This window comes from Balearica regulorum, chromosome 2, assembly GCF_011004875.1.
Source record: "Balearica regulorum gibbericeps isolate bBalReg1 chromosome 2, bBalReg1.pri, whole genome shotgun sequence".
NCBI classification, from domain to species: Eukaryota; Metazoa; Chordata; class Aves; order Gruiformes; family Gruidae; genus Balearica; species Balearica regulorum.
In genome coordinates this window covers 79941801-80012119 of record NC_046185.1, presented here as the reverse complement: position 1 = coordinate 80012119, position 70319 = coordinate 79941801, and the positions used below count along the sequence as shown (strand labels likewise).

Genomic DNA, 70319 nt, shown 5'->3' with positions numbered 1-70319 from the left:
GATCTAAAAAAATATATTTAATAAGTAAATAGCAATTTTGTCTCTTAATTTGCCATTTATCTAGCAAGACTGTTAACTTCACTAACAGCAGACTGTTTCTCAAATACATTACAGGAATAATTAGGGACTCTGAAGAAAGATACAATTTACTAAATCCCACGTTTTTCATTTTTGGTGAGAAAGACCACACTATTTCTTATGATCAGGTAAGTTGCTATACTGGAAATGATTTTTCTTTTCCCATAGTTCTTTTATTCCACACAGAAATCCTAGCTTGTTAGAAAACGTTTTTGGGTACACGAAATCGACAGGCTGGATTGTTTTGCTTATATTTTAACTTACCCCCTATCTTGCTTCGGTTATTCAAAGCTTCTTTTGTGAAGCGAGAAATACAGTAAAGATCAGTCATCAGTCTCTGAGTGGTTGGACAAGCGGAGTGTGAAACTGGGCAGGGAGATCCAACTGGTATGAGCCAAACACGTCAAGAACTCGGATATTACTGCTATGGTTGAGGCAACAGGGAGTTAAGCCACTGGATTTAGACTTTGAATGGAAAAAAAATAATCAGCCTAGTAACTGAACTTTCTGATGATGTGGACCAATGACTAATTGCTTTTGGTACACGAAGACAAAATGAACTGTGTCAGAAGAGTGGGCGTGAATTTTAAGTAAGACAATGACAACTTTTGAACTCTGTTTTGACTCCTGGCTGCCATCTATATTCTGACATAACCCCTATTGCAAGCATATCTGAAAGGCTGGATAAATATACGGGTAGGAAACTGGTGCCCTCTTCTGTGCAGAAATTCTTTCTCTTCAGTGACAAGGATAACATACCACCTCTAGCATAGTTTGTTGTGTAGGAGTAGGGTCTAACTGGGGAACTGGCAGTGTGCTCTGGGAATGCAGAAACCAATCATTATTTACTTCTGTGTTATTCAGCATGTTGATCTGTACCTCAAATATGTGTCTCCTCTGCACAGGAAAACAAATTCTTCACTCACTGTCCCCTTTTTATGGTGAAAGTGGGTTTTTTTTCCCCAGGGGCACAATTTTCATAAATACATTTTTTCCATCATACGTTACACATTGAAACCATACCTTTCTCTCCTGACGCTTTCTCTCTGAGCTATCTGTGCAGATTGCGTAAGAAAAATTACTGCATTTAAAAAATAAAATAAAATCCTCAAATACATTTTTTTTCTGCACTGAGCAACAAAAGGCTCCGTGGAAAAAAATGTGAAAATGAAATAAATTACAGTACTGTCTCTAATCTGCATGATGGGTAGAATTAACTTGCAGGGGCAAAATAAGTGATCATTCTCCTTTTTTCTGACTTTTTAATGGAAATGAGCACAAAAATGTGTCTACACATGTGTACAGGTACATAATCACATGGTAAGTACACACATCTGTGTGTACGCATGTGTGTACTTATCATCAACAGATTGTGCAGGACCTGTGTCTTTTTGTTATATACAGTAAACTAAAAAAACCCACAAAACCAAACCCTGTGTTTTCTTAAAGTCTCTTACTAAGCCTATCAAAACATTTTGGACTGAGAATCACTGAGGTTTAGGGAATATGTTATCTCAAGATCAGGGCTTAAAATTAGGTTGCAAACCATAAAAAGTCTCTGAATAGAAATGCACCTGTTCCATTATGGCAATGAGATTACCAAACCATCTCTGCAGTAACTGCTGGGTTCTCAGACTCAGCCATACTTTTAAAAAAACATTTCAGTCTTGCATTCCAAAGAGGGGTTTTCTCATCTGTTGAGCGACAGAACCTGCTTCAAGTGTGACAGCTGAGAAAAGACAAAGATGTAGCAATATGAAAAACAGCAAGTTTGGCAAACTTAAAAAAAAAAAGCCATGATATAATGGAAAAATGCTTCCTTTTACAGATCACTTTACTGGAGGAGAAGTTGAAACAGTATTGTAAAGTTGCATATAAAATTAAAGTTTATCCTGGACAAGTTCATGGATTTGCACAGTTGAAGCCAGAAGATATGAAACCTGATGATAAACCTTACATTGAAGAAGCTAGAAAGGATATGATTGATTGGATCAAAATATTTATTTGACAAAAGCGTAAAGTAACACTAGGCTTTAAGATCAGTATTGGATTTAATTAAATTTTAGAGAAGAAAATGGTCAAGGGAAAACTATCTGGTTTTAAAAATTGTCACAAATAAAAATAGGACCATTTTAATTTATAGTTCTTAATTATTTTTTTAAAGGATTTACACAAGATTGCAAAATCAAAGTTGGACTAAAGGATGATTAGGCATTAAAAGTTGATTGAATTTATCTTGCTTTGTATTTGCCTCATTATTCTGCATTATGACATCAATAGTAATGATATTGTTTATTTATTTGTCTATGGTAGTGAGCATGACTTCATCCTAACTTTACCTGAGTAGTTTCATGATTTATTTTGGTATGATGATTGGTGGTCATAGAAATACCCTGGTTTTGCATACAGACTTTTTTTTTTATTAACTACAAAGCATTTTGCCTCAGTCTTCACTGGCAAATGCTTAAGCCACACTGCCCAGGTTGCAGAAGGCAGGGACTGGGAGAATGCAGAACCGCCCACTGTAGGAGAAGATCAGGTTCGAGAATATCTAAGGAACCTGAAGGTGCACAAGTCCATGGGACCTGATGAGATGCATCCACAGGTCTTGAGGGAACTGGTGGATGAAGTGGTCAGGCCACTCTCCATCATATTTGAGAAGTCCTGGCAGTCCGGTGAAGTTCCCACCGACTGGAAAAGGGGAAACATAACCTCATTTTTAAGAAGGGAAAAAAGGAAGACCCAGGGAACTACAGGCCGGTCAGTCTCACCTCTGTGCCTGTCAAGATTATGGAGCAGACCCACCTGGAGACTCTGCTCAGGCACATGGAAAATAAGGAGGTGATTGGTGATGGCCAATACGGCTTCACTAAGGGCAAATTGTGCCTGACAAATTTGGTGGCCTTCTATAATGGGGTTACAGCATTGGTGGATAAGGGAAAGGCCACTGATGTCATCATCTACCTGGACTTGTGCAAGGCATTTGACACTGTCCCGCATGACATCCTTGTCTCTAAATTGGAGAGACATGGGTTCGATGGATGGACCATTCGGTGGATAAGGAATTGGCTGGATGGTCACACTCAAAGAGTTGTGGTCAATGGCTCAATGTCCAAGTGGAGAACAGTGACAAGTGGCATTCCTCAGGGGTCAGTACTGGGACCGGCACTGTTCAACATCTTTGTCGGTGACATGGACAGTGGCATCGAGTGCACCCTCAGCAAGTTTGCCGACGACACCAAGCTGTGTGGTGTGGTCGACACACTGGAGGGAAGGGATGCCATCCAGAGGGACCTTGACAGGCTTGAGAGCTGGGCCCATGCGAACCGCATGAAGTTCAACAAGGCCAAGTGCAAGGTCCTGCAGTGGGTCGGCGCAATCCCAAGCACAACTATAGGCTGGGTGAGGATTGCATTGAAAGCAGCCCTGAGGAGAAGGACTTGGGGGTATTGATTGATGAGAAGCTCAACATGAGCCAGCAGTGTGCACTTGCAGCCCAGAAAGCCAACCGCGTCCTGGGCTGCATCAAAAGAGGTGTGACCAGCAGGTTGAGGGAGGTGATCCTGCCCCTCTACTCGGCTCTTCTGAGACCCCACCTGGAGTACTGCGTCCAGCTCTGGGGGCCCCAGTACAGGAGAGACATGGAGCTGTTGGAGCGAGTCCAGAGGAGGGCCACGAAGCTGATCAGAGGGCTGGAGCACCTCTCCTATGAAGACAGGCTGAGAGAGTTGGGGTTGCCTGGAGAAGAGAAGGCTCCGGGGAGATCTAATTGTGGCTTACCAGTACCTGAAGGAGGCCTACAGCTAAGATGGTGAGGGTCTGTTTATCAGGGAGTGTAGTGACAGGACAAGGGGTGATGGGTTTAAGCTGAAGGAGGGTAGATTTAGATTAGATCTCAGGAAGAAATTCTTCACTGTGAGGGTGGTGAGGCACTGGAAGAGGTTGCCCAGAGAAGCTGTGGCTGCCCCATCCCTGGAAGTGTTCAAGGCCAGGTTGGATGGGGCTTTGGGTAACCTGGTCTAGTGGAGGGTGTCCCTGCCCATGGCAGGGGGGCTGGAACTAGATGATCTTTAAGGTCCCTTCCAACCCAAACCATTCTATGATTCTATGGTTCTATATACTGCTGTACTGAGTGGAATTTCACATGCATGAAATGAACATTTGGCTATGTTAAGGAGTTAGGAAGGAATGGTGGTGTTAGGTGGCAACCTCCAGGTATTCCCTTGGCAATGTTAAGAAGGGCACTTCTAGTATTCCTTCATCAGTGCCTAGGTAAAACATAACCAGTCCCCCTTGGCTGGGGCTGCAACCCAGGCGTAGGTACTGTGGAAGCAGTGGGTTTACTGTCCTGGCCCAAACTGTGGTGATCAGGCACAGGGCTGGCAAACAGGTGCCCCCACTCAGTCCTGCTTATATTGTTTGCTTTACATTAGATCCCTTGTTCCTCTCTCAAGTTCTTCCCCTTTATCGCCTCACAAGTACACAACGTATAAACAACAATAAACATCCCTGTTTACTCTTTTTACTCCTACCCCACCGGCTCCAGTTTTGTTGGCCTGCCGACTTATTATTATTTACTTTTTATTTCATTGCCTTGGTAATGACTTGCAACTTGTGCTTACTCAGAGATCCTCTAAGGGACCCATGTCCCTTTACATTTTCTACACCACCTGTCAGTTTCTCACCCTGTTGCCTTGTTAACGTAGCCATACCTCAAGGCCAGCTATCTGCATGGGTATGACTGTCCCTTTGGTATCAGGAACATTCAGCAGTTTCACATCACACGTTGCTCTCCTATCAGTGTCACTATATAGTCACAGTATTGCCGGCGTACCTCAACAGCCTGAGGGCGTTACACTGCCAGAGTGCGTTGGACAATATTGCTGTGAGAAGTCACGACGTTGGAGGCACTGTACAAACCGTATTCTGCTCAGCAACATTCCCTCCGGCATCGAGATGGACGAATAAAAGAAAAATGCGTGTGCACGTGTGTTTTAAAGTACCTCCTTGGGTGTGCTTTGTGACTCTAAACAGGGTTTCGTACGGTTCGGGGAGGGGGCCTAGAGAAGCGCTACCAATTCCCCCCACCTCCTCTTTTCACCTGCAGGCCTCGCCTCTCCCGTAAGAAGCCGGGGTCTGGCGGCTCCGCCCGGGAGGGTCCGCCGCGTCCCGGGAGCTTGAGGCCGCCTTTCGCCCAACGAGGGAGAGGCGCCTGCGACTGGGCACCGGCTGCAGCCGAGAGCCCTCCCCGCCCCGGATCCCAGCAGCCGGCGCCGCCCGTTGCGTGCCTGGCGTCGGGCGAACGACACGCCGCGGGCGCGACTGGTAACGGCTGCGCCCTCAGGCGCGGTATCGCACCGCGGTTCCCGCGGAGGGGCATTGCTTGGGCCTCTCTGGCGGAGAAAGACGAGGGAAGGCGGGAGCGGGGCGGCCGAGGCTTGCCGCTGGAGGCCGGGGAGCCAGGCGAGGCAAGGCGAGGCGAGGCTGGGAACTCGGGACGGCCAGGTCGGGGGGCTGACGGCACCCCGGAGTGCTGCAGCCTTCGCCCACCCGCGGGGGCGGTGGAAGAGGCCCTGTCAGGTGGGCACAGGGGAAGGCGAGGGGGCAGCAGGCGTTTGGGGAAGCGCTGGGCTTTGAGAAGGGGAGGATGTTTCACAACGAAGCTGTGGAGCAACCTGCCCAGAGAAGTGGTGGAATCCCCTCCTTCGGAGGGTTTCAAAACCCCTCAGGGTGAAGCCTGCAGCGGCGCAGTCGGGCTTAGAAGCTGTCCTGACCCACAGCAGGTGGTCGGATGAGGTGGCTTGTAGAAGCGCTTTCAACCTCAAACTTGCTCTGACCCCCAGAATCCCTGTGGCAGCCTGGTGCTTTCTGCATGATAACCCAAATCTGTGTTAGCTCACGTCCCTGAATGGCCATACCAGATCCCTAGCTCTGTGTTGTGTAGCCAAATGTCCAGGTTCCGATCCTGCACCATTACCACCACTCTTGTCCCTGTGTGCCTTCATGACCTCAGAAAAATCTTCCAAATATTGTGGGTTTGTGAAGGCAGTGCCATACATAATGTCATTTTTGTAGGAGACAAGGGATGAGCATGATGAAGCTTTTGCTAATTGTGAAAATATAAATTTGAGGGAGCTGGGAAAGCAGCGTCTGCTGTGGGTTGTCCTGAACTAAAAAATGTCAGTTGCATTATTGCTGTTAAAAACCTGCTTGAAGTGGGCTGGAAAGAGAGATTGCATGCGCAGCAGCTTTCTCCTGTTTGTTTTCCCAAATACTACACAAATAAGAATTCAGTGGGGAGCCTCCTTAGATGAAGCTAATGAGCCAGGTCTTGTAGCTGTGGGATAGCATGGATGGGACACAGCTGCAGGTTGTGTAAACAGCTTTTATAGAAGAGGTGTGAAAGCCTGCCTGTATTCTTCTCCAAATGCGCTGAGCCCGGGTCATCAGGGCTGGCACGGCATGTCTCCAGCCATGCTGGGGATCCAGGCTCTCCTGCTGTTCACAGCCCATGGCCACGGGTGCCATGGCTTCTGGGACCCATGATAAATTGTTCCCAGGCTCGGTTGGCTGACCTTGGTGGCGGTGGATGCCCCGACCTCATCCCGGTTCGTTCCCCTCTGCCCTTATCCCCCCTCCTCAGTGTGCAGGTAAGGAGTTTTCAGGCAGCATGTAAACTTTCCTCCAGGTCTTTAAAAGACATATTGAAGCAGGATTCCTCACACCTGTGGAAAGGGATGGATGGTTTGCCTCAGGAGAAAGGAAGGAGGTGTTTTCTGCGCATAACCCCTAGCTGCTCAGCCCAGACGTAACTCTAGGCGAGATCTGATGCTGTTTGCTATCATAGCTAGCTTTTCAGTACTGCATTAGAAGCAGCGTGTTTAACAGCTTCACAGCCATACTCGCTCCAGGAAATGTCCACGAGGTGGGGCCCCTCTCCTTGATTGTCACGAAGAAGACTTTTAGGGGGTTTTGCTCTAACTACAGTAATCAAGACTCTGAATGGTCCCTGTCAAATCCTGCAGTAAAGGTACACCACTGTCAGAGGAAACCTGGCTTCCTAGTAAGTGGCAAGCTGTTGCGAGCAAAGCTGCTGAATGTTGTCTCTGCATGCAGCAGGACACTGTAGCCTGCTGGATTGTGATAAAATGTGGAATGTCACCTCCTCCTTAGGACTCTAGTTATTCAGAGGGAGCCCTGGTTGTGATACAACATTGTCACACCCTGTATTTCCTTTGCACTTCTGAATGTTTATCGGTTTATCTCCTGTACGTGGCAAAATAAGATTGCCTTGGGATATCATTAAAACTTGATAAGCCAATGAGCTGGAAGAGGCATGATTTGAATTGCACCCTGAGGGTATTCTGGTTATGCTTGCTCATCATGAGTAAGATCTTTTTTTCTTGTATAAATGAATATAAATGGAGGTATACTGAGCCGCTTAAGGGAATTTTAACCATGACAAATGGTATTAAGTCCAAAATGCTGAGTTAATCTCCTTGTAATTCTCTGTTACTTAAACTTGGTTGGCAAAATAGTGCAAAATCACGTTAAAATGACTCAGCAAACTAAAACTCAATTGAGAGGGGACGTACCTTAAGCAATCCAAATATCTGTCACTCAAGAAGTAGTATTCAAAGAACAGCAATTAGTAAATCTGAACTTCTGCCATCCAAGCATCGCCAGTGCTTGTTTAAAGGTAGGAGAAGCAGCCTCTGCTATAGTATGGACTGTTGTGGAGACCATTTTTCCCAGTTTTGTGTCTGGCACTCCTGTCACTTGAGGATCAGAACTCGCTGGATGAGAAGACAGGGAGTTGCCACCTTGATGACATGTCGTAGAGGAAGCAGGAGAAGGGCCAATGAGGTGTTTCTGAGCAATGGGAAGAATAAACAGAGGGATGAAGGAGAAGGCACAGACGTGTTTCAAACTAGAGCTGTTTTGAATCTTGTTATGTATTCCTGTGTTGATGCTGTATCCCCAGGCTCACCACTGTGGGAGGGAGAACAGCACAGATGCTGTTGTGCTATGGCTGCAATATTAGAAGTTCACAGATTGGACTCTCTGCCTCAACTGGGTCTTACCAAAATTGTTTTGCTGTTTGGTTTTATTTTATAGAGGGGGCTTATGTGATAGCCTAAATCTCGCAACTGGGAAGGGTAAATCAAGGCAATGGAAATACCAGATCTGGGCTGTAAATATGTCATGTGTGGCATGATAAAATGTGACAAAGTGTCTAAAACTGTGAGACTGTAAAGTATAAAACTGTGAGACTGTATAGTGAGTAATTTTTTGGAAAAAAAAAGAAAGGCAAGGCATGAAGGCATGCAGCATTTTAAAGTCATGATAAAATTCACACTTCATAAAGCTTTGAAAGAAAAGTCAAAAGAGATGGCAGTGCAGCTGATTTCCTAGGCGGAGATCAAATGTGAATAGTTGATACGTTAAAAATCTTCATCTGCCTGAGCTGTGACAAGTTTGAACTGTATTTCATTTGAAGTTTCACAGCTGTACCAGATAAATTTTGGGGGTACGAGGAGAAACAAGTGTTTTTCTCATGGTCTGCTAAACTTCTGTATTAATCCCTTCTGTGAATAGGGCCTGTGAATTGAGGCCCTTCCCCTATTCTTAACATACTTTTGAAAATCTGCATCCATGTCAGTCTAATTAGTACTTTTTACCAAGCATTCACTTTGTTCAAAGGAAGGTTATGCTGTGAATTTCGGCACGTTTGTAGGGGTAGTCTCAGCAGCACAAGATGATTTACCCCTTTCTGTGAATAATTTGTAAACATTCTACAAGTTGTTATATTTTTTAAAAAAACTTAATAATGCAGCATGTTGTTGTTTATTAAAACTTGGCAATACTGTTATTTTTGTTTAAACACAGCTTGTGTTTTAACATGTATTTTTAAACAGATTTATTTTCAAAGAAATCTTAAATGTAAATAATTTTTCATACACCTTACTGCTCAGATGAGCTGCTTGTGAAGGAAAACAGTCAGCAAGCACGATGGTAAGAGAGTTGTTCTAAGTCTGGTTAGTTATACAGAGTGCATTTGAAGTCTCATGCCCTTGCTTTGCCCGAGATTTGGAAAAGGTACTTCTGCCTCAGTGTCATGCTGGCAAAGCTGCAGTCAGTCTAACTGGCAGGTTAAACTCCAGCTGCATTTTTGGAGGTTATATGGTGACTGATTTCAGAAGGTCGGGAGACGAACTTTGTTCAAAAAGCACTGTTGAGAGACGTCCTTAAAGGGGACCAGTTCTTGGTGCTGGGAACCTCTCCGTGTGTCACCCCAAAGCATATTGTCCTGTGAAAAGAGCATAACTAGTGTAAAGAGGCAGGATTTGGAGTAATTTGTTTTGTTGTTCACTGTATTTTCTTGTTTTGCTTTTAATACCATTTACCATGTGGCACACATTTGTAGCAGACAAATTGAAGGGGGGAGGGAGTACTGGAAGTGTATTAAAGAGCTGTTTGAATTGGAACATCTAGAAGGAGATAAGTGGTTAAGATATACTCCTAACAAAAAGTAGTTAAGCACTGAGGAGTGCATTTGATTTTTATTGCCAGCATGCTGCATTTCCCTTTAGCAAGGGGACCAGCCAGACCAAGGAATATCGTTCCAGTGCATGCATTTACATGGGAAGAGAAACTAGCTCTTGTTAATAAGCAAACAATGCAATTTTGATCAGTTAAGAGTGATGGCAGAGTTAGATTAAACAGCTTCTCAAACTGGGGTAGAAAAAACGCTCTGTGTGTGACCACCTACTGTTTGGTGGAGGGGGGAAGAGTAGGGGGCACCAAAAGTTAGTTGGGTTTAAAAAGGTGCTCCAGTGGCCTATCTCCAGTTCAAAGGAACAGGAAATTGAGCTTGAGGGCTCCTTCTGAGAAGACCTCTTAGGTCATAAACTTGTTGGAAACCTCTCTTCACTTGAGGAGTAATGAAGTAGCTTCTAGTTTGTCCTTTGAAATGTATATCTCTGGAGAAGGTACGTATCTGTGATGTATGAGGACATGTTATATACACAACACTGATATATGTCTATTTTTCTAACAGTTCTCAATTCAGATTACATAGTGTGTAACTCTCAGAGAAAACCCTCTGCTGATTTACCTTCTCTGAGTTGATTTATTAGAACTTTGAGAGATGCTAGATAGTGATAGGTTCCCTGGGAATGGGCTGTAGGCAGCAGGGGATACAAGGGGGACAGCAAAGCACATGTAAGCAGCAACTGCAGCAGCCTTGGATCCTCCATAGAGGAGAGGAAAGGGGACATACACAATGAAAACTTGAAGGGAAAAAATAGTCAGAAAAGCAGCATGTTAACAGTGGGGTCTCACAGGAGTAATAGCAAGGGGTTACCAGGCGCCAGCCTGTGAGGAGGACCACGTGAGAGGAATGGTTATGAAGCGCAGCATGTGGGGACATCACATGGAAATGTAGTTATCACATGCCGGATTGCTCCAGGCACAAAGCTGGGAATGGTGGGCTGACATAAGCCCTTCTTCTGGCCTTACCGCACTCCTGGGTTATGCTGACTGACCTGGAATTCATGAATATGTAGGGCAACCAGAGAAGGCTGGTGTCAAGAGCCTGTTTACAGTAAACATCTGGAGCTTTTACTTCTAACCTTGCAGTACCAAGTGGGTATTACTAGGTGTCTGGAGGGGACTGCAGGGACTGCGTGAAGATTATGACCCATAATCACAGTTGCTACTGCAAATAAATTATATTACTGTTTGTCTTCTTTTGCTTTCCTGCAGATTCTGAGATGGCTAATGAATCGAGGCCCTGCCCATGTGGTATTGGAGACAGGTTTGACTATGAGGGTTGTGGGCAGGAAGTACAAGTTGAGCACATCAAGGCGTATGTTTGCAAACCACCCGCAAGCACTGACAAAGCTGTGATTGTGATTCATGATATATTTGGATGGCAACTCCCAAACACCAGATACATGGCTGATATGCTAACAACTAATGGATACATGTAAGAAATCTTTTCTTCTCCAGGAAATCCCACTCTTTATGATTTCTAGCCTTACGTTGGAACTGTTATTCCCATACATGAGACGAAACTATTACCAGGACAATTTAAGTGATATATTTGCATAATACAAAGACACAAAGGAACATTGCTGTGAACTGCTGCAGAGTACAGCAGGCTTCCTTCATAGTTTGCTGTTTACAGAAGAAATGACTGCACTCATAGAACACGTAGAATATTGAAAACAAGGATGCAGTAAAAGTGATTTTGATGCATTTCCCAGCAATATGAAATGGCTTTTAAAATAGTGTATTCTGAAACAGAAGTGTGTATTTTGTTTTTAGAAGTCTTTTTAAAGTAAAGTCATGCAAACTAAATTATATGATGAGATTTAAAAAAATTGTCATCAGCAGAAATATGAATAAATGTCATATATTTTGAATATGATATTGAATATCTCATATGCACACATGGGGTATGAAATACGATCCCTTTCCCCCCTGCAGATTTTTCATGCTCGTTTTTGGTGCCCTACAGGAGTTAAATCCTAAAATGCAGCAACATCTTGGGATAACTGGATATACTGCAAGGTATTCCATTTACAGTATACATTACAAACATTCATATAAAGTTGGGACTGGCCTGCAGTTCCAAAAAGCAAACCTCCACCCAATTCTGTAGTGGTCTAGTTTTGAGAGATGATGCCTTTCAGCCTGTGGAGCATGAGGGAAGTCAGATGTCAGCAGACAGCTGCCACATGGCTGAGATCTGTCTGCGGAGCTGAAAGCAGCTCTACGTCTCTGTGAGATAAAGATACTACCTTTGTCAGGATTAGGGTTTTCTGACACACTAGAAGGATGATTTGGCCTATAGTCTGCTCCTTGCTACTGTCTTTCCTGAGGACTTGACGTCCCCTATTCTGTTCCATTATTGGAAGTATGTTTGTCTTGTGACAAAATGCAATTATTCTCAATGTGAGACCGGACGTACACCTTTCATGCTGTGCAGCGTGCTGGCGAATTGCTAGTATGACAGTGTGCTTCCTTATTACAGTAAGAGTCCACTCAGTCAAAAGTACCCACTGTCTGATGAATTGGTATTTCTCCACACTGCCTTCCTGTAATTTTTCCCTGTCATTCATGACATGTCATACTTTTTGTAACACCTTCTTTCTCTCCGCCTGTACTGCTAATATCACAGTGGTCAAGGGAAGAAGGCTGGGGTTTCCATTGTTCTAGGCGGGAGGAGAGCTGAGAGTTTTCATGCAGCAGTGTCTGAATGAAGAGAGGCCATGTGTGTCTTCCCTGATTGCTTCAAGATGCTCCTGAACTGGTGCACCAATGTTTATTGAGAGGAAAATAGCTCTAGTGCAGTATGGGATGCAAAGCTATGAGAGACCACATTAGGACTGATGGCTTATGGTATCTTATCAGGCTAATTTGAGTGGGGAAGAACCTGTTCTTCTGCATGGCCTTCAAAGCAATACATAGCGTTTCTGACAGGTACTTATCCAAAGGCTGTGCAATTTTGCCCATACCATTCCAAACACAAGTATGCTGTAGATGTCAATGTTTTTTCATAGAAATGATCAAACACAGTAAAAAAAATGAAAATGCTGGCAATGTACTTTGTTCTGCTTTAGGCCAAACTGATCCAGTCATTTCACCATGACCATTGAAATACATACTGTGTGTCTGAGGAGGAAGAGAGCCAAAGGCATTTAATAAATGAAAGATAATAGCAGATTCCCAGGGATCCCATTGCTGCACTGGACTTGGGAGAACACAGAGCAGCTTCCGGGAGCGACCTAGTGATGGCAGCCTCTGGAATCCTTGCTTGTTTCCTTCTGCATGAGGAGACTCTATTATCCACTGGTGATTGCACCATCACAACTCAGCTGCTGGTCATGTAACACATTTTGGCTGAGGTCATCCTGAGCCAGTGTTTGGGCACCCCTGTGATGCAGGCAGGAACTCTTTAGTACTGAGTGCACTCTTACTGTACTTCCCTTTTTCCAGTCACCAAATGAAGTCTGTGGTAAAACACTCCTCCATTTCTTCCCACACAATTTCCCTTCACTTGTTCGTTGCTGACCTCAGTCCATCAGGTGTTTGGGTTTTTTTTTCTCACTCATAAGTAAGCCTTGTGATGTGCTCTGTAGTAAATAACTATTTTATGTAATTGTCTTTGTTTAAATGTAAGCCATTAACGATGGATTTATGTTAAATGGTATTATGTTGTATGCAAACTCTCAAATATTTGTGATCAGGACCGAGTTTGATCATCTTTTACAAGATAATCTATTGTTTTACTGTATATGGTTTCAAATTAGATACTCAAAATAGGTAAAATACTAGGGATAAAAATATTTCTATTTTCTAGATTTGTATCACAAATTGTATTGTGTGGTTTAGTCATTGAAAAAAGCCTATATAGATACCTATAAATGTTTTCTAAAGCTCATGGGAGTTTCTATAGAATAGTTAACAATGGTGTTTAAAAACATTACTTTCTCAGGAAAAAAAAACCCAAAACAAAATTATGCCTGAATAGAAACTTTACATGCTATGAAGGGCCAGAAAACCTCAGTGTTTGATTAATTAATTCAATTTTGATTTCACACGCTTGTGTGTCTGTGTGTGCAGAGCCATCTGCCCAGACTTTTTTGCAGGGAGAGAAGCTTGGAAGCCTTCTGATGACTGGTCCAAGTTTGATGATTGGCTGAAAAATCGAGATGCCAGGAAAATAAACAAGTAAGACATCGGGAAGCTGGATATCATGTTGCATGCTGCTGTCAGATATTGCTTTTTTTTTCGTTTTTTTTTTTTTTTTTGCTTTGAGATTGGATGCAGCTAACCTACCAGTGAAGGTAGCCTTTTTTTAATGACTCCTTAGAAGCAGACAGAATCAGTGACCTTTTATTTTGCCTTGAACAGAGTTCAAGAACACTCAGCAGTTGCCCCAGGTAGCTGATGGCTGGATCATCTGTTATCAGGGCACAGTGAGGACCAGCGGCTCACTAGGAGACAGGGTGCTCAGAGCCAAAGAGGAGTATCGGCTGGCAGTGCCAGGGCCCCATCCCACAGTACTCTAGAAAGATGGGCAGGGCAGGCACTTAGGATGGCAGTCAGAGTCAACTGAGGCAGGTCTGAGGTCAAGCTGCTGTCTGGGAGCCTCTCCCCATGGTCACTAGAAGGAATGGAGCAGCCCTCAGCTGCACTGTCTCTAGACTGACCCTGAGTCCTGGCAGCAAACCCCTGGGGGAGGGAGGATTGGATGTGTTCAGGGGTCTTAACACAGATTTGGTGTGCAGCCTCGCCTTTTCACTGTAAAGAATTTTTAAGACCAAGTTTGCTGTGATTTGAACTCATGGTGTGTTGGCCGCCTTTAAAAAAAATGCTAACTTTGGACAACATGAGCCAAGAGTCCTCTGCTAGCACCTTAGTTATATTGCACAGCTACATAGCAGTGAGAGAATAGAGCTGTTTGCTGCTACAACCTTAAAGTCAAACTCTTGGCTTAGCAAAGGCCAAGGGAAAGGTATAAGCTTGTACTTACATGCCGACTATACGCTCTTGTAGTTAGTGGGATCAAGGACATCTTCATTAGCTCCTAAAGATGTTATCCAGGCACCATTGCTGAAGAAACTCTGTTGGTTCCAGTTCTGTCCAGGTGTTGGTGTAACTGCATCCGCTTTTCTGTGTTGGCATTTTGCTCAGATTTCCTGGATGCAGATAAGCTCAGTTATACTAGAATGTCCTTAACTCATAATTTTCTTCTAGTAATGGGGTCTATAATACCTATTTTAGATTTCTCTTGCAGATTTTGAACCAGACTTTACTGATGTCTTCCTGAACTGTAGCAGTGTTTGCAGCACCTCTTGTTTTGTTCTTTCCTGAGACAATCTAACAGGCAGCTTTAGGGCTTCTTCCTCTTCTCAAAGGCAGACCGTGTGGTCCAAATTAGCATGTCTCCTCACAGCAGAAACACACCACCATTGGAGGGAAATAGGACCGATTTCTTCAGCGTGCTGATTAACACCTTGGGATTCTTTTGTTAATGTGTGTGTCCTAGGCAGAGTGACAGAAAACTGTGAGTAGAAGGGACACTGACAGAGTTACTCAGATTTGACTCAAAACCAAACAGGATGAAATATTTGAAGGAGGGAGGAAGAATGACGGCTGGAACAGCTAAAATAATAGGCAAGGTCCAACTATTGCTCTTCATTGAAAGAGTTTTGCTACTGTTTGTAGACCAGGTGTGTTCTTGGGCTGTTGAACTCAGGCTGCTACAGGACGCCAAGGTCCTTTGCCAAGCTAAAGTGTTTTCTTCTCTGTAACTTGGACTAGAATCTTCTGGTCTCTAAATCCTGGCGTAGGGGTAGTGCCCTGCAGCCATTTGGCTGCTTGTATGGTAAGTGACCCTCATGTCCTCAGTGAAGAAGTGCATGTAGGGACCATTGAGAAACAGAAGGGGAGTGCTTCACACATGAAGGTGTCTTTGAGGAACACAGCTCAGACGGTGATCTGTGGCTTGTCATGGCTTCCAGTTAGCTTGGTATTTAAACTGTTGGTTAATTTTAACTTGTTAGTAAGTAAAGTCTCCTGTTGTTTCAGTCCTGCCCAAGATATCATGTCTTCCCCTCCTGTGTGCAATGCTGCCCGAGCATTTATCAGCAAAGACCTGTCACTAGCAGAGGTGCTCTGCTGCCTTAATAACACAGAAGGAAGCTGTTGGCAAGACAGTACTGAGAAGGGGTCAGACTAATTAGAGACCAAACTAATCAACTTCCTGGGATAGCAACTGTCTGTCTTGGACTGTTGGGAGTAGCTACATTCGAGGTTGCTGGTCTTAGGTATTTGGTGAGAAGGTTATGGAAGACATAACTGAATCATTTCCAGAGAGCTCCTGTCTCAGAAGGGTCAGTTGTCGTGGAAACTTTTAGTTTGGAATCTGTCCAATCTCTGCTGCAATGGGAAGGGCTCTGACTGGCATTTCTTAAGCGCGATTCACATGTTTCAAGTGTCAGCTCCAGTGAAGAAATAATTTTTTGGCACTTGATTTGCTTCTCTGTGTGTCTGTGTGTGTTGATGGATCATGTGGTATTTGCGAGGCTGATGTATTGCCAGTGTATATAGTTTGTGTGCCCCAGGGGGCAAGGAACTGGGGCTGAAAATCTAGTTTTGAGGTGGCATAAAAGACTTAACTGATACCTCTCTCCCATCAATGCTTTTCCTTTACTGTCTCTGCATGGTGACACCTGCTTCAGGGGTAAATGGCTATTTTCAGAATACAGCATCTGGGCAAGGTGTATTTCAAGCTACATTGTAAATGCTGAAACTGTGTTTGTTACATTGACTTTCCCACAGCAAATATCTCTGATGCTAACTTACAGTTATTGTCAGCATTTTGACTGTCTGATGAATAGTATTCTCTGGAGAGGTTTGTATTCCTTTTTCTATCTATGTTTACAAAGCAAAAATTCATCCAGCTTCTCAGAGAATTTTAAGCTTTTTTAACTCTTAGGTAGGTGTTTAATCAATCGTCTACTTTCCATCCCTTTAGGTTTCCTTTGATGTATGTTATTTATGTTCCATTTTTGTTTAATTCCATTCAGGTTTTTTTTTTCTCTTTCTGATGATTACAGATTAGCAACCCCTAATATTTGTCTGAAATAATGATTTATTTAAAGTGTATGAAAGAAAATATAGTGGCACCATGATATGGGGATGCTTATATGCGTCTCTGTATTGTCTTTTTATATTTCCAAATACTGGTTTTACTATGGGTGCTTAATTTGCATTTTCTTATGTGTTCCAGAGAAGCTGATGCTGTCCTGAAATATCTAAAGGAACAGTGTGGTGCAAAGAAATTAGGGGTCATTGGTTTTTGTTGGGGTGGTATCGCTGTTCATCACCTGATGATGACATACCCGGAATTAAAGGCTGGTGTATCTCTCTATGGTAGGTAAATACAAGGATGTAATACAAGCAGGTACACATGCATATGTATATGGTGTAGCTTAAATACTCGATCTAGCATTATTTCTTCAAATCAGGCTGTCAGCTGATGAAGAGAAATATTTTCAGCAGAGTAGGAAGGATATTATGCAAAGAAGATGGTGGTGAGGATATTTTTTCCTAGTTTCAGAATGGGTCATAGCAGCTATGTCTTTATTTCAGGTCTGGACACACATACGTGTTGTCCTTCAGTCATCTTCCCAATTTAGCTCCCTTTTCCTGTTTACTACTGCTCCGCATGCTGCAAAGCTAGAACTTCACACGGGAGCAGAGTGTGTTATTTTTGCTGTAGCTACTCTGTAAAGTTAGGTTGTGGTTATTTTAACACCAGCTTTCCTTTTATGCTCTGCTCAAGAAGCTGGGATAGCTAAACTGATTTTGCTAATGTTCTCAGAATGTAAATTTTGGGCTACTTATTAAAGCATTGACTTTCCTAGTCAGTTCGAAAGAACTCAAGCTTGTATGCACGGAAGGCATCTTTCAAGTCTTATTAATTCAGATACTCAGTCTGTATCTTAAAAAACTGGCTTAAAAAGAGTTTTAATCTAGGAAGGTATTCTTCTAGGAGCCATGGTTACAGTAGCTTGAAAGTAAAGCTAGTATGTATGGCTACATATTGCATGAGACATGAAAACTTTTCACTGCAGAAGCAGAGTGCTATATTTGAGTCTGGATTTCACCTTAAAAGTCAATTGAAGAGTATTTTTGTTTCTTTAATGTTTTCTAGGACTAATCAAGGATTCTGATGATATATCCAATCTCCTGAACCCTACATTTTTCATTTTTGCTGAAAAAGATGACTTCATTCCCCTTCATCAGGTATGCTAATAAACTCCGTCTTCCTTCATTTCTGCATGTTTAAATTTCCATCCGGAACTGGGAGTCAAAACTCAGCCTCATAATAATGCTTGAAGGTCAAAAAATAAACAGAAGGATGGAGATAGACATAGGGCTAATGTAACCTAGGCAAAGAATGAAAACTTGATATTTTATTTTTTTTTGTAAGTCTCTTTTGTAAAAGTATGGCCAGTAACCCAGGTAGCAAAGTTTTATCAAAATCCCATTGCTGTTTTGGGGTACTCTACTCAGGGAGCTATCCTTTGCTGTATGACACTGTTTTCTATTGGTCCTAGGAACCCATAAACCGTGTTGGATACACCTAATTGCATTCATAGGTGTCCATTAGAAGCTTTTTGTTCAGTTGTAGTGTATTTAGCATTGTCATATATTTCACATATAGGAAATAATTTTGTTATATCTGTATCTTTGCAGATTGTTGGACCTGCCTTTATATTCTAACAAATTTTCTACACCCTTACTGCAAAGGTGTTTTTTCTTTATGTAATTTTACTTTTTGTTTTGCGCGTATGGAGCTTGGTTATTAGTGTCTAGCCTGAATGACAAATTAGGGAGTTGAATTATGAATAAGATGAGGAGTGGCAGCATGGAATATGGCTACATTAATAAAGCTACTACTGTGCTGTATATTACAGGTCACACTGCTGGAGCAGAAGCTAAAGAAAAATTGTAAAGTCGATTATGAAGTTAAAATTTATCCTGGACAAACCCATGGGTTTGTACATCGCAGAAGAGAAGATATCAATCCTCAAGATAAGCCTTATATTGAGGAAGGAAGAAAGGATATGATCAACTGGTTGAATAAATACATTTAATAGAAGAGCAAGCAACTTAATTTGTAATGCAGTTATGTAGTATACTGTGGAGATTTTCAATAACACATTTTAGAAAATTAGGGGAAAAGTTTGTTGAAATAGAAATTAAAGAAGTAAGCGAACAGAATGTTTTATATATTTTTGTCAGTAGATTCTAATTGATACTTTCATATTATGTTCTTTTGAAGAAGTATCAGATGTCACCTAGCAGTGTCATGTTTTAATATGCTGTGAAATATTCTCTAGTTCCTTGAGATTTATCTTAATATTTGAAATAAGTTGGACTAATGGTAAATTAATCTATTTGTGTATTATGGTCACGGTTCATCTAAGTTCCACATAAATCACAAGTCCAAAATTTAGGGCCACACATACATTGTTTGGTGAGGCTCACTTTGAGAGACTAGGCTTTTTTGACTTGTACCCTGGTGGCAGATGTGGATTTAACAGATGATGTAAATGAGCATATCTTGTTTCAAAACTTGTGGCTAAGGTTATTCAGATGGGGTGCTACTTTCTCAGATTACCTTTGGTTCTGTAGACAATTTCCTGGTCAGTTTAGGAATTCAAAAGTACAATGCAATCTGCAGACAGGGCATTTTAATGTGTGGCTTACAAACCATGGTTGCTGCTTAAAGAAGAAATGTTACATGTTTTTGCGTAATGTATCGTGTTACATCATTTTTCCATCAGTGATACAACAAAAATCTCTGTGTTGCATCAGCTCAAGATTGCATCTAGCTCAGCACCCAGCCTCTGTCAGTGGCCGGGAGTGGCTGTGTAGGGAATTTCCCCTCTCACTCCGCATCCTGGCAGCCGTTCAGGGGAGTACTGACCTGGATGTTGCCACCGGAGCAGTGTGTGGAATGGCCGCTGATGGACGTGGCCTCGGTGAATTTGCCGGTCCCTTCTTGAACCTGCTTGTAATGCTGGCCTCTAGTGCATCTTGCAACAGTGACTTCCATAGCTTCATTGTGCCTCATGGGGAGAAAGGCTTGTGTTCATTAGTTTGAAACCAGCTGCCTAGTGTCTTCACTAGGTGCTAGTACTCCTGAAGTTATAAGAAAAAAAAAAAAAAAAGAATGTGTGACCCTTTTCACTTTCTCAGTGCTACTGATAAAGACTGTTAGGTGAGTTAGTGGGAAGAAAATGACAATCTCTCAAGCTGATACACTATCACATTGTGGTGTGTCATTTAAAAATAGTCAACAGTATGTATTAACCATCTGTCTCTCAATGGGATTTTAATTTCTTTTGATTTTTCCCATCCATGTTTTCTTCCTTTACATGCTGCTAACAGCTCTCCATCTTTCCCATGGGGAGGTCTTCAGAGAATTCTGGCCTGCGACTGCTAATGAAGTGTTGCTTTTTGTATGATACCATCTATATGTAATGTGTTAATCCAGCTGTTACCTGGATGATACAGCTCTCATAACACATTTTTCCAGGAGAATGTGGTAGAGGTCTGGAAGTTTATTGTACCTTAATTGCCCCAGTGTAAAACCTGGATAGCTCCACGTTAGTGGAGTTCCATTAGCGTGAGAAGCTTAGCTCATGTGCAAGAGGACAATCAGGTCATGTATTTAGAGAACAGCAGTCAGTCATAAGTACTGAAACAGCATGTGTGCTGTAACACTAACACTGTGACTAAGCAAAAAGAAAAGAACAAACTGGGATGCAGCATTTGTTTGAAGTGAAAGGGTAGCTACAAGTTACTACAAGTACAGCCAAATTTTCGTGATGAAGCTGTAAGTCACTGAGTAAGAGCTGGAAATGTGAGATCCAAGAGAGAGGTATGTGTTTACAAAGTGCAACCAGCTGCAAGTACAGAGATCATGAATGTATCGAATTAAATTCTGACTTCTGAGTAAAAAAACTGCATGTGTTGCCTAGCAAGGAACACGCAAACAACAAGAAATCAAATTAAAAGCCATTTAATTTCTGAAGTTTAATGTTAATATTAAGGTGCAGGGGAATGGTCTTACATATTAAGAAGAATTACCAGAGCCACATTATTGTGACTGTGGGAGTGGAAATGTGGTTAAGCAACTCCAGTGGAGAGAAGGTTCTGCAAGCATTGCTGTCATTTCTTTTTTCTAGGAATGATTTAAACTGCCATTTTTTCTTACATTTATTTTACTGCTGTTCTTGGAAGTTGCTATGGAGTATCTAAGCTCCCTGTGTGTTATAATTTGTTGTTTGTAGTATACAAGTGGGAAGAGCCAAAAAACCAAACAAAAGGGTTGGGTTTTGAACCTTGTGACTTCACTCTGGAATTCTTTGATACGCTTTTTTCATTTGTTTGACTTTATTTTAGGAATTGTAAATAAATAGCATTGACAAAGTTATTTAGAATATGGAAAAAAAGCTTATATATGAGGACTAAATTGTAAGGCTGGTCACTTTCCCAAGACAAAAGTGTGGTAGACTAACGTGCATTTAGTGCTACTTTTTAGATGTGTGTCTGAGGAAACAGTGAAATTTGGATTGCTAATATCCTTAGATAAAGCTCTTTAAAGACTAATCCTAATAATCCAATAAAAAGAAAATCAGGAGAATGGGAGGGATACAAGGATCAGCCAGTCACTTTAATTCACAAGGAAAAAAAAATATATAAAATGTCCTGTGATAATGTATCAGCATTTTAAATACTTATTGTAATGATATGTACAGCAATCTAGGAAACTGTTACCTTTTTACATATTATTTATTTTCACTCTGAAAGAGAAAATATTTTTCCTGTACTATATAAGCTTTGTCATTTATAAAACTTTGAAACGATGTCTCCACTACCTCACCCTGCTGATGACTTTAGAAATGTCTTTTACCAATGAATGAATAGTCTAAGGAATAATAATAATGCCAATGTAATGTTTAAAAGTGATGCTACTCCAACCTTTAAAAACAAAGGAACACCCTTTAAAAAAAAAAAAAGTTTTGTCTGAATTGCTCAGCTAAGTCAACGAAGACATCCAATGCTTACTGCCATTTTGTGTAAGTTAGAAGGAAGGTTGGGTACGCGGCTGTAGCAGTGCTCCTCGCAGTAGCGCATCCTGCCTACACCAGCAATAAAATTAACGGCTTTAAAAACAGTGAACTTTGTTACTCTGTGATACACAAAGATAAAGGCAGTGACTTATGTAACTCTTATTTGAAGAAACCTGATCCTTGCACTCACCCCTTTCGTTTCATGAGCAGCACTTTCTTTTGGGATCACATTCGGTGGTAACCACCCGGGCTGAGCTCTTGCGACTTGCCTCTGCTGTCTGGCACCCTTGCTGTGCTACAGGTATGCGTGGGTGTGGTTTGGTTTTTTAAAACTTTTATGGCTTTTTCTCCTGAGAAATGTAAAACAAGTCTGACTTAGCATGTTTGGGGGACTTTGATTTTGTCTATGTGCTTTTTTAAAGAGTGCATGCTCATTTATGTGCTATGAGGGGGCTGCTTTCTTCCCTAATTGTTTGAGATGATGGTTCAGAAACCTTTCAGTTTCCCTCCTGAGGTGAGGAAGACCTCTCAGGAGAGTCTGTTGAAAGTGAAAGAGTCACACAGCAATATCTTTGTATTTTTCTGATTGTATGTGCAAGTTTCTGAAAACTAAAGTTATTGTTTGGTCTTCAGATAAACGCTCAAGTGCTTGCAGGTGGAGGTGGTGGAACACCAAGGCTGTGGGTTTACAGATCCTCCTAAAAGAATACCTTTGATAGCTGTAAGAGAGGAGGATTACTTTTTGAGGGATATTTCAGTAGCATTTCAGAAATGGAAAAAGAGACTATTTGGATGTAATGCGTACTATGGCAAATGTAGAAACACCAAAATGTTTTGATTACACTATAAAGCTTGCAAGTCTGTATGGCTTATAAACCATGCAAGCCAACACTACCCCTCGCAGGCTTGTGCCTGGAGCTCTTTGCCTCAGCTGCTGTATCTGCATCTTTAAGTATTTCATGTTTTATAATTTGCTTTATGTTTTATCAGATAATGTAAAATATTTGCAGTTAAAGCCTTTAAGGATATACTGACTGGTACAGGCATTGTGTTTGTGTTTCTGGAGTTCTGAAATACATGTTTCTTTAACATTCAGTTGCTGGTTTTGTTATATTTTAGTCTAATCAAAAGGAAATAGTTTGTGGATGGAAAACTAGTTACCAACTCTTTCCTATTATATATTTAAACTGTATTTTGTCTTATATGCTCATCTATTATTTTTTTTCCTAGTACACTTCTTTTAAATTAGAAGTCCTATATGTGAGACTACATGTAGGAAAAATCCACCTATGGGTGGGAATGGCTTGTTTAAAAAAATAGTAGAGGATTAGTATAAATGTGTGCCCAGAGTTAATACAGCTTTCAAATAAGATACAGCTTGTCGTAAATTGATCTGTGAAAATGAAATCTCCCAAGATCTGCAACCCTACCCCTGCTAATACTGCTTGGGTTATACTCAATTTTAAACTCTGCAAATCCAGAACATCTCGGTCCCTGGAAATCTGTGTAAATCTCCTGGCTGTAGGGTTGTTTGCTTGTTTGTTTTCCTAAAGGTGTCCCTTTAGTGCCACAGCTATGTAAGTCACGCTAGTTCAGGGACTGTTCAGTAACCTGCTTTTTCCTGTTTCTCTCTGTGAGTACATTTGGCATAATCAAGTTCGAACATCCTTGTTTCTGTACTAGCAAAATTTTCTCAGTACACACAATTCATCTGTGGAGAATTTAAGTAAAGCTTTATCCAAATTCTCGCCACGTTCTTTAATAATTTGGAGATACTCTGTGCATATTCAAATATGTTATTCGAGTCATTTTGCAACAATATGAAGTCAGTTCACCTAGCTGGTTAACCTAAGGTCAGTGGCATAAAATCATTAACTTGAGACCAAGGAGCTATATAAATCCGTATTAGATTCAGCTGGCATTTTTTTACTTTTGTGAATTACTTGTTTATTTTCGTTTAAGCAATAGTTTGTAAAAAATTAACCATGCCCTACTGTTACCTTGTTCATAAAACATTTGGCTCAACTTAAGGATTTTGTCCTCATGTTCACTTTTCTTCTTGGCTGTCTTGGGGTTTGAATGCATTCCTTATTTAATATTAGATAAATATGATTTTATACTCTGGCTTTCATTGGTATATTTTTATTGACACCTTCTTTAAGTATCTTCCTGCAAAAGTCTGCAATATCTGATGCTAAAGCTGGTTTAGAAAAAGAACTTCTTGGCACTGAAAAGGTCAGCTATGGAAAATTTTAAGTATCTGGAGGAAAATATCACATTTAATCTAAATGTAATTGTATCTTTCTACACAGTAGCTGTGTTTTGTGGTTTTTTGTTTTGTTTTTTTGTTTTTGTTTTTTTTTCCCCCTGAAATGCTAAATCCTGTATTAAGCCCTAATGGTCTATCCTAAAGAAAGTTATGCATTTCTGACAAGACATACACATGGTGAAGAGTGAAAGAACTGGCTTCATCACTGTTTAAATAATTAGTGATGGTTGCCTGGCTGGTTGGTCTTAACTTTATTTTTACCGTATTACTGTAGGGCACAGAAACTCCTAACTATGTACCAGGTCCCCGCTAAAGAGTTTGTAACATAAGTAACTCTAACATTATTATTTATAAAAAGCAATGCAATGGACTTATTGACTAATGCTGCATTTCAGATCTAACAGTAATCAGTATGTTCACAGTACTACTGTAAAGATTCAAAAATTCAATAATCTGTGATACTGCTGTATTTTGATCTTTTTCAGTATGGTATGCTGGGATATTCACAACTGAATGTTTTTTGTTCCATAGTATCAGCCATGGCTAATGAATCGAGGCCCTGCCCGTGTGGTATTGGAGACAGGTTTGACTATGAGGGTTGTGGGCAGGAAGTACAAGTTGAGCACATCAAGGCGTATGTTTGCAAACCACCCGCAAGCACTGACAAAGCTGTGATTGTGATTCATGATATATTTGGATGGCAACTCCCAAACACCAGATACATGGCTGATATGCTGGCGGCTAATGGATACATGTAAGCAATACTACTGTTTTCAAAGTGTCTTTTTAACAAGAAAGTTTGTTGAACCAACTATTTCCTTGTTTTATATAAACCATACAAACACAAAAAATTTCATAGGCTTCACTTACATATTTCTCTAAAGAGTTTCCTGTTTGTTAAAACATCATGAGTCTAACATAGTTGGTAGCCCTACTATAACAACATAGTAGGCAAGCACAGAAGAAGAGAGGAAACAGAAAAGTCTTATTCTGCATCTTTCGTCCTCTGTGAGCCCAAAGCAGCCTGCTTCCTCCCTCCCCACGCAGCATCTGTGCAAGGTTGCTGTTACCATAAAAATTCCAGAGAAGCTGAAAGTCATTCCCTGAAGGTAAAGTGTACCAGCTTGTGCCAAAGAAGGAAACAAGTACTCAAATACGTGAAAAGCATATTGCGCGTCCTCTTTCCTGTGTTACTGGGTTAGCATTCCTTCTAGCCCAAATGTATGTACCATGTAAATTGTTGTTTGGTTGTTTTGTTGGTGGTGGGTTTTTTTTTTTTTTTTAAATTCATTAGGAAACCACTAAGGATTTTCAGTTGCAGTTAACAATGTGTCAAATTAATTAATGAATTTTAACAGACATAGAAAAAGAATTAAGGTTGCCTGTATAGTGCTTTGATGTAGATTAAATTCTACATGTCTTCAACAAAATGAATTTGTTGTATGGTACACATAGACTTCCTTTGAATCCTTTCTCAATATTGTTTCATGGGCAAAATTGTTTTCATTTTTCTTGCAGAGCCATCTGCCCAGATTTTTTCGTGGGACAAGAAGCTTGGAAACTTTCTAATGACTGGGCGTCTTTTGATGACTGGCTGAAAACCCGAAATGCTGGCAAAATAGACAAGTATAAGCATTGTTCCTTGTCCAGCAAGTGGACATCCTTCTTTTGTAGGAATTTTTGCCAGAGTAAATATGCAGGATTAGATCCTAAATTATTAATGGGTCAAGTACAGCTGGATGTCCACAAACAGAAATGTCATACAGTTCATGGGTCAAGCTCATGGTTATGTGAGGGGTGCTTTTTGGAGAAAAGTAGAACTTTGAACAAGAATAGAAGTGCCCAGTGTTTACCTGTGCAGAGAGTAGAAGTGAGATGAATGACTCCAAAGAGAAGAACCAGCAAAGGCTAGAAACTGCAGCTCACTCCTTCCACTTCAGTTTGATTCAGTTCCTGGAGGCAGGCACAACTTCCATGGATTTCAGATAGGGTGCAAACGTAGTCACCAAACACTATTTAGCTAGGGAACATTGGTCCAGCTCCCTGTCAGGTCCCAGCTAGTTCAAAACAGGCTACTTTCCCATTCTTCTAGCTATATTTTCCCCCATTTTTATCTGACACATAACTTCATGGCATAATGTTACTACTGATTTTTGAAGCAACAATTTCAAATTTACTTCCACAATTTCATAAAATATGTCTCCCCAATGAGAGAGAGTTTACCTGTAGCCACATTTGTGATAACAGGATGGTCTTGATTGGCTGTGTGTCTCTTAAACTTTGTGTTAGCCAGTGAGACAACTGTTGCCATTTGTGAAATTAACTGGACTGCTGTTTATAAAATCACCTTAGGTTCTAGTAGCAGTCATCTGGGAAGACTGATTTTCTCCTTTGTCTTCTCCCCTGGAGTTTCTCTTGTATTTTAGAAATGAATACTAGTAAACTAGTGTTGTGGGTTGACCCCAGCCAGCAGCCAAGCACCGATATCGCAGCTTACTCACTCCTCCCAGGAGGGACAGGAGAGAGAATAGAAGGAACAAAAGCAAGGAAACTCATGGGTTGAGATAAAGCCAGTTTGATAGGTGAAGGAAAGACAAAAAACTGGAGTCATGCAAAGACAGCCACTCGCCACCTTCCACAAGCAGACCGATACCCAGCCAGTCTCTGAGCAGCAGCCACCTTGGAGGCCAGGGGAATAGAGCTAGAGCCTTAATTCGTTTTCATTTACATATCTTAGAGAAGTTGATGTCATCCTGAAGTATCTAAGTGAACAATGTGGTGCAAAGAAGATTGGTGTCATTGGGTTTTGCTGGGGTGGAGCAGCAGTACAACATCTGATGCTGAAAAATCCTCATTTAAAGACGGGGGTGTCCCTCTATGGTAAGTCTCAAATACCTATTACGTTCTGAGCAGACATGACTGGTGCAGGAACATTTTCTGTAGGAGTATTACTGTAACAAAAGGTAGTGTGACATCTTATAGAAGAAGGTGATTTTGTTATACAAAATCGTTAAGCAATTTGATTTTGCACACTCACGTATTTGCACTTAACCATAACCAGCAAGATCAATGTATTCGAGCGGCGTGGCCAGGATCACTTCTGTGCAACATAGCGTACAAGGGACACCAAATGCCAAGGCCTCGCTATGGTTCAGGTTCTTCTTGGCTAGCGATGACAAAATGGTTTCTGGGCTCATCTTTTATATCTTTTAGGAGCTACCCATTACTGTGAGGTGGATCTTCGCCACAGTATCTTGCTTACCTCCATCTGCTTAAGTCTCAGGACAGGTTGCTGCCCACTGTCTGTTTTTTATTGTTTGGAAAACCTGTTCGGCACACGTGTCTGTACTCTGTTCCCCTTTTGGGCTAACAGGGAAAGGCATGGCAGCAGTGGTATGCTGCAACCTTTTTGCTGTCCTTCTGTTAGAGTGCGGGGTCTTTCGCCAATGAGTCATCCGGGCTGGGGGCTGCACAGGCTGCGGACCTTCCAGTCAGGACATGAACGCCTTATTGCTCAATGTTACTCCTGGCAGTGGCCCCTTGTTACTAATATGAACCATTTTTTGACTCTCTGTTTTAACCCTTGCACTCTCACACTCCCATTCTTAATGCATTTATGCTACCTTAAATATTTTTGTTAGAAATCTCTGTACTTCTATATAACCCAGAAAAATTTATATTCATTTGAGGTGAAAGGAAGTTGAAAGTATTCTTTCGGAAAGTTTATGGGGACTACTTTGCTGCACTGATTTGCTCATCAGCTGAGTCAATTCAACAATGCTACTCACTAATTTTTTACTTTTCTATTGTAATAATTTCAATAATGAAAAGAGTGGCAGGGTTGGTAGGTAGTTAGTTTGTTACTTAAATTCAAATATAGTTGAATAGTAAAAATTACCATATTGATGTTATGAATTTATATCAGTATATGTACACTGAAATCCTAACCATGTATCTGGAATGATGCTTATTTACGTTTATGTTAAAAATGGCCATGCCAGACTAGAGGTGAGCAGCTCTGAAGTGTCTGTCTTTCACAGATCCCTGCCTCTGACAGTGGTCAGAAGCAGATGCCCAAAGAAAACCACATGAATGGGCAAATGTAACAATTCTTCCCTGACTTTTTCAGACAGAGCTGGTCTTTCTATCTTTAATGACATCCCAAATCACAGGAAGTTCTCACAACAAAAGGAGCTTTTAAGCAAAGCATGTTTAATTGCATTACAAGCTGATCAGCTCTAACTGATCAGAATGTCTTTTATTTTGACTGTATAGCTTTGGTAGTGATTTAACCACTTTAAGTAGCATGACTCATTGTATATGCCTCTCCTTCTTCCCTAGGAGTGATCAAGTTCTTTGATGACAGATCCAGTTTTCTTCATCCCACCTTCTTCATTTTTGCTGAAAAGGATGAATTCATCCCATTGGAGCAGGTGAGTTTCCCATCTGAGATACTTGTCTTTTTAATACTTTTCATACTTGTTTTGTGATTTGGTATTTAATTAAGAGAAAGTAGAAAACTAATTTGCACTTTTCTTCCTCTTTCACTAACTCTTACAGTAGTTCTACACAAATTTATGTTGTTTATCCCCCCAATTAAAAAGTTTTACAGTGACACTAAAAAATGTTTTATGTTTCTGTTGCAAAATACGAATGATTTACACATGAGAGGTCCTAGGAGGAAAAGGGCAAGAATCCAAAGGAAGACTTCTGTCAAGTTTAAGATAGGAGACCCTCTTTAATCATACTGATGGTACATAAAATCTACAGAAAGCCCCCACCTGTACTGGTGGAATCACCTGTTGCAGGAGAATTAAAAAATCCTGTGACCATCCTTTTCCTTCTCCCACTGTCATGCAGAGCTTCTCCTTTCTGGTACTCTGTCAACAGCCTCCCTGGGGAGCATGGGTGCAGAATGACCAGAGAAAGATGATTATCTACAGGGGATCAAAGAGGAAGGCATGTTTTCATTGAGCTTTAATTTCCCTGCCAAAAAGTGTCAGTAGCTTTGAACTACCAATTTTGTACCTGTGCCTCTCCTCCCTCAATTTCAAGTTAATTCAAAATCTTGCCTCATTTTTGGTGGTGGTTTTTTTTTTTTTTTTGTGAGGCCTATCAGCAGTAACTTGTACAGGGCTCACTACATCCTAACCTTCTCATGACATTGAGAAATAGGTGTTTTTACATCTACAGGTATTATTACAGTAACCCATATACTTTTTTTTTTTTTTTTTTTTTTCAGTTTTATGCAGTCACATGCTGTTATTTTACTGGAGAAAAAAGCCTAGTTAAATAAAGTGTAGTACCAGAAATGCATTTGGGTATAAAATTAGTAGAAGAGAAAATGATGGCAAGGACACACTGTGTCCATCTCCCAGAAATGTAAAAAAAAACAGGACAATTTGAGAACTGTAAATACGTAACATGTTAACTCCGTACTCAGCCAACTTGGAACATTCTGTGTTGCAGGTCACCCTGCTGGAGCAGAAGCTGAAACAAAACTGTAAAGTTGATTATGAAGTTAAAATTTACCCTGGACAGACGCATGGGTTTGTACATCGCAAAAGAGAAGATATCAATCCTCAAGATAAACCTTTTATTGAAGAAGGAAGAAAGGATATGATCAACTGGTTGAATAAATATCTTTAGCATAAATAAATGCCTATAAAATAAATCAATGGTTGTAGGAAATCAGAAAATAATACAGACTATATTGATTAAAATGTTCTTAAAACCATCAAAATATTTTGTAAAACTCTTTTGTAATAACACTGATCATTTGCACTTATTTTCTAAGTAGATGCTTAGAAATGGCTTTTCAAATGCTGAAAGCTATAAATGTAAAAAAAGATTTTTAAATTTGATCTTGTGTATCTTAAAATTATTAGAATCTCATGTGGCATATTTTCTAAAATATGAAAATTTCACTTTTTTATATTAATGTCAATATAATAAAAAATCATTGAAACTCTGCTCGTGCTTGAGAAATGCTCTCCTAAAAGCCATGTTTAGAGTTGTTGAGCTGTGAGATTTTCAGCTTTGAGGTAAATATGGTTCTGGTTTGGAAGGCTGGGACATTTTCTTGAAAACACAATATCCTATTCAGTATTCATAAAAACAGAGCTAGAAAGAGGGAAGGGGGATGGCAATGGGAAGAAATGCATGCAGACTGAAAGGGGGCTCCAAAAAATTGGGAACCATGGCTGACGTGAGGAGACTAGAGGAAGGTGCAGGACCAGAGAAGAAGGACCTGCACAAGTGGGAGGAGGGTAGGACACAAAAAGACTGAAGTGCAGGAAAACTCAGAAGAGAAAGAACAACAAAGTAGGAATAGGAGAGCACCATCAGACATACACAGAACATAGGAAGAAAGTACGAGTGATGACTTCCAATCCCTCTTCTCCTTCTATTTCCAGACTGGTCTAGAAGGGGATTGCTCAGGAGGGCAGGAGTTTCTTGTTGGCTGCCACCTTGTTATTTCCTTTAGCATCTTATTATCTACTCCATGTCTATCAACTGACTTCTGGATAATCTGTTTTCATATCTTTCGGACATTAGCAGTAGCCTAAAAGTGCTACTACTGCCTTCCTTTCTTACACAGAAAGGCTGGCTTCTGTGTTTGTCCTCCTCCATTCCCCGGGGATGTCTCACCTCTGTCCCTGCAGTTAGAGACATCATGGCTCACAGAGGTGATTAAACTCCCCGAGGTGAATTTCAAACCTGCCCACATCTACTTATTCTGTTTTATTTTTTCTTCCCCCTCTGTACACCTATACTCCTGCTTCCACTATAAAATTAATTTCATTCAGAATATGTTTAAAATTAACCTTTGTGAAGATGGAACCAAATGGCTCTGGACACTTCAGTCTTTACTAGACTTGCTGGTATTAGTCCTCCTTCCTGCTAATAACCAGCACTTTCCTCTTGCCCTTCTCTCATTTTGGATGAATTTACAAATACTTTTATTACTAGTTCTGTGTTGCTTAATAGCGGTAAGCTATGCTGCTGCCGTAGTCTGTCTGTGGGGTGTGTTGTTCCTTTACTCTTGTCCTCAGATCCATGCCTGTGCTTCCCCTGCTTTGTAACCCTCCTTTTTCATTCTGAAATACTTGCAGGCATCTGGATGCAGCTGCAATGGCCTCTTGCTACACTGCCTGCCCCTCCTCCCCATCAGGATCGTCTGATGTTTAATAATGTTTCTTTCACTAAGCACTGGTGTCCTCCACTCCTTTCTCCCTCACATTATCTTCATCAGAAGCCCCAGCACCAGCTGAGTTTCTGATGCTGCTCCTTCCTTTTTTTTTTTCAGGAAAGTGCATCACATTATTTCACAATCAGCTCCATGCAAATCCTCTGTCATCTCTCGTGGTCTCAGGCAGTTGCCCTACCCCCTGATTCAGAGTTGAATCTAAACCATCCTGGATGACAACGTTACCTCCTCACCTCCCCAAATCCTTCCAGTAACATCAGGTTTCTCTCTACTATGATTTAATCAGGTGTTGGTAAGGCACAGCCCATCCTTAGTGACTAGGGGAACATCACTGTATTTCTGCTCCTTTGATGCCTCTCGGTGTAATTCACAGCAATCACATGGTGAGGTCTCGCCTGCATCTGTGATGCTGAGGGAATAGATGCAGCTAAAATATCATCCTGAGCACAGCCCAATTTCCCTTCAGTGAAATACTTGTGAGCCCAGGGAGCCCCTTCAGCTTCAACAGAATCTTATCCTTCCAGGTGCAGCCCCTCAGTTGTTTTCACTGCCCCACAATATTTTTCTTTTCGCAGTCACCTCTGCCAGCCATGCCTGGCAGCTGCCTCACACAGCCACCTTGCCTCTGGCTCCTCCCCAGCTGGAGGCACATGCCAGGCCAGCACTAAGTAGTCTGTGATGGAGCTGCAGCCACCACGTGTGTCTTTTAACCCCATAGTGTCTCTGCTTCAAAGTCTCCCACCAGGTGGGTCCCACCTCAGGTGCCACATCCTCAGCCATCCCTCCATCTCAAACCCCTTCTTTATGTCAATCCTTCCCCTTCCTCCTGCAATGCACTGTGTATCTCCCATGAGAAAATAGTTCTCCCTGCACCACACTGAGTTGATATTAAAGAAACTCTCCCGTCTTTCAAAAAGATTTCATGCCGACCTCTGAGGTAAAAGTGCAAAAGCTCCCCTTGCTCCTCGGCTTATGCCCTTGGTCAGCGATTAGTGCGGTTCTCTGGTTTGGGCGCTGCATATTGTGTTCCCACCTCCTTGCTGATTGATTTCAAGAGAGATGAACTTGTTCGTGGGTCTAGCCAGTGCAGGGAAAGCCTCTTCAGGTCTGCAGGGCATTGTTGCCATGAGTCATGCTGGTAAAAACAGTCCCTCCACATTGGAGGTGAGAAGTTCCATGATGCCCTCTGTGATCCTGCCCTTGGGCTGGATCTGTGCAGCTTCCTGGTGACCTACAGTCGGAGGGAAGGGCCAGACAGGGACTTCTGCACTTTCTGCCAGTCCTGACACGGTTCTGGACTCAGCAGACAGAGGAGAAACAGTTTCACGCGGGAGAATTGCAGACACCTCCACTCACCGGTGCAGGCACGTCCGACGCGTGTGCCTGTGTGGCCCTTGGGTAACAGGAGGACAACAACGCACAAACCTTCCTGGAGGAAAGCAACGTGGGTACGTGCTTCAGATGGATAGTCTGTAAAGTGTGAATTCAATTCCCAGCTATGGATTCTTGCCCAATTTATCGGGGTTGCTATGAGATCAGAGAGAGATGATGAAATTGAACTCCCTACAACTATTGTCTCACATGGATTTTAAATAAAAGAGCCTTGGTTTCTTGGAAGGTAATATCTTGGCTGGCAAACCATTCCAGCTTGTTTTTTTATGTGAATTAACAGATGTCTTGGGGAATTGGGCTAAGCTTTGCCAAATTTCTCCTGAGATGGGGGAAGACAGTGAAACTGAGGAGTGTTTTGTCAAAATTCATTGTCCTCAGAGAATTCAGAGTGTCTTGCTGTAGGACAGGTACTGCATTCCATTATGTATTTGTTTTTGTAGCAGTATGGCACTAAGATGGAAAACTCAGAATTTTGCCAGTGTTAACACTGACTTTACTGAAACCCACATACACACATTCTCAAAACTCGCATTTGAGAATATGCGTTGTGTCTAGAGACCACTGACATATAGGTGTATAGGTCAGACATTACAAACTCAGGTTTGTAATGTTTGGTTCTACAGAACTTAGCAGCCTTGATGTAATGTAAATTAGCTGCAGAAAAAAACACCAGAGTAGACATAGTAGATGTGTAAGAACTGTTCAGGGGATGGTTTTGTTCCCCTAGTCATTGTGCTGTCTTGTCAGTTCCTCCCTCCTAACTTTAGAGCCCTTTGATCAATTCCAAACAAATTTGACAAAGCAGTGAAGTCCTCGGTGCTATTTAGTTCTGCATTTTTAGAAAATACGGATGGCACAGAGGAGACAGACTCACTGCACTGAGCAAAATAGCGTGGTGTGGATTCCTTGGTTCTTTGCATTATTTAGGCTGCTTGCTGGCTGGCCAGCACGCAGAAAGCCTGAAACATTTGCGTAGGAGTTGTCAGAGGATACAGGAGGGAGGTGGACTAAGGAAATGTCAGGGGCAACCGAGATGGAGGGGAGCAGGAGGGCAGGGGGAATGGGCTGAGGGCAGCCCTGGGGATATGGGAACTGAGACCCCGCTGGGGCCATCACATGGTATGGGAGGGAGAACCTGGAAGGTCCCTGATCTCACCTTCTGTTGACTGAGTGGGATGTTGGTCACTGAGAAAGTGTTACACTGAGGAAGGCTCATGGCCTACATGCAAGGAACCCTTGATGCCTGAGTGAGTAAAGTTGTATGGACTAAAGTGAAAGAGGCCTCCCGGAGGAAAACCTCAGGGACTGGAGACAGATAGGACAACAGAACACGGTGGAGATCATGGTCCTGAAGAAGAACAGGTATCCTGTCCTCTGCTAATAATCTCCTCTTCACAAGAAGATTGAGGCCCTTTATGTCAAAGAAAATACTAAACCACAGCTTTAATATGAACCACTGGATCCTTTGCTTTCTTGGAAGTTGAATTCCAGGTCCTGATTTCTGCTCTCTGGCACAACATCTGATGTCTTTAACTGGTTTACCATTACACAGACTTAACTTTTAGTTCTTCATTTGCTTACTTTTTTTTACACATTGAGTGGGAGCTCTTTTATGGGTTTTCAGTTTAATCTTAATCGCGAAAAGTTTTAATCAACTTGATGACTCTTTAACTCTGCTCCATTTTCTGCATTTTCTGTCAAGTTAGCTTGATAGCTTTTTTTTTTTTTAAATGTGGTGACTAAAATGGATAGTCAATATTGCTTCTTAATAATTTTTCTCAGCTTTTTTTGACTCCTAAACTCCAAACAGGAGTGAGCATTCAGTGTGCAGGCCGTAGTCAGCAAGGACAAAGAAAAGCAGTCCCCCACCACCCACCCACCCACCCACATACACGTACATAACAGTGCCACTATTCCTATAAAATAATGTGCACTCAGTCAGAATAAAAAATGTTCAACATCTTCTGGCCTGCAGGCAGGATGGCATCTATGCTTTATGATAGGTTATAAAAGACTGTGCACTTGCTTTACAAATATGTCCCTCTGCAGAGTGCCAGCTGTACTCGTGTGGAGAGCAGTTCTTCCTCAGCTGCACTGACGTTGGTCAGATGCAACCTCTGTCTCCAAGGAACTCTGCTGGTGGGTCTTGGAGGGGTTTTTTGACTTTGCTTTCTTTGGAGGAGGCCCTAGGGAGGGAGCTGAATGATTGCTGTGCTGGATTAGTGAGGCTTCAGGGCTAGAGGACCGACCAGAATCTGAAGTTGATGGAAATTGGGGAATTGATGGAAAACATGGTAGAGGTGACTACACCCATAGATTCAGCTCCAGCCCATCTGAGGGTCTTGTTGTAACTCATTTTGGCCACATCCACCGGCATACTAAGCTTGTTATTTAGGACTATAGTTGCCCACCAAGCATAGGTTTTAATCGTACTGGACTTCATTCCTTTAGCTAACGACATTTCAATGGGTTTCACCACAGACAGTGAGCGGTAACTTAGTCTCTAGAAATGCGTAGCGAGTGGACCATTTTTCAGGGGAGCGGGTTTGTCACAGGGACACAAAACAATCTATCTTTGTTTCATTTAAGATAAGAAAAAATAAAAGACCCACAGAGAGTATTTTGTTGCAGAGCTCCTATGGGAAGAGTGACAGGAGTTTGGTGCCTGCCTCCTCTTCATGCCTTCAGAAACTTTCCTCAGCACATTTTACTTATTTGTCTGTTTCTCATCTTTGGCACTGAAGTATATCAAAATCCAGCAAATAACAGAATGCTTCATTTCAGAAAGCGAGGAGTGGAATGGGCTAATAAAGCTCCAAAACAAAGTTTGCCTTTCAGACTGTGGAGCAGATGGTGGCACCTGTGGAAATTACATTTCCCTCTCTTCCCGCCACTGCTATATTAAGAGCTGGTGAGGAAATTTTGCATCTGGGCTGGTAGTTTGCCATGAACTTCAGCAAAGCTATGATAATGTTATTTGTTAAGGGGATTGGAAATAATTCCAATTGCACTATTAAACTGTTCTTTAGTTTTTCTTCCAGGTGCTGAGCTTACAGATTGTTGAAAATTTCTTTAAGGTTCTTTTTTTTTTCCCCAGAATCCTTAGAAAATTAAGAAAGTTTCCAAGATACCTAAGATGGGTGGTTAACCACAAGTAAAAAACCCATGTCCTTCAGTAAAACAAGGTGAGACAAAACATTACTTCCTCTGACTTCTTTGAGCAAAAAGCTGAAGGTAATTTTTAGGCACTGGTGTTTGCAACGGGAAAGAGATGCAGGGGAAAAGGGTAGTTTGCATGTTGTATATATTTGCAAACACTGTGCTTTGTAGTGCTCTGTGATGTTGCTGTAGAGAGCAGTGAGCCGCTGTAACCCTCCCTGTGAGCAGGACTGTCCTGTGAGTAGCTGCGTGCAGCAGCTGGCAGCTCAGGGGAGGTCAGGAACGCAGGGCAAGGTGATCCAGTCAGGTGGTTTGAACAGAGGGAGTGTTTGCCATTGTCCCAGGTTTTCCCTGTTTTGTTCACCTAGCTGGTTTAACTGCAACTTCCCTTGTTTTTTTTTCTTTCTGAGAGACACAGATAACCTGGGTCAAAATTAAAGGGGCAGACTCACTTGTGTCTGGTTTCCACTACAGGTGAAATCAACTTCTGGCTCCACAGGGCAAGGTAAAGTAGAGCTTACCTCTTGCTCAGGTGTACTCCTGATGTATTGCTGATGTATATCACAGCTGTATTTTCAGATGTGACAACCAGAGAAATGTTCTCTCTTTATAGTGGAATATAATAAATAGTGGCAGAAAAATTAAAGAAGTAAAATGATGGAACCCTCTTTGCAAATGCAACTATAAAATCACATCATTAAAACCACTCAAAGCCAGAAAAACTAAAGTAAGAATGTCCTGCGGCAATGTTATTTCTTGCTGCTCATTTACAACCCACGCTTCGCTGATGTTGCTTTGCTGTGTACACCAAGGCAGAGAGTAACACTGTTTTCTTTGGCTTTGTCAAGGTTATTGCAAGCAGCCATGAACTTGTGCCACTCACAGCCCGAGCCAGGCTAAAGCTGCACAGCCTTGTCAGCAGGGCACTTTGCTTAAACAATCTTAGCAGGTTATGTCAGACCGAAATCATTATTCACAGTCAAAGGGCTTCCAAGTGGGACTGGGCTCGTGCTACAGCGGCTGGCAACACAGCTAGAGTGCACATAATCCTGTCTTTTTTGCCTCTGTAAAATACTGCTGAGGCCCAGCCCTAATTGTCTGTATAACACCCCACTCTTGCACTTTTCTCTCTTTCTGCAGACTAAATATCTGCAAGCAGCTACCCATGGCAGCTGACTAGAGACCACAGAATAGGAAGAGATGGCACAGCTTTAGGGTCTTTCCAGTAGGGCAGGGAAGAAGAAGACAGAAGGAGTCTTTGATGAAACTGGAACAGGCAAAGAGTGAAGAGTTACCGGGTGGGATGAAGAGGAGCACATGGCAGGCTGTGAAAGGGAAAGGTGTGGGAGATGGGCACAGAAGAGAGCAAAGATTGGTGCTGGTTGCTGAAAAACAGAAAGTTGTTGGAAAAGTAGAGGGTCCAAGGACCTCAGAGACAAGGAAAAGAGACACTGAACAAGAGGAAAAGAGGCTGACCTTTGAAGACTACCTTCACTAGTCCACACACATCTTACCTGTGCAGATGGTTTTTGCTTGCCAAGGATCTGTTGAATAACTCTTGTCTGTCCATGGGGACAGAGGAGTGAAAAAACAAACAGGCAAGTGAAAGGTGTAGGAGGCAGATGGTAAGGCAGGACTGGCAGAAGTGGAGTGGAAAAGGCAGGATGGGAAAAGACACTGACAGTGATGGTGTTTCCTGAAAGCCACGGGTACCCCATGCCTCTCCTCCATCTCCCTGACTTAATGGGCCAAGAATCAGCTCTGACTGAACGCTAGATAACGTTAGCAGAGGTACCTCAGTTGGAGAGGAGCAAAAAGGCACCAGCACTAAGTGGAGGTAGAGCCCCCCTGTGGAGAAAGCTAAAGGGAGATTTGCTTCAAAGGAGAGGCAGTGGGTCAGCGCTGGAGAGACAAGGCTGGGGACGTTTCTATTTCCAGGTGCCCTGGAGACTTGAGGAGATAAACACTCCTCGCTGTCACTAAGCCTTTCTCCATCACACTGTGAGCAATGACACTGTGAGAGACAGGTGGCCTCGTGTTGCTTCATGGCTGTTACTGTGTGATTTGTACATCTTATGCCAAAGTGCAAAGTTAAATTCCCAGGAACTGCTGAACCCGGGATAGTGGTGGGAAGTAGACAGCAAAGTTGGAAGTTAATCCTCAGTAAGACAAAAGAAACTCGGGTGAAAATGGGCATCTGGGATTTTTCTGGGATCTTCCCCACCCGCTCCCCTTCCTGAGCTCTAATTTCACTGCCTCCCCAAATGTACTTATTCTGCTGGGCTGATGCCAAGTGGTACATGCAAAGGGGGTTGAAGAGGAACATGTCAGGATGTTTCAGCAGAAAGACAAGGAGCTGGAAAGGAATTCAAAGGAGAAGGAAATAAACCAGGAATGAATAAAGTGGAACAAGTTCTAAATATTAATTCCTTCTTCCACCCAGGCAAATTGGAGAATGGTGGGTCTGAAGGAAGGAAAAGAGCTGGAAGAGAAAGGAAAAGAAAGATGTCTGCAGTGTACCACGCTACACCAGTAGGAGGGAGGCAGGGAGGGCACACCAAAAACCCCTGCAGGCTGATGGGGTGGAGAGGGGACCAGCCCAAGTTTTGCTGCTTTCCAGATGGCTCGGATTGCTGGTGTTTGCTATTCCCATGATATCTTTGATAGCATCTGTCTGATGTACTAATGACGAGATGCTCCATTCACCATTCAAGAGAGGGATTAGGACTCAAATTGCCATTCCAGCTTGTCACTCACCAAGGAATTAAAATCTTCTTTGAATGTGGAATTTACTGACCCCATGGGAGAGCCTAAGACTAAGGAAATGATGCTTTAAACATGAGATCATTGAAAGAAAATAATGGATTAGCTGGAGAGCTTTCAGCTTTCCAAGCTGTGGCTGAAAGCCACTGGGCAACATTACAGAGAGGCACCTAATTCATGCTCCACCCAGATCATCACAAATACCCCAGCCACTTCCTCCTCTGAAGGAATAGCAGAATATAGTGCAGGGACCCCAAGAGAAGGGTAGTTTTTAAAGAGTTTATATGGCTAATATGGAAGAGGCTTTGATTTGTGTCTTTCCTAATGGAGGAAAATACCTACCTAATGTCCTGGTTTTATCACTGACAGCTGGCCACGTTCACCAGTCTGGATCAGTGACTGTGGAGAAAAGCACTTTGAATTTCATCTGAGGAAAAGATTGATGCTGAGAGCAACAACTTAAGTGAACTTACTTAGATGTGCCCACATGGGAAGACCAGCTTCCTGTAGTGCAAGCCTGTGATCTCTGCTAGCTCAGCTGCGCTGCCAGGTTTTTCAGCAGAAGTGAGCTGGTACTGAACTAAACGTGCGCAATGGTAAAAAGCAGCAATGTCACTTATCTCAGGAAACTAGATGGTTGGGCAATGATACACAGTCACTTTGGGTATTCTAGGTTCCTCCAGAAATTACAGGCATTTGTGTTTTTTACATTTGTGGACACGACCCCCCCCCCCCCAATTTTTTTTTAAAAAAAAGTCTTTAGAAGTGTCCAGGAAATAAATTCCTTTAAAAAATGAACTGTGGATTCAAGTTTCTTTTGTGTTGGTTGTGGGGTTTTTTTGTTTGGTTGGTTGTTGGGGTTTTTTAATTATTATTATTCCAGGTCTAGTTTTTGTTCATACTACACATAATTTTGTTGGAGTAATTCTGAACTTATCTCCTTTGGAATATAAGTGCAATTTGAGCCAAACTGTGCTGCAAATTGAAGCAATTATGTTGTAGTTGATGGAGTTACTATGGATTGATGGAAGTACAAAAGTACAAGATGTGACTCAAGGCCAAAAACTCTTTTTGTGTTCCCTGTTTTTCATGGGTTGGATAATACATTTTGCTTTAGCATCTTGGGATGTCCACTCCAACTGGCCAAGCCTACGCAGGAGTTTTCCAAACCTGTTCAGTACATCCTTTCACAGCTTCCTATTTGCACTGCCATATGTCAGAAATAATAATATGTTACTGCTTCACATGACATCTCTGGTGTTTAGACTTCACGGTTTTGGGGTCCGGCTAGGAACAATGAGAACATGAATTTGAGAAGTGCTGAGCACTGTTTGCTGTCTTCACCTCTAGTGTGCACTGTGACTTGCTGGCAGCTTTGATGCTTAGACTAGGGCTGTCCAACTCAAGGTGCCAAAACCACAGACTTCTTTGAAAAGATAATATCTGAGCTCTCTGGTAAGGAAAAAACACTGCAGAAGAACCTTCCATTACACAGTAACATGAACGAGATGACAACCTGAACTTTGCAGGATACAATAGGATGGACATGTTTATCCTTTCTGCCTGTTTCTGTGATTAGAAACTGAGGATTATAAGAGAAAAGCCTCTCCACAAAGTGTGGTACTGTTTTAACATGCATGTGACGTTGCTGAGAACTGGTGGAGCCACCAGTTATGACAGGATACAAAGGGGAGGTAGATCAGGGCTTTTCTGGAGGATCAGATCCTTTCATCTCTGGAACAATCCCTGCTAACCTCTCAGCACCAGCAGCTCGCTCTGACTCTGCGATAAGGGAGGACGCTCAACCTCCCACGAGTGAAGCCTCAGTTTTCACAGAGGCTGATAAATCTCCTCTCTGGAAGACTTAAACTACGTCTGAGCTCCTCTAGGGATGAAGCACAGCTGGGCATCCTATAGCTTGTGTCATGCCTGCAGATCATCCCTCAGAGGGCAGTTCCCTGGATGGGCTATGCAAACTGAAAAATCTCCAGGGATCACAGCAGTAGACAGGTCCTACAGCTCCTACAGGGCAGGATAGCATGAAGGCAAAGCCAGGCTAGCAGGGATCAGGGGCTGCTTGAAGGCAGCCAAAGACTGTCCTGCCTCCTTTTTCTGTGGAGACAGATGAATTGTGGTAGCAGGGTTGTTGATGTTGAAATCCATAGCCCTCACCCCACATGTTCATCCAATAATGTCTCAGCAGGGTAAGAAGGTTTTTCTGCCTCTTTTGATGCTATCTGCATATTTGCATGTCTCTTCCTATTCACTTTTGACCCAGGTCCTCAACCATCCGTATATCTAGGTATTCACTTAGCATCATCTCATACCAGAGATGGATCATTGGTTCACAATGACAAGGAAAGCTGAAGCTCAGACCCTGGGAGGTCCGCAGTTGAGAAGGGCTTAGATTTAACAGACCATTTCTGTGGAACTGAATTTCAAAGTAGCTAAATTAATCTATACAATTAATGCATTTTTCCTTAGTTTAATATCACCCCCTAGCATCACTTGGGTCCAGTTTCCACATAGTATATTCTTCCAGACAAGTCTTGATTTCTTGCCTCTGCCCCTCAGTAGTATCACCTTGCAGATGCCGCAACAGCCACACCGGCAGCCATGCTTCTGGGAAAGAGGTAAGAGAATTCAGCTCGAGAGGTGGATTTGCCAAGACATCATACTTCAGATGTTTCTCCCAGGGAGTTTCGGAAGCTTTAAAGCTCTCATGTCTGTCTAGGAGAGAAGCCTTGGGATACAGCTGCTTCTTCCACCTTCCAGCAGAGAAGTGCCTTGTTTGGTGGCGAGATTTCCACTCGTGCTGCCATATTTGCAGTAAATTGGTCAGAGGACACAGCTTAGTTTGAAGTAAGACCAGGCAGATACTTCAAATGAGAATAAGTCACTAGGACTGCATGACATTTGCCTGAAAGTCCTGAAGGAATTCAAATGTGGAACTGTGAACTTCTGGCCAGGCTGTATAACCTGTCATTAATGTCTCTGTGCCAGAGCACTGGTGGATGGCCAGTGTAACCCTCTCACTATAAAAAATGGCTGGTGAGTCTGACTTCTACCCATGGTAAGAGAGTGGTGTCTACAATAAAGAGTAAGACTGATGTGTATGTGAATAACAGTCTGTTGAGAAAGAGTCAGTGTGGCTTCTGTAAAGTGAAATCCTGTGTCATTGCTGGGTACTGTGAGGAAGTCTGTCTCAGTAAGCACATGGATAGAGGGGATATATTTGGAATTCCAAAAAGCCACTGACAGGTTCTTCACCAGAAGTTACTAAAGGAACTAAGTTTCTACAGGACTGGAGGAAAGATTCTTTTATGGAATGAAAGCTGAGTAAAAGACAAGATGCAAAGGGTAGGGTGCATGGGACACTTCTCAGAGTGGAGAAGAATAAACAGTGAGGATAGCCCAGGGACTGCTCCTGGGACTAGTTTTATTCAGCATCTTCATGGATGACCTGGAAAAGTGACTGAACTGTGAAATCTCCAAGTTTGAGGATGATACTGACTTTCCTTGGGTGGTCAAATACTGTTCTGATGGCAAGGAACTTCAGAAGGATCCCACAAAACTAAGTGGTCAGACAGAAACATGTCTGATGAGCTTCAATGTAGATACATGTAAGGTGATACATTTTGGGAAAATCTAGCACATTCCTACCTGATGCTGAACTCAGAGCTCAGATCTGCAGTAGCAGATCAGGAAGGAGATCCTGGAGTTGTCATTTACATACAACGGGCTTATGCAGCAGCAGCCAAAATAAATGTCGGGCATCATGGGCAAGAGTATTTAGAGTTAGACAGAGGGTGCCGTTTTAGCACTATATAAAACCTCCATGCATCCTGATCTGGAGCAGTGGGGGCTATTCTGGTCTCAAGAAAGACATGGTGGAGTTCAAGAAGGCACAGGGAAGGGCAACTACAGCAATCAAAGGTTTGGAATAGTTGCTTCATGAGGAACTAGGGAAAAGGCTGCAGCTCTTCAGTTTAGAGATAGGAAGGCTGAGAGAAGTTATGAGTGAAGTTCATAAAATCTTGAAGGTGGTGGAAAAGGTGAATGCAGATCTGTCTTTCACCAAATTCTGAAATATGAAGCTGAGGGCTTCCCTCAGTCACCAAAGAATTGTTTGCTAAAAGGCTGGCTTGCTGCCCACTCCTCTGATGCTATCCCATGGACAATGCACTCGCAGGTGGCCCTAGAAGAGAAAGGACAAATAATCCAGCATGCTACTGCTTAGGGCTGGCATCCACTCCATCTCTGGAAACCCTCTGTCCTGTGAGGTCTCTGTTTCACCCACAAGGCAAATTCCCTCTCATTTTACCTCCTCGACCCATCTGAAAGCTGTCACCCTAGCAGTGAGAAGCTGCAAAGGTGACAAGCTAGCCCAGGACAGACAATGACTCTCCAGCTATTTAAATAGCAGCTATGGGGCTGTTTTGGGAGACGTGGTTGCAGAGCAGGGCCATGGAGCTTATTGCCTTGCTAGCTTTGCCCAAGGGGTGCTGCAGCATACTTGTGCCACCACAGCATTTCATTATTGGAATGAGTGAGAACAGCTGAACCAGATCAGAATAAAACACCGTTTAATGCTAAATCCTGGCTGTGAGACCATCCAGTGGCAAATTCCTTGTGGAAGATATGAGAGCAAGGAAGTATTTAGTAAATCACCCAAATATCCTCCTAGCCTCCAGCAGTCTGAGATGTTGAATCTTTGTATTTAATTATGGTTTTCCTCTGCACCGTCTCCATCCAGTTATTTTATGAAACCACATAAACATTTATTACCCATGCTCTCCTGAGGCAAGGTGTCCATGGCTGAAGGTGTGCTGCATGAGGAAGCCTTGTGTTTGTTTTGGACCTGCCTCTAGTTCCTGTGTCTTGTCTTTTGAAGAGACAGCGAGCAGTAATTTATTTTCATCTTATTTATTCCCCTTAAGGTTTTATTATACCTATTTATTATAGCTATTACAGCTTCTCTCCTCTGTCATCTTTTCTTTAGATAAGAAGGCAGTGTTGCAGGCAGCCGGGAGCCCATATCACTGGATATCTTTCAGAGAAAATTGGACAAAACTTTTTTCTAGGAATAATCCTGGCTGAAGCAGCCCCGAGGTAGGCACTGGGAAGCACAAACTGGCCTCAAGAGGGGCCTCCTGGCACTGTGATGCTGCAATGCTCCCGGCCAGCGCCACAGCCCAGCTGACTTGTGTGCCCAAAATGTGCACCCACAAGCACAAAATGTGCTCTCATCTCCCTGGCCACCCAGACCTGTCAGAAAGCAGGCATTCGCTGCTCACACCCCATGGGGGCATCTCCCTCCCAATTTTGTGGATATCCCCAGGAGAAGCCCACGTGCAGTGAGACACTGACACTGGGGACAACGTCCCAGCAGCAGTGGTCCCTGGTGGGTGGTTGTGGAAGATGCTTTGCATGGTGCTGGCCTGCTACCCTGTGCAGATGAAGCTGTAGAAATGAGGTGAGGTAGTACAGGAGGGATCAGCCTTCCTCGGGGAGCGGAAGCATCCTTTGTCTTCCAGCCCATTCCTAGAGGCAGACGTGAAGCTGCTTAAAAATTGAGAGGTAGGCAGGAGCCATCATTATGCTTTGCCCCAAGGGCGCTTGATGGCCCTGACCAGCCTCACCTCAGCCTCCATCTGCAACCTTTGCCCATGGGACCAGGAGCCCCATTTCAACTCAGTCCTGGGCTTTTATTCCCTGCCGGAGCTGGATCGTGGTCCGTCTCCACCTTTTCATGGCTGTTTCTGTCCATGGATGCTGTTTGTCTGGACCTTGACACATGTACTGACAGGAAGTCATTCCTGGCTTGACCTCAGACCTGCCTGGCAATCACCGGACCGTGTCTGGCATTGGCTACCACCATTGGGACTGACCTTGACCTGAAGATCAACTTGTCAGCTAGACCTGGGACCTGCTTTGTCACCACAAACTCACCTGATGATCTGGACTCTCAGCTGTACCCAACTCCCATACCTGGGCCTACCCTGCTCCTGCGTTGTGCTCCCATGTTGTGGGACACCATGGGACAAGCCCTGACTGGCAAGCCTCTGCCCTGCCATCCTTATTATCTCCCTTGTCTCCTGGGTCCCTGTCACTTAGGAGCAGTTGGCACCTCTCTCTGCCTTGGCAGAAAGGAGCTTTCCCAGCAAAGCATGTTGTCCTTGCCCCACCACCAAAGTCCCACTCTTCCTCCACGAGTCCAGCCTTTTCTCCTGCAAAGCCCGACTGCAACCCTTCCCAGGATCTGCCTCCAAGCCATCCAGAGCCCCAGACTACTCAGTCTGCTGTGACGGCACCATCTCACCAGGCTAGGGTGGGCACTGCAAGATGAGCTGCCACCCGGACAGTCCCTAGCTGTACCTGTGGTGACAAATAAGTCATTGAGCTTCAGAGAGAAGGCTGATGTGCATCTTGGATACGGGATATTGTATATTGTTTAAAGCCCTGGAGGACAGGCTGGGAGAGATCACAACATAAAAGGTTGTGAGCTATTCTGAGTCCCTGTTCCTGTACTGGGGTGGAAGGGCACTGTCCCAGCATTGCCGCAAGACATTGGGATCAATGCTTTTGGGTACCAAAGTATTAGCACTGCCTCTTGCAACCATTCTGCATCTCATGCATCCAACAGCAACATGAAGGGAGGTGGCTGAAATGGGACTGGTCAGGGTGTTTTGAAGCAGATATGGTGGTCAGTGGGTGACCAGAGGTCTCAGGTGGGAGGGGCCCTGCCGAAGCTGGGGAGCATGGTTGAGAAGGACCTCTTGGGGAGCAGGGTCTGGGCTCAGCATGAGTGTGTTGTGTTAGCTGGCAGGCGAGGTGGGACAATGTACGGCGCTGTCAGGAAGGCGGCCAGCAGATTCCTCAGCAATGGGGTAGCGCTGAATGACCTCAGAGCACAAATGGTCTGTGCAGCTGGTGGACTCCTCTGAGCACCCTGTCTGTGCCGAGGAGAGTTCAGGGCCACAGCTCTCCATCCAGGAGGCAGGCCTCACCCTGTAGCACCCTGCAGATGGACTTGCTTGCCTGCCTGCTGAGGCTGGAGGGGAGGAGTGTTGGCAGCTCACAGAATTATTAACAGAAGAAGAAGTAAAAAGCAATGGAGAAAGTCAAAGAGCTATTCCCACTCCAGCATCAGGGACAAAGCTGGTTCTGACAAGGGCTGAACCAAATTGAGTGCTGGAAATGAAGGGATCATGACTACTCTGAAAAGCTTCTTATGGTCAGTTCAAATATGTATAGACAACCTGGCTATAGCCATAGACTATAACATTAAAAGAGCAGTGTCATTGCAGGTCCTGGTAAAGGAGCTTGATGTTCCTATTTCGGCAGCTTTCTCTCACATATGTCCCTGCTGATAAGCCTCCATACCAGTGTGGTGTCAAAGAGTGCTCTCTTGGGTCCAAATGGGCATCAAATCTTTCATCACCCTAGATGCTGTTGGCACTTTTGATAGTGCAGAATGGAAACTAAGGAGCTATGTGGGGTTGGGTAACTCTGAAACAGGAGTACAGACTTGTCCACCGAACTCACCTTCTCTGGAAATCACCAGTGTCACTGGCCAGGAATATTGCAGAGAAAGGGTTCACACTAAGGCCAACACTTGACAAACTGAGTGTCCTGCTAGTGGTGTATTGGAGCAGCCTGTCCCCTCAGTGGCTCCTCAGGTACTTGTTGGAGTCTAGTGGATTTCTCTTTGAAGGGACAGCATTCCAGCTGCAACCATACATCTGGCATTGTCTACTTTTGAGCACTAGAATTCAACCCTGATCCTTTAGAGTTGTGTGCAGTATGTACTTGAAGAACTGCTCCTATTCTGATGGGAGTGAAACAGGCTGTGTATATGGCAAGGAAAAGAAGGAAGGACTAAAGAGGTGTGGGAGAGTCCTTCTTGACTAGGTCCCTTCACTGCAACTGCTTCAGTCCAGCTGTTCCTCATGCAGTTGTCACTACTATGACTTTGTGACACTGGCTGCCATGTCTGGCTCTTGGGTCTGTTCACATTCCATTATTTTTCTGTGTGCTGCCTATTCTGAGCCAGGCATGCAAGGGGCAGGATATTTATCATGCTAAACCCAACAATAATTCAGAGGAGGAGAAGGATGCATTTTTCATAACGTATTGGTTGTTAGATATCATAGGCCATCCCCAATGCTTCTGTGTGTCACAAAGCATAAATATGCATCTGAAAGGAGTCTTTGCAGTGGACAATATTAGGCATTCTGAACAGAAGTGTCATTAATACCCACTTGAAATTCTTCCTCTCTTCCACTTTTCCTCTTCCATTCACCTCCAATGGTTGCCTACAGTTTGCCTGAAGGATGTGTGGAGATCCGCAGCTGACTTTGACTTACTGTTTTTTGCAAGATTCTTTGTGAAGAAGGTTCAGTCCTGTGCTGGAGACCCAGACTACTTCTGGTTATGGGGGCTCCTCTGCTCTCCTCTGTTAGAGCATCTTTCACCTCTGTCCTCTCAGTCTGGAGGGAGCACAGAGGCTCATCAGGTGCCTTGTGGGTCCCCTGCATGGCTCCAGCTCCAGGGAACAGGGAGGTCAGTGACACAGGAGTGTCACAGCTGCATGCTTCACTGCTTCCAATAATCAAATTGATTCATCTCCTTGTGAGCAAACCCCTGTGCTTCAGAGCCAAGGTCTAGGACCTGCATGTTCCCCAAAGGTTGCTTTTCTCTCCACGCTCAAGTGGAAGAAAGAGGACTAATGTAGTCTGGGTGGAGATACTGAGGTTAAGTGAAATGCCTGCAAGTCATTGTAGTTAGCAGTAATAATTTCACCTTCTCCATAATGCTCTGTAGTACCGGCATGTGTGAGGAGCCTGACCCACCAGGCCCCATGAAGGGACCTTGAACCAGCTATGGTGTGTGCTGGTCTCTGATGCTCACTGACACAGGCAGTTGTGACTGACATGTCTTTGGCCCTTTGGTGGCCAAGAGCAAGCGTTGGCAGCCCACGGTTGTTCTGAGCCCTGCCATTACAGCTGTACTCTCGCTTGGCACAGCCCCAGCTCAGGGACCATGCAAGGACACGCTGCTTTGCTCCCTCAGCTGTGATGAGAGCCCAAGCTGGAGTGAATGGCTGAAAAGGGTGGGTCTGCCAAAGGGTCCCTGGGGCTTATGATGGTATGGCTAGAGCTGAAACAACAACCCCACCCCGATCCCTGCAACACCTCCCCCTCTATAAACAGGGAAGATGGATAGCACCCTTCCTCCCCGAGTTCCCCCTCTTTTCTTCCCTCCCAGAGGTCACCTTCAGCAGGGAGGCAGAGTGTCCCCAGGACCAGAGACATGGGGAAGGGGCGGAGCGTCACGCTTAGCCCAGTAATGCCTGGCAGCCCCCTCCGGCTGCTCGGCGCAGGCTGAACCCAGCGCAGAGGCTGCAGTGGGGGAAGCGAGGCAGTCCACGGCCGGCCGGCAGCGCTGCGCTGCTGGAGAAGGTGAGAGGCTTGGTACGGACGGGGAGGGATCGTGGGAAGAGAAGTTACAGCCGTGGCAGGATGAAGGAGACTGGACAGGCGTGTGAAAGGGCACCCACCCCTCACAAACTCTTTTTGGACACTCCGGCGTAGCGTACCAGAACAATGTGGAGCGTACCCATTTCCCACATCTGGTTGATGGTGAGCTTGTGGTGGCTCTGCCCCAAAAGGTTGCTTTGTGTCTGGTTGTGTCCAGTGGGATGGTGCCACGGTACCGGCTGGTTGGTTGGGAGGAGGGTGTGATGTGGCTTCGTCCCTGCGAGATTGCTGCCGATGCCTGTCCGAGGAGGCTGCTGATTGTGGATACTGCTTGCTGGGGAGAGGCTCACGGGCTCTGCCCGGGCAGGCTGCTGGGTGTTTCTGCCCAAGAACAGCAATAGGCAGTTCTGCTACGGGGACAGTCATGCGATTCTCCGCAGTGAGATTAAGCACTAGGCTGCTGACCAGTTTTAGAAAGAAGCTCATAAATCTATCAGCAATAAGGCCAGAAACAACCACTATGATAATCTGTTCTGATCCCTTGCCTGTATTAAACGTGGTTTGCGCTAGAGTGGACCTTTTAGGGGGAAAAAAAAAAAAAAGCACCATTCTTGAGTTAAGAGTTCCAGAGGTGGAAGGATATTCTTCCATACTGTTTCATGAGACTTTTAGGGGCAAATATCCTTCTTCCAAAATCTGCACCACAACTGAAGTCTGAAATGGCCTCATTTCAGCTTCAGCTATTGGCTTTACTATAATGTTTTCACTTGTTTGGGAGAGCCCTCTTTAGTGAAATTCGAGTACCCACAATCGCACATACACATGATAGAGTCACTTCTTTTTGCTATCTGTTTGATAAGCTAAGATCACTCCCTTGGAAGTTTTTCCTGTAATTGTCAGCCCTGTTGTCCTTCTCATGGTTCTTCTCTGGTCCTTTTTCTGTCAAACTGTGGACATCAGCGTTAGCTTGCTGAACTGTGGCCTCACCGATGCCATTAAAAAGACAGAAAACATCCAATAGCTAATTCTGTTGACCCATCAGCTGGCCTCCAAAAGAGTTCAGGAAATTTACCCTAAGGAAACCAGGCTTTCACATCAGTATATTTTTAACATTCAAAAAATGTAAAAAAATTAGATAAAGAAGAATGCAAAGCAGAGCAAATGGAAGGAATGCATTTCTAATAAAAATAGAAAATCCACTGGTGCACGATATTCTCAATTCTAGTGCAGAAATCATTAGCAGGTGGCCAGCTCTTCAGAAATACAGCTTTCCTAACTCAGCTGATTTTCAGAGATTAAATTTCAGACTGTCTCAGGACATCTGTATGTAGGAACCTCTGCAGAAACTAGAGTTCACTGTAAGGGGCACATAGTTTCAGAACAGATCTGTTCTTTTGTTATAATTTGTCTTAGTCTATGTAAAGCTGAATGGCTATATCTATTTTTTTGTTTACAGTGAAGCTTATTTTCTTAATTTACCATCTGGAAAATGCTACTTTGCCTCTCACTGCTGATATTTCCTGCATCTGATTCTTTTTGGGCATTCTCTTCAGCAGAGTGAATGCAAAAGTGGAATCTGCAACCCTTGTACCATTATTATCTTAGACTTGTATCTGTATCATTAAGATGTGTATCTATACCACTGTAGATTATTTCTAGTGCAATTCTGTATCATCCTACATATTAAGGCCTGCAAAGGAAGTGAGGCTATACCAGATCTACATTTTTGGGTTTACACAGTGCCCTTTTAACTAAAAAGCAGCATGAAGAAGTTAGATTTGTCTGATTAATATGACATGTCCTTTTTTTTTTCCTCCCTGTCACTCAATGCCAGACTAAACTCCTGACTTCTTTTGTGGTTTCAAACACTTTTTTTTGTGTGTACGTTCATGGACTAGTTTGATCAAGCAATGCATTATCTACCCAAATCCATTTTGTGTCATTTGCAAACATTTTCTGGATGATTTCAGTGCTTGCTTCTAGATCATTGACAAAGGTAAAAGTATTATAACAGAGTTAGGATTTACCAAAATTAATTGTGTAGGGTGAGGATACCAATAAAATGCAATAATTTCCACTATACTGGGCTTATTTTTAAAATGTGAATTAAAAATATGTGGCTTATTGATTTTGACCAATGCCAGGATGAATTTGTACAGATAGCTTTCAGAGAACGATCAGTGAATGGGACGTTTCTGGCAGGTGCTGTACGAACCAGTACCAGGCTGAGAACTGCTCCAAACTCCTGCCAACAATTTAGAGGTTGATGGGAAACCCCCCACAGATGGAGTCCTTACACAGCCCCTAGACAGAAATGAATGTGGTGGTTTGGTCACAACAGAGAAACAAAATGATCTGAATTACTTGATACGCTAAGTCCCTTTGAGCAAAATGTGCTTTATTAAAGGTGGTGCAAAAGTATTCAGGTAGAAACAAGGCAGGCAACACACAGAAAGTGGAGTTTTTCCCCCCCAAACCCCCAGTAATTTGGAAAAACTCTGGAGTCATAATGGATGTATAAGGTAGTGCAGCTTTTCAGTGTGGTATTCCTGGAAAAAGAGATCTTGGGGCCACAGCATGAGGCAGAGGGTAATTCTAGCTGAAGGCATCACAGGAGGCATTCCCCAAGGAGCAGTTGGTGTTTTAACACGGATGGGCAGAAATAATGGTGAGGCTTCAGAAAAGAGTCATAAAACAGATCAGAGAGCTGGAGAAAAGGCCTTGGTTTGAGAATTGGGCAGAAGGTTGTTTGAAGGCATTTAACTAATAAGAAGTCTGAGAGGTGTCTTGATCACAGAGCTTGGAGATGTTTATTCAAAATTCAAAATGTGACTACAATTTCTGGAAGCATCCTATCTGTTTTTAAACTAACTGACATGGGCACTACAGAAGCACAGTGTGCCAGATGGTTTGCGAAGCCTAAGTGTTTAAATACATAGCCTGAGTTTCAGGCTGTACCCTGCTAGTTTTACTCAATCTAAGTAGTTTAAAATATGTTCTCATAGGCTATGGTAGTACCTCTGACCACAGTGCACATAAACCCTACAAGAGTCAGGAGAACTATAACAGCCACTAAAAAACTCTTTTCTCTAGCTGAAAAACTTCAGTAGCAGGTTAGGTAAATTCAGATTAAGATATCATATAAATACATAACAGCAAGAATGTTAACACTGGCTTTTATAGTTGACCAAAGTTTGTCTTTGGATCAAACTCGCATGACTTTTTGTAAGAGGTGCCCCAAATTTTGTTGGTTACTTGGTTTGGGTTAAAGCTTTGTAGAAGGTCAGACAAGAAAATGGACCCTACATGCCACATGCTCAAGGCCATTTTTAATGGGACATCTTTGATACAAAGAGAAGCTGAGACAGCTGAAAGTCTTCAGCTTGGAAAACAGAAGGCTCAGAAGGGATGTTATCGGTGTATATAAATACGTGATGAGAGGGAATGAAGAAAAGGGAGCCAGACTCTCAGTAGTGCTCATTGACAGGACAAGAGGCAATGTGCACAAATTAACACACAAGGAATACCAGCTAAACACAAGAAAATACTTTTTTTTTTTTTCTTCTTTTTTTTTTTTTTTTTTTTTTTCTGTGAGGGTAGTCAAATAGTGTGGTAGGTTGCCCAGGGACGTTGTGGAGTCTGCATCTGTGGAGATGTTAAAAACCTGACTGGACACCTTCCTAGATAATCTGCTTCAACAGCTGCTGCTTGAGCAGGGGAATTGGGATCTCAAGAGGTGCCTTCCAGCCTAAATACCTCTGTGATTCTGTCATCATAGCACTGTCTCTGTTATACAGACATTACACTCTCTTTGGCTCTTGACATGTATGAAGTACTTTTCTGGACCAAATATATAAACCATTTTGGTTAAAGAACCAGAATGACATTACCTAGACCAAGACACTGTATCTCCACAGGCTAGCTCCTCCTCAGCTCCTCAAGAAGTTTGGAAGCATCTCCCGATGGTGGAAAGGATGTGAATTTCTTGCTGCTGTAATTAGAGACTTTTTTGGGGAATTAGGGTTTCTTACACGTTGACAGTCTGGAAACAGGACCTCTAGCAGGGGTGAAGCACAGCAAGTATAGTGGAGGAAAGAACAATTTTGTGAAGGACCCTGCCTGCTGCCTTCCATATAGCACAGCCAAATGGTGAGTGCATCCTGGCCGGGGTCTTGGTGGCCTTCTCCCCAGTGCTTGTCACTCTGCAAAGGGCAAATGGCACTCTAGAAGGTAACAGAGGTAGGTGCAGAGCACTCAGGTACACTGTACTTAGTGGTGACCCAAATTTGGCCCTTACTTAGCTTCCTAGCTAGTGGCAGCGGTACCTCAGAGAAAGTATGGACTGTGTCCATCAATTTCCTCAAGGGCAGCAAGGGCCAAAGCCTGCAGACTGCCCTGGAGTGACTGCGGCTGCAGCTTCCTTCATACGGAGCCCTGATCAGACCCACAGGATTGTCACTGTCCCTCGAGACACTCTATCCATATCCTCTGGCTGATCTAGTTTTCCAAGCTGGCTATTTCACATAGATGCTCCACTCTGTACCCAGACAATCTGTCCTCCCATGCCAGTGGGGCCAAGCGTAGAAGTAAGGATCCTTGCCATCTATATTGCACTTCACTTGAAATGGGGAGTGGAAGGGCACAAGAGTTTTTTGGATTATTTTATTGCAAAAGCTCATGGACTGAAATGTTTTGACTCCCAAACCTGGAGTGAGAACCAAGAATACAGAGAGAAGCATGTCCTCCCATTCACAAAAGCAAGTTTTCAGACAGTAAATAGGAGAAAAGCAATGAATCATATAAAAATAGAATAGATGAATCATACAATAAATAATTCAATACGAATCAAAACAGATTAAAGAATAGATATTTTAAAATTATATCATTATTGAATAATACATTAAGTGGATACAGCAAGAAGATTCTTATCTTTGGGTTAGATAGCACTGACAGGTGGCCAGCTTACAAGAGAAGAAATTTTATCTAACTCAATGTTTGAGAAATTAAGTTATCTGGAAAGATCGTGAATTGTATATGGCCATGAATTTGGTGTAGGAGAAACACTGTCTTACAGAAGAGATCTTCTGGTATTTTTTTCACAAATATAAATCCAATGTGTTCTGCACAAGACAAGCAGACATCTATCCTGTTGTTCCACTCCCTATTTAGTGTGGCTTTAGCTTATCTAATATCAAGGCGAGGTCCATGTCTTTCAAAGGTTTATTACATTTTAAGTTTTTTCTCTATATTACTAGCTAGGACTCTTTAAAAGTTTTGGGTTTTGGTTTTTTTTTTCAGCTATTCATTTTAACACCTAAATGTGGCAACACCAGTTTGGAAATGTCAGTGGCAGAGTGGGTCTGTTTGCGGGTTCTGTGATGCCCTTGCTGTGTGGAATTTCACAGGCTGTGCCGGCTGGGCAGCAAACAGGAGGTCATCAAAGCAAAATCTCTAAAATACTTTCCAGACCGGCTTTCTTCCCAGCCTTGCATTTATCCCCTCCCATGCAGGCATTTGTTCATTGTTGAACTCCCTACTAGTCTGTACTAACTTTGACTGCTGTTGGCTCTCACACCAAGCCAAAGCCTTTGCAGAAAAGCATGGACAATTACTTGGTACTTCTGAATTGGATAAGGTTTAGCAATGCAGTCTAGGAGAGAAGGGAAGGCAAAAGGAAGGGGAACTCTCCCACAAGTAGTGCCAGTCTTCTGTACAAATCTAGCCTTTTTATAGTTTTCCTAGGTTTAAATAATCCTGTTGCTAAAGTACTGGATTGTTAAGGATGACTGGATTTAGCAGCAGTGGGGGCTGGAAGTTGAAGGAACTGTAATAAGCTCTGGTCACAGAGAAAGCAATGTAAAAACTAATTCATTTTTTCTGCTCCCACTCATATTCCCAGGATGCCATCTTCCTTTTTTAGCCACATGAGGTCCTATTCCTTCCCCCAAAAGGCATCATGTGAGCCAGAATGTTTCATGGGAAGAAATCCTGAGTTTGTAGGTGCAGAGGTGAGCCATTGGTTTTACACCAGAGCTCTGTCTCATTGCATACTGTTTAAGACATATCCAAGAATGGTGCAACCCCCAGGCTCTTGGGTTGCATCCTGGGCTGCATTAGGCAAAGTGTTACCAGCAGGTAGAGGGACGTGTTTCTTCCTCTCTACTCAGCACCAGCGAGGCCACATCTGAAGTAGTGGGTCCAGTTCTGGGGTATGTGGACATACTGGAACGAATCCAGTCCATGAAGATGATTAAGATACTGGAGCAGCTCTCATACAAGGAGAGGCTAAGAGAGCTGGGACTTGTTTAGCCTTGAGAAGGCTCGAGGGGATCACCTTATTAATGTGTATAAATACCTGTAAAAAAGACAGAGACAGAGTCTTCTGATATTGAGTGATATTGAGTGACAGGATAAGAGGCAGTGGGCCTGAAATACAGAATTTCTATTTAAGCATGGGAAAAAAAACTTTTTACCATAAAGTGATTGAACACTGGAACAAGTTGTCCAGAGCAGTTGTGGAGTCTCCATCCTTGGAGATATTCAGAACTGGACTGGATACAGTCCTGAGCAACTTGGTCTAGTTAACCTTCCTCTGTGCGGGAGGTTGCACTAGGTGATCTCCAGAGGTACCTTCTGACCTCAACCATCCTGTGACTCTGGTTCTGTAACCTTGCTCCAAAGCCACGAGGGGCTCCCAGGCCCGGGGCACTTGTGTTCAGAGCACAGGCAGGTAGTTAGGGGGACAGTGGTGCCACAGGTGCATTAAAATGCTGCCTTGTAGCTGGCTGGGGGAACTGAAAAAGCATTCCCCTGAAATGGGTCTGAAGCAGCTGGCTGTAGCTCCAAATGTCAGTGATGTCCGAGCTTCCTTCCTGCCTAAGTTTCTTGGCTGCACAGGTGAGTGACTTTGGGTCAGAAATGTCAGCAGGCTTGTCAGATACTGAGCTCCCTTTGACTTGCTTGGAGTACACTGCCTCTAACTAGTAATCCCTTTTTTGTCATGGGCTAGCTGTGCCTCTGCCTAAGGGGCTGATCTGTCTCTGCTGCTACCTCAAGGACTTTCTTCAGTAAGCAGTAGAGGTGGGTTTCTGATTAGAAAAACATGGTCTTGCTGCAGTAGACTAAGGAGAGCAAGAGGACTGGGTCATGCTTGATAATCTGGGACTCTTAATGTTTTCCTTGTTGCCTAACACCTTGGAGACTAGAATAGGAGGAGGTGAAATTTTAGTATAGCTGAAACAGAAAGGTGAGCCAGGTCTTTGAAATGAGAAGCCCCAATTTGAGAGACTCAATCATCTATCTGGAGGCCAGAAAGGATTAGAGGGCTGAAGGAGTTTCCCTGCAATAAAGGGACCTTTTATATGATGAGGGGCTTTGCCCAGAGGTGTACTGTGTAAAAGCACAAGCTCAACTCTAGCACAGCTGCGAGGGTGCTCAGGCTCCAAGTGGCAGAAACATCCCCTGGCATGGCATGGTTTACGTAGCGTGTCCTATCTGGTTTTCTCTGTGCATGTTGTGATATTCCTGACTTGAGCTGTGGTGTTTCTGCAGCACTCAGCAATGGCCGAGAGCTCAGCTGCGACTGCGGCAATGGCAGCAGCAGGGACAGCGGCACCAACCGTGCTAGATGAGCTCCTGGAGATCACAGCTCAGAGCCTGGTGCGCACCGAGGTGGCCGAGCACTATGAGGTTATTCGGGAGCTGGGCAGGGGCAAGTATGGCCACGTGATGCTAGTGACCCACAGGCAGAGAGGTAAGGACTGTGCCCTATGAACTACTGTGCCTTGCCTCCTCTCCACTCGCTGGGTGGCCTGGTGGCTCCTTGGCGCCAGGCACCAGACATGGTGGGGAGTCCCCAGGGAGACCGGCAGGACAGGGACCTCCCCAGCCGGGGACTATCCCATTGCACCTATCCAGGGAGCAGATGATGCCCAGGGGCAGGCCAGAACATCAGGCAAGGTTATAGTGATGAGGCAGGTCCAAGGTCAAGCCAAGAAGTCAATCCACAAGTCAGGATCAATAGGCTAGGCACTGGCATGGGTGTGATAGAGCTGGAAACCAGCAATCCTACCACACAGCTCAGGTAGCGAGTGAAGCCCTAAGCCTGAGCTTAAATGGTACCCTAAGGCCCATTGACAGAAGGTGTGAGCAGAGGTTCTAGGTGGGGTTGGCCAAGGCTATTAAGGCCTGTGATTGCCCACAGAGCCGTGACACCACTCTTCCCCATTAGTTCCAGCTCAGACAGATGCGCCTACGTAGCCTGAATTTCCCTTGCTCTGCCCAGTGCTCCTGTGCATGCACTGACTGGCTCAAAACTCACACCAGCAACAGTGCCGGCTCCCATATCTGGTGTCCATAGGATATATCCACACAAAGCTTCAGGCCAGAGACCTCCCTGTGGCTGTGAGTGTCTGGACCATGGCTGCTCAGTGCTGCCTCTGGCCTTGGTGTGAGTGACCTTCAGGGGAGTCTAATCCACTCTCCCCATCCCCAGGGACTCCTATGGCTCTCAAGCTGCTACCCAAAGCCAGTACCAAGCTGCACACCTTCCTGTATGAATATTGCATAGCTCTCTCTCTTGCCACCCACCCTGCCATCATCGGCATGTTTGGAATTGCCATCGAGTCCAGCCAGTACTATGGCTTCCTCTATGAACCAGCACTGCACAAAGACCTCATCTCTATCATCAAACCTCGGGTGAGTGCTGCTACGAGGCCATGGGGTCTGGGACCATAGCGTTTGGTCCCTGTGCAGGCTGGCTGGGTCGGAGGGAGGTAAAGGCAATGGGCTGTGGGTCTTTCTGGGGTCTACAGCACTGAAGCATCTTCAGGTTTGCAAGACCAGAAATGCAAAGGTCTTCCCCAGTGCAGAGCAGGCAGGTGAGGGCCCAGCTGGCAGGGCTGCCAAGGTGCCCTGCGTGTGCCGTACGGCCTGTCTCTCTCCCTGTGCAGGATGGGATCCCTGAGCCAGCTGCTAAGCAGTGTGCCAAGCAGCTCGTGAGTGCGTTGGAGTTCATCCACAGCCGAGGGCTCGTGTACCGTGACGTCAAGCCTGAGAATGTGCTGCTTTTCGATCCCGAGTGTCGGCGCATCAAGCTGACTGACTTCGGACTGACGCGGCCCAAGGGTACCAAGCTCAAGCTGGTGGCTGGGGTAATCCCCTACACCGCCCCTGAGCTGAGCAACACCACTGATGCCCAGGGGCTGCCCATCGACACCAGCTTGGATGCCTGGGCCTTCGGCGTGCTGCTTTTCTGCCTGCTGACTGGCTACTTCCCCTGGGAGCAGAGCCTGCCAGACGACCCTTTCTTTGAGGACTTCATGCTGTGGCAGGAGACAGGTCTGGAGGAGGACCTGCCCCGCCACTGGAAACGCCTGACAGCTGAGGCTGCCCTGATGCTGCGGAGCCTCCTGGCCCTAGATCCCGCCAAGCGCAGCCCCGTCAGCGGGGCGCTGCGCTACGTTGATTGCCCTTGGCGGCTGGAGGACGGGCACAGTGAGGAGGCTGCGGTGAAGCCCTAGAGCCCGCTCCCCATGGGGGGAGGAAAGGCAGGTCTCACCCTGCAAGGGGCTTCGGGTCTGTGGCACCACGGTGGCCCACGTGTGAGAGGCCATGGTGACCCAGTGAGCAACTTCTCTGCAGCACTGTCCCTGCTGCCACGGAGCCAAGCTCCTTCCCCAGCTGATGGTCCTCACCCCATGGCTCAGTGCTGCCAAGTGCCACCTCCTTGTGCTTCCTTGGGGCTTGAAAACATCTCCTTTCTCTTGGAAACCACTGTCCGCATGTGAAGCACCCACTCGCTTCCTGGTCACAGGGACTCCAGGACATTTTCTAGTGGCTGCAGCACCTGCCTTTTCTTGAAATAGAGCAAATATGTACTTTTTTGTTTCTGTATGTGGGTCTTTTTCCATCATGATAAAATGCCTGTGGAGGCCTGCTTGCTGCGGGACAGCAGGGGCACGACAGAACCTGCGGCCATCTCAGGACAACATGCATAAGGCGGGGGCCACCCCTGGATGCTGCCTGGGCATCCACCAGGACCCTCGAAGGGTGGCTTCAGGCCGGTGGGGTGGAGGTGCTGGGGAGCCCCCATCATGTGGCTGCAGATGGTAGATGGGGCCTGGTGATGGTGTTGAGAAGATGGTGGGAGTCATGAAGGTGGGGTGTTGGAGAAAGCCACAGGGAATTGCACATTGTAACCTGCCCACTGTCATGCATTTCCTCCCGTTTTCTTCTGTTCAGGGCTAGGTGACAGACGGGCTCTTCTGCGCAGAGGGTTGTTAGCAGCAGGAGTCTGTCAGTCTACACAAGTGTCCCCCTCTAGTTCCTGTCACTCGGGAAAATGGCCTTCTGCAAATACTGGCAGTCCTGAAGCACAATTCACCCCTCTCCCTCCTCAAGTGGCTTAGGTGCAAGTAGAAAGATGAGCTCACTGCCACAAACATCTGCATGTATGGTTGAGCTGAGAAGACAAGTAGCACTGTGAGGGTGGTTGGCCTGGGCGTCACTAGGAAAGGCTAACAGAGGAGGTTATGCTAACCACAGGTTGCATAAATTTATCCATACAAATAACCCCAGCAGAATTCCCCTAGTGATACCTCCCAGCAGTCCTACACCATTACCTTGCTCTCACTCCTCATCCTCCTGCAGACTGACTGCTCCGTCCTCATAGACCCAGCCCCTCCCTGCATGAGCCTCCGATACCACTTCTTCCCTGCTCCTGTTCTCCTGAATCCTTCAGTGCCAAGGAACCATTTCCAAGACTATCCAATGTCAGCCCAAGTACACCTCTTCCCTTGTACTGCCTTCAGGTCCTAAGAGAAAGTCCTTCACGCTCTTTTAGATGCCTGGTTACCCCTCTAGAAGACCTTCCTTCTCCCATTTCTTATCATTACTTTAACCCTTCCCCAGCAACACCCCGCCCCTAATACCCCAATGTCCTTCTAGGTGCACATTTTAATCCTGGAAAGAGGTAGCAAGGAGAGGATTAGGGGTCAGAAGCTCTTCTTACTTTGCTACCTCTTTCCAGTCCCCAGGATTATGATATTGGTAATCCCTTCCAGCTCTTAGCCTGATCCTATTGCTGGAAACATCTCCAGCTCAGCTTCCATTCTCAATGTCTTTGTAACTTCTAAAAATGCACTGTTTCAGCACCATACTTTCTAGCATCCCAGCTTTTCTTTCACCTCACATCCTTTCCTGCACACACTCTTCTGTAGTTCCCCAACCTCCAGCTCTCTTTTTCCAACTTCTTCTCACCCACTAACATTTTACCATTACTAATCTTCCTCACTAACATTCCCTTTCTACTGTCTATCACCTGATAAACACCTTTTGCTCATTCCTCTTTCAGCAACATCACCTCCATACTACTCTTCCGTACTTTTCCTGCATCACTTATCCCTTGTGTCTTCCTTCCAACTCCCCAATCTACCTTATCAACCAGCATTGTGCTCACCCTGGTCAAGATGCAGTTTTCTTCTGTCTGCTTCCATTTCTTAGAATCTTTCATTACCCAAAAACATAATAAATGCTCCTCATCTCTGGCCTGCTTAGATTTGGCTTTAATTATTCTTTGATTAGTGTAGGAATAGCAGAGGAGTGTTAAGGTACCAACACAGTTCCTGTATTTAAAGTGGAGAAGCCCTAAGATCAATGGATCTATAGGCCAGGTAGCTGACAACTATCCAGTGAAAAATAATGGAAAATCTGATACAGGTGCTTGCTAATAGAGAATTATAGAACAGGAACGTGGCTTTTTTTTGAATGTGACACTCAGTGTTCTCTTTGATAATAAAGTTGTGTTTGATAAAGTAAATTCATAGCGTTATGGTACACAATTTTTGTGAGGCATGACCTATTGATATGAAGAAAATTACAGCATGCTGTATTAAGAAGATGCACTATGAAAAGTCAATAAAACACATTAAATCAACTGAGAACTTTCAATGGACAAAAGAAATAATTGTCAGTTGGGAATGCTCTTTGGTTATTTTGGCTGGTTTCTGCAGGGATCAATAGTTGGATGAAAACTGGTCAACATTTCCATCCATGATTTGAAGGTAAATACAAAACCACTGCAGGTAAACCCCTGCAGATGACACAAACACGAATAGGACGATAAACAGCAAGAGGAACAGGCCACTCAAAGAGATCTGGATAACTTGGTAATTTGGGTGTATTCAAACAAAATACATTTTCTTACAGGCAGGAGAAATGTACTTGGATAGGAACATGTAAGAATAAAACCCATCCTTCTAGAAGGACTCCTGAAAAAATTTTGCAAGTCATAGAGGATATGCAATATCACACGAGTTCGCATTGTGCTATTCTGTCAAAAAAGGCTAATGGACTCCTTGTGGGGCTAAAGAGGGGCAGGCACTCAGGGTGCTTAAATCTCCAGTGAAGGCAGCTAACAAGATTCCTGCTGGCCTAAATAGGAGTGTAGGAAGTAGAAGTGAGTGATCAGTGTTTGATGCCTCATAGGGCAATCCTGGGGATGGCACCACATTTACAGGCAAGCTGGAAAGCTGGAGACAACTCAGAAAAGAACTGTGCTGGGGCTGTAAGAAAGTCTTCTTAAAGAAATAACTGAACTAAACTACCTAAACTAGGAAGACTGAGAAGTGATTTGGTTATGATGTAGAATTCTGGGAAAAAAATACCTGCTCCTAATGACCTGTTTCAATTTGAGAAACGTCCAAGAGCAACCATGAGAGGTTGGAGACAAACACATTGAAGTAAGCCACAGCATTGCAGTAATGAAAGTTCTTGCCTAGAGAAAGAAACCATCACAGGAGGACAGGCTGAGAGAGCTGGGACTGTTCAGCGTGGAGAAAAGAAGGGTCAGGGTGGATCTTACACTTCTTTATACTTCCATGCACCAGTATAAATTGGGAGATGAGTGGCTGGAGAGCAGCCCTGCAGAAAGGGATCTGGGGTGCTGATCGACAGCAGCTCAATATGAGCCAGCAGCATGCCCTGGCAGCCAAGACGGCAAACCCCATCCTGGGGTGCATCAAATACAGCATAACCAGCCCGTCAAAAGAGGGGATTATCCCACTGTATTCAGCGTTGGTGCAGCCTCACCTCGAGTATTGTGTGTAGTTCTGGGCCCCACCATTTAAAAAGGATGTGAGGGTCCTCGAACACATCGAGAGGAGGGCATCAAAGCTGGTAATAGGGCTGGAAGGCATGTCCTATGAGGAGTGGCTTGTCTCATTTGGAGTAAATGAGGCTTAGGGGCAACCTCGTTGCTCTCTACAGCTTCCTGAGGAGGGGAAGAGGAGAGGGAGGTGCTGATCTCTTCTCTATGCTATCCAGTGATAGGACACGTGGGAACAGTTCAAAGCTGCGCCAGGGGAGGTTCAGACTGGACCTTAGGAAGCATTTCTTTACCAAGAGGGTGGTGAAACACTGGAACAGGCTTCCTGGAGAGGTGGTTGATGCCCCAAGCCTGTCAGTGTTTAAGAAGCATTTGGACAATGCCCTTAACAACGTGCTTTAGCTTTTGGTCAGCCCTGAAGTGGTCAGGCAGTTGGAGTAGATGATTGTGGTAGGTCCCTTCCAACTGAAATATTCTATTCTATTCTATTCTATTCTATTCTATTCTATTCTATTCTATTCTATTCTATTCTATTCTATTCTATTCTATTCTATTCTATTCTATTCTATTCTATTCTATTCTATTCTATTCTAATTCTACTCTACTCTACTCTACTCTACTCTACTCTACTCTACTCTACTCTACTCTACTCTACTCTATTCTATTCTATTCTATTCCATTCCATTCCATTCCATTCCATTCCATTCCATTCTTATCAATGTGTATAAATAACCAATGGGAGGGTATAAAAAAAACCACAGCCAGAGTATTCGCAGTGGTACTTGGTGACAGGACAAGAGGCAATGTGCACAAAGTGAGATACAGGAAGTTCCATTTAAACATAAGAAAAATGGCTTTATGGTGATGGTGGCCAAACATTGGAACATTGGTTGTGGTGTTTCTGTCTTTTGAGATATTCAAAAACTGATTGGACAAGGCCCTGGTCAACCTGCTCTAGCTGTCTTTGTTCGGAGTGGGAGGTTGGACTAGGCAATCTCCAGAATTCTCATTCAGCATCAACCATGCTGTGATTCTGGGACATTTTTCATTTTGAGGACATACTGTATTGCAGTTGGAGATAAGTGGGCTTCCCAGTGTCTTGGCTTTGGAACTGCTTGTTTTAGAGTTTATTCCAAATTAAAGCAAACCTAAACTGGTGAAACACTGACATCTTTGGGGAAACAGATCAAACTCTCCAATTCCATCAGGACCAAGGCTGGTTTTTTGCAGGAGCCAATCATGCTGATGAGTATCAGGGATTTGGTGCTGCCTGACAAAGACGATGTGACAGAGGCTATTGACAGTGAGCAGTGGCGATGACCAGGATTGTTTCTCTGTCTCCTTGACCAGAGAGCCTTGAGACTTTGGCAGAAGGCGTTTCTGCTGCCTTTTCTCAGTGGCTTAATCATAATTGCAGCTGGATTTCTTAAATCAATGAATAAACAGACCTGTTGAAGCCTATCCCCAGGGGGCCTGAAAAAAGATCTGCTTGTCCTCATCACCCCCGCAGCAGCTGCTGGGAGAGGCTGAACGGAACGGATCTGCGTGCAAATATGCTGGCCCTTTGCACGCGCAGCCGCTGGCTGCTGGAGGACTGGCCAGGCGCCCGGCACCGTAAAGGGCAACATTTCAGCTAATGTAGGCACAAGGTATGGGGTGGATCTGGTGTCATCCCCAAAGAGGCATCAGGTGGCTGCAAAGGGGAGGGAAAGATACAGTACTTCACTCCTCTCTAGGATGGAATGAAGAGATAAATTGGGTAATTACAGAGCTCACTGCACTATGTGAGTTCTGGCTGCAGCATCTACAGTCCAAGAAGTGTGAATCCAGGCCCTAGCGCCCTGGTGCCTGCCTGCAGCACGCTGCAGGAACAGGCTGGGAGCATGGAGCCCATGGCTCTTGGTAGGATGCCTGTGCTTCTGAATCCCCTTCTGAAACTCATTACAGATTCTGCTCTCTCTTCTGCACCGCATACTCTGCGTGGCTCCTGAACAGTCATGCTCAGCAGCAGCCTGGGGACTGTGGTGCAGATGGGAGCCTGCAGGGTATAGGGAAGGCCAGGGCCAGCACTTTGGTATTGCAGGGGCAGGGTAATAGATTGAGCCTGGATCCATTAACAGGACAGATCCCTTGGTCATAACAATGTTCATAACCTCCAATTAGGAAGTGTTGGTAGGAAGAAGTGGAAGTGGAAGCTGTTTGCTAGACAGAGATGTGAAAATGCAGGCAGATATGAAAGTGATTGCCCCAGGTTGTGATAATGGCCAAACAGTGCCATAGATGAGTCATCTCAGAATTAAAATGTTGATTGTTGAAGAGAGCACTTGGGCAAATTATTTGGGCTAACCACAGGTCAGCAATGTCCCCAACATAGAGACCGTGTTGTTATACTGGCTGGACTCAGGACATAAAAGGGAGGGTAGGACCAGGTTGGATAGTGGGGTCAATGTCATCTCCTCCTTCTACAGGAAGACTAATGAAAGTCACTCTGTTAGACTGGCTGACACAGTGACCAAAGGCAGGGCAGAGGTCCAGCCTTCAGGACCTCTCCAGTTAGGCTCCTGGCGTAATTTCTAGAAGCTTGCAGCATATAATCTTCCTTCTGCCTTGTTGACTCTGACACTATGTTAATTCCATCCCTTCCCACTTAAACCCTGTTAAGTATCATTACTGGGACAATGACTGAAGTTTCTTGGGATGGGTAGCAAAGGAGTAATTCTCCATATTCCCCAGAGTTAGAATCTTAGAATGGTTTGGGTTGGAAAGGTCCTTAAAGATCACCTAGTTCCAACCCTCCTGCCATGGGCAGGGACACCCTCCACTAGACCAGGTTGCCCAAAGCCCCATCCAACCTGGCCTTGAACACTGCCAGGGATGCGGCATCCACAGCCTCTCTGGGCAACCTGTTCCAGTGCCTCACCACCCTCACAGGAAAGAATTTTTTCCTAACATATAATCTAAATCTAACCTCTTTCAGTTCCCTCGTAGCCTTGTCTCTTGAATAAGACCGCACTCTGACCATCCTGTGTGACCTTTCCCACACAGATGTCAGGTCTTGAAACTGCAGAGGGAATGAGCATCAGATCCCAAAAATAAGCGGGGGAAAGTACCTCAGGCCAGGCAATAGGATAGGGCAGATGCAAGACTACATAGTGCCTGTGCCCGCCTCCTCCCATACTGCTTGTTCCTGAGTTTTGACTTTCACTTCAAAGACCCAGCAGGCCAGAGCTTTGATTAAAAACACAAAATATGACCCTGTTCTGAACAACTGTCCTTCTGAGCAAAGGGATGGAAAGAGACAATAGCTGGGGCATACAGATGGTGGGAATTTGTTACTTTTCATTCTTACTCACATAGGGGCATGGTGGTGACAACTACAACCCAGCTGATGTCTTCTAGAGCTGCCTGTAGCTGGGAAGCCATGAGAATTCATAAAGCCCTGTTGTCATGTCAAAGAACAAAGAGCTGCAGGATTGAAAGTGGCTGGATCAGAAGACACCTGGTCCCTGCTGGGAGACATGCAATGGCTCATGGAGTTTCAGCTGTTAGCCTTTTTTTTCTCTATCCTGCATCCCTGAGTGGAGACGCATGAACCAGAGGGAAACATCTTAGAGAGATCAAAGGAACTGCCTCATTGTTTTCCACATCCTGTACCTAGGGTTGCACTATATCTTGCTACACGTACTATGATTTTAATTCTCCTTGTGCTGTGTTGGGCTATCAGTGTCAGTGCTAACCACAAGAAGAGGACTGACCACTACTAAATCCCATAACAATTCTCCAGTATCCTAGGCTTCCCTACCTACAACCCATCCAAGGTCTGACAGCCAGCCACGCCAGCCAATAGTCTGGGTTTGTCCATATACAGGCCTGCCTGTTGCTGTGCCTGTGCTTGGTTTTTTTCCCCTGGGCTGACAGGCAGCTGGGCATGTTTATAAGCCCTGTGCTTTGGCCCAGCTTTGTGCAAGAGAGAGGGGAAGGGGGATTTGGCCTGGCCCAGGGTGGTGACAGAAGGTGGTCACAGTTGTCACACGGACTAATTGCACTTCTAACCCTTCATTGCTGTTTACAAGCTGCCCCCCACCAGGGGCTCGTGTCTCTGGCTGGCTCCTGTGTCTCAGGGTGGAATCACACAAGGCTCCTGCTCCCACTCCGAGCCCTGGTAGCTGCCTTCTGTGTGCTAACTCTGCGTGCAGCTTCCACCTGAGCTTTGCTGACAGATTTCTTAGGGGACAGTGAGAAAGATGATCCATGACCAGATTTATTTAAGTGAATTGCTTAGGAGAAAATTTATCTTAAGTGATAAACCAGTCTGTTTTTCACTTTGTATTTGGCATCTAGCTATATAGAGCTGGCTTCAGGCAAAGCAGTCCTGCTACCATGATTAGAGGCTACTGAGAAGTCTGCAAACAGCTGCTTGAGCAGGCACCTCTGAGTCCCCTGTCTTTGTCCCCAGCACTGCTCTGTGCCTGCCTCAGCCAGTTATCTTCCCTTTCACTGGCTGAGTAGGAGATGGAAACAGAGTCAGGACAGCAACCTGCACATGTCAGCTGACATCTGCTGAAACCTCTCCAAAGCCAGGTAGGGAAAAAGCAGCAGCTTTCACATCCCCTTGTTCTGCCATTAACAGTTGTTGCAGCTGACACTCTGCCTTGAGAAATTATTTCATCTTCCTCTTCAGGACAATAAATCTTGCAGGGATTGCCAAATGCACACCTAGCTCATAATTGTCTTCCCCAGGGGCATCCTGGGCAGACTTAACTCCTGACAATTCCTTCTGCAGAGCCTCTCTCTGCTTTACCTTGCACCCCTCTCCAAAGCTACCGGATAACTTCTGGCTGCTCAGTGTAGGAATCAAAACACATTTAATTGCTTGTACCTTTATGATATGCTAAGCCCTGTGTAACCTACAGGTCAGTTCCCTGAGGCTCATGGGTGTGGATATGTTTACATGCCCAAACTCCTGAAACTGAGCAAGATGAACAGATGGTAAACCTCCATACCTTTGGACTGGCAAATATAGACTGAGCACAGGAATTGCACTATACAGCAGATTTATGTGATGGGTCTGACCACAGGCAGACACAAGACTGTCCTAGCCTAGGACTCATAGCGTTATTGCATACAGCCACATGTGTATCGTGGAGGCATAGCAGCCGTAGTTGTGCTATGCTCAAACACACAGATTACCCTAGCTGAGTGGTGAGAGCTGCTGCATGTATATGAGGCTTTGGTAACATTGCAGTGCTCATGCTGCTATGGACTAACATCCCTCATGCTGAAGAAAGGCACTTACCAGGTACTTCCTTCCTCCAGCTCCTGAGGAGCTGTCAAGGATATTCCTTGTGTGGTTCTGTTTCTTTTCTCTCCCTTTCTTGCTCTTTGCTCCATCTTTCTTACTCCTTCAGCCCTATTTCTGTGTGTCACCCATCCACTATTTCACCTTCATGGGGTTCATCCTGCTGCAAAAAAAGTATCCCTTGACAGAAAACCCTGGAAGACTTTATGCTGTCAAGAAGCAATACAGGATGCTCAGTGTACAACTCAATGGCTCTTTTCACCCCTCTGGGAAGGTGCTAATCTCTTTCACTCATGACTCATTTGAATCAGTTCATTTCCTTGCACCACTGATCTGGGGAGCTGTAGCAAGAAGAGGCATGCACTTATGTCCTCAAGTTCCCTTCTCTCATACCCGTACTGCTCATAGTACTTCAGAGAAGACTGCAGCACCTTTATGCCACCAGGACTGTTTATCACTCAGCTAGAAACATAAGAAAACAGTCACACGAAGAGCAGCTGCTGGTTGGGTACTGCTGGTACCAGGGTGGGAGCGGACTTCAGCAGGCAGGTTGGGTGGCTTCTATTTCTGGCGCTGGAGGAGGTTAGTGCAGAGGGAAGCTGGACCTCCTGGTGACTGTCTGCATGTCTTTGAAGGTAGCCATTGCCAATTTCTGTTTGAGTTTACTGTTGCTACCCCAGGAACTACTGAATTGGTTGGTCTCTTCCATGGAGTAAGTGGGAGCCACGATAGGCAGTGATTCGGCCCTGCCCCTGAGCAGCCTGCCACCCTCCCACTGGTTCCTTGCTGCACAAGGGCATGTCAGGAATTGGATAGGGCTGGCAGAGACCTGGCTGTAACAGGATGCCCCTGTCCTTTCCTTTCCTTTCGTCACTGTGGAAGAAAGATGAGTTTATGGCACGTGGTATGTGAGAGCTGCCATGTGGCACTTGGCAAAGGAATGATGGGACCTCAAAAAGGGAAGGTAACTGGCTACCCACCACCAAGAATCAGTTTGTTTCAATGGGTGGAAACCACATTGATGAGAAATTTAGACACACAGCGAAGTCCTGAGCTGTATCTCAGGTCACTCAGCAGGCAGGAGCTGGGAACAGTATTCAGTAATCCTGACTTCAGGTCTCCTTAACCAGCAGACACATCACTGCTCTCCCAGAGGCAGGCAAAGAATCGCAAGTCCTGACCCCAAGTTCTCATTTTCCTTTCCACCTCTTCCCTTCTTACCATTAGCTCCCACTCCCTGGACTTCAGGTTGGGACTGTATTTATTCTTTGAAACAAAATCCTTGACTTCCCTCTACCTCATCTTCAGTTTACAATTCACTGGACTTGCTCTGCCTGCATTGCGCTCTCCATTGCTTTCCCATTGTGTGTGCCAAGACCCCACTGCCTCCAGAGGTCAGAAACAATATTTCTTGTTTGCTCCCACTACTATGTGATTTCAGCCGACATACACAAAGAATTTCAGTAGGGCTTTCTGTGTTTTGCCACCTCGGTCCAGCAGTGGACTAGCCCTCCTCAGAGCTCATCCATAAAAGATCTGGCATTACTGTCTTCCCATAGTGGGCTGTAATGAGTCTCACAGCTCTGGAAGACAATTTCTTTAGTTCCTAAGAATGATTTATGTACAGTTTGATCAATGCTATATCAGAACCCCCCTGGAATGGCCATAGTCATATGGAATCCCCCTGGGATGGCCATATTCTCCACCCTGGATGTTAATCTAGACACTGAAACCTTATCAGTTGGTACTGATTGGCACAGCAGGAGCTGCCTGGTGGGATCTCCAGGGCAGTCCAAAATTCCCATCTGAACACTCTGCAGCAATTAGTCAAACACTTAATTGTGAAGGTGGCTAGGAGTTCAGCTGATTGCTTGGTCCACTGTCTCAGATCAGTCCATTGCCTCATCTGTGCAGCTGAATAGCTGGGCAGTTCCCGGACCACCCAAGGAACTAATGGTTTAAGTGTGCTACGTGGTGCAGATATAGACAGAGCCCTGCCACCCAGCTACACAACAGTTATAACTCTAGGACAAACCTGAGTTTCATACTTGCAACTTAAATCCTGTATCTCTTGCCACAGACCAAATCACTATAAAAAGAATGACATAAAAGTTTAAGTTGGTTTCATTCAAAGACGTCAGCATGTTGCTGTAGCTGCAATCATTTTTGCTGGACTGATTGGCTGATAATTCATGAAGTCTAACAAGGATATCTATCTGCACAACACCACACAGTATTTCCACAGAAGCAAAATATTTGGGGCATTCCTGTTGCTGGAGTTGCATTCCCTATGAAAGAAAGGCACCAAACCCAATACCTCTCTGTTTAGTCAAAACCATTTCCTCTGAACAGCTCTGATTGATAGTTCCTTTCCGGGTCAGTTAATGACTTGTTTATCTTGTCTTGATTAAAATAGACCAGTCTATAGTCATGATGTTTGGATCTTATATCAGCAATGTTAAGTGCATACCTCACCACAATCCATATAGGCTCTAAATTCCTAATGCAGGGGAAAGCAGGGGCAATAATGTATGGACCCAGGTCCTGTTTCCTGTGCTCCCAGCTTCTGGCACGGCTACTCTCGCCAAGCTCTGATACAGATTTTGTTGTTCTTCAGTGGCTCTTGGAACTATTTTTGGCTTGCTAGCAGAGGATGGCTGGATAGCACCCATGAGTTAGAATTATGCAGGGAGAGTAGCAGGTCAGGACCAGTGCTCAGGTTGGATTAGGCTGGATATCACATCCCTGCTTCCAAACTTTCAGCTTGTTCTTAAGGTCTGAGGACAATGGTGTGGGGAAATCACTATTCTCCCGTAGGTAATCCGAATCAGATGATGGTAAAATAAAAGAAAGAGAAATGGGAAACTCTTTGCTAGAGGTGAGGAACCTTTCCTGACCAAGAGCAAAATCAGACTATTTGCAAGGCAGGGTCACTTTAGGATGGAGGATAGGAGGTTCAGCTCCCTTTTCTGGCTCTTCCCTTTATTCCAGGGTCTCATGGGATGCTGGCAGAAATTTCAATGCTCATTCGCAAAGCTGTTGCTTTGCAAATCTCCCTCATTACCCTTAGCTTCATTGCCTTTGTGATTTGAACATGTATTTACTTCAGTGATAAATCTACTCACCATTTCATTGCCAGATCATTTTGTTGCAATTAGGAACCAAGGGCTACTACCTTTCAGCCTGCAGGCGAGGAAGAGCTTATGTAGACACATATTGCTTAGAGTAAAAGTCTAAAACTCACCCTTCAGTATAGCTTGTCAGGCAAGCACTAGCACACTAGTCATGTCTGGACAGTCACAAAAGAAGAGAATTTCTTGTCTGTGTCCTGCGACTGAAAAGAAGCATTTAAGAACAGAAAATCAGCCAATACGTATCTTGAGACAGATTTCTCAGCCTCAGAGCCTCAGAGTCTTTACATCCTCACATTTTCTTTCCTTATAGTGCTGTTGAGTAGGCTGATGATTAGGGAATAGTTATGAATAGTTCCTGAGAAAGGGTTTTATAGCCTTCTCAAACTCCCTTTTTCAGGCCTGCAGCTTCGCCATGAGATTCATTTATGTTAGTACGCAGAGAGGATAAATGTACACAGTTTCTGTCAGTGAGTAAACTGTACGCAAGACAAATGCAACACATCTGGATTAGGGGCTGGTAAACTTTGGCAGCACATAAACTGGGATATCTGTAAACAATTTCCTTCACACCATTTCTATATCCCTGCTCCACGATGGAGCACAGCCTGGGGGTGCACTGCTACTGGTCACTCAGGTCCCATCTTCCACAGAAATCCTGACACATAGACCAGAAGCCAACAGGCCAGGTCTCTGATTTGGACAATCAGGACACCAGAGCCGCTGAATTACCTTCTCTGTGTGCTTGACAAGACTTCTGCTA

The 70319-nt window shown here is 44.3% G+C and overlaps 4 protein-coding genes across 5 annotated transcripts in view; all 4 read left to right on the top strand.

Moving 5' to 3' along the window:
- The window catches only part of LOC104629155 (carboxymethylenebutenolidase homolog), a 9061-nt gene extending 6877 nt beyond the window's left edge, over positions 1-2184 (top strand). Inside the window, exons 5-6 of the mRNA XM_010308780.2 lie at positions 115-206; positions 1907-2184. Coding sequence (XP_010307082.2) covers positions 115-206; positions 1907-2086 — 272 coding nt within the window. The 3' untranslated portion in view covers positions 2087-2184. The remainder of the gene's footprint in view (positions 1-114; positions 207-1906) is intronic.
- An 8656-nt stretch (positions 2185-10840) lies between these two features.
- CMBL (carboxymethylenebutenolidase homolog) lies at positions 10841-18885 on the top strand. The gene is made up of 5 exons (XM_010300525.2): positions 10841-11068; positions 13711-13818; positions 16886-17028; positions 17813-17904; positions 18579-18885. Exons 1-5 carry the CDS (start codon positions 10854-10856, stop codon positions 18756-18758), a joined length of 738 nt encoding a protein of 245 aa, XP_010298827.1. The 5' UTR covers positions 10841-10853; the 3' UTR covers positions 18759-18885.
- Positions 18886-24334: 5449 nt separating this feature from the next.
- LOC104634089 (carboxymethylenebutenolidase homolog) lies at positions 24335-29937 on the top strand. Its single transcript, XM_010300524.2, has 5 exons — positions 24335-24769; positions 25534-25641; positions 26753-26895; positions 28357-28448; positions 29485-29937. Exons 1-5 carry the CDS (start codon positions 24507-24509, stop codon positions 29662-29664), a joined length of 786 nt encoding a protein of 261 aa, XP_010298826.2. The 5' UTR covers positions 24335-24506; the 3' UTR covers positions 29665-29937.
- Positions 29938-47903: 17966 nt separating this feature from the next.
- On the top strand, positions 47904-59981 carry LOC104634087 (serine/threonine-protein kinase SBK2). Of its 2 annotated transcripts, none has more exons than XM_010300523.2 (4): positions 47904-48003; positions 55573-55774; positions 56516-56718; positions 56973-59980. In XM_010300523.2, exons 2-4 carry the CDS (start codon positions 55582-55584, stop codon positions 57540-57542), a joined length of 966 nt encoding a protein of 321 aa, XP_010298825.2. In that variant the 5' UTR covers positions 47904-48003; positions 55573-55581; the 3' UTR covers positions 57543-59980. The 2 variants fall into 2 exon arrangements, with proteins under 2 accessions (XP_010298825.2, XP_075600917.1); XM_075744802.1 differs by lacking the exon at positions 47904-48003 and adding an exon at positions 48017-48183 and having other exon boundaries at positions 56973-59981.
- The last annotated feature ends 10338 nt before the right edge of the window (positions 59982-70319 follow it).

What these genes read in the sequence shown, in the direction of transcription:
- CMBL (XM_010300525.2), top strand. Translation starts at nt 10,854, where the DNA reads ATGGCTAATGAATCGAGGCCCTGCCCATGTGGTATTGGAGACAGGTTT. An exon ending in GATGCCAGGAAAATAAACAA is followed by an intron (nt 13,819 to 16,885) that starts GTAAGACATCGG and finishes TATGTGTTCCAG; the next exon opens with AGAAGCTGATGCTGTCCTGA. An exon ending in ACTTCATTCCCCTTCATCAG is followed by an intron (nt 17,905 to 18,578) that starts GTATGCTAATAA and finishes TGTATATTACAG; the next exon opens with GTCACACTGCTGGAGCAGAA.
- LOC104634089 (XM_010300524.2), top strand. Translation starts at nt 24,507, where the DNA reads ATGCTGGGATATTCACAACTGAATGTTTTTTGTTCCATAGTATCAGCC. An exon ending in AATGCTGGCAAAATAGACAA is followed by an intron (nt 25,642 to 26,752) that starts GTATAAGCATTG and finishes TACATATCTTAG; the next exon opens with AGAAGTTGATGTCATCCTGA. An exon ending in GACGGGGGTGTCCCTCTATG is followed by an intron (nt 26,896 to 28,356) that starts GTAAGTCTCAAA and finishes CTTCTTCCCTAG; the next exon opens with GAGTGATCAAGTTCTTTGAT.
- LOC104634087 (XM_075744802.1), top strand. Translation starts at nt 48,148, where the DNA reads ATGTGGAGCGTACCCATTTCCCACATCTGGTTGATG. An exon ending in TTTCCCACATCTGGTTGATG is followed by an intron (nt 48,184 to 55,572) that starts GTGAGCTTGTGG and finishes GTGTTTCTGCAG; the next exon opens with CACTCAGCAATGGCCGAGAG. An exon ending in AGTGACCCACAGGCAGAGAG is followed by an intron (nt 55,775 to 56,515) that starts GTAAGGACTGTG and finishes CCCCATCCCCAG; the next exon opens with GGACTCCTATGGCTCTCAAG.